The 72,089-nt window shown below is 45.3% G+C and overlaps 1 protein-coding gene and 1 pseudogene across 1 annotated transcript; both read right to left on the reverse strand.

The window, feature by feature from the left end:
* Positions 1 to 2,859: 2,859 nt before the first annotated feature.
* Positions 2,860 to 16,614, reverse strand: LOC121547944 (adhesion G protein-coupled receptor E3-like). Its single transcript, XM_041859345.1, has 9 exons — positions 16,540 to 16,614; positions 15,713 to 15,802; positions 12,100 to 12,143; positions 11,876 to 11,983; positions 11,633 to 11,792; positions 11,342 to 11,464; positions 9,889 to 10,040; positions 3,288 to 3,446; positions 2,860 to 3,151 (listed from the first exon to the last, which is right to left on the reverse strand). Exons 1-9 carry the CDS (start codon positions 16,568 to 16,570, stop codon positions 3,008 to 3,010), a joined length of 1,011 nt encoding a protein of 336 aa, XP_041715279.1. The 5' UTR covers positions 16,571 to 16,614; the 3' UTR covers positions 2,860 to 3,007.
* Positions 16,615 to 17,089: 475 nt separating this feature from the next.
* LOC121546980 lies at positions 17,090 to 52,123 on the reverse strand (annotated as a pseudogene).
* Positions 52,124 to 72,089: the final 19,966 nt, after the last annotated feature.

Consider the following 72,089-nt stretch of genomic DNA (forward strand, 5'->3'; position numbering starts at 1 on the left):
TGGGGCTCAAAACAGGTGGGGCTTTGCCACTGGTCAGTATATGTATTGTGCTTTCGGAGAGTATTCAGACTCCTTGACTTTTTCCAAATGTTGTTACTTTACAGCCTTATTCTAAAATTGATTAAATTGTTTTTTTTCTCCATCTCATCAATCTACACACAATACCCCATAATGACAAAGCAAAAACAGGTTTTAATAAATGTTTGCAAATGTATTAAAAATAAAAAAGCGGAAATATCACACTTACATAAGTATTCAGACACTTTAATCAGTACCCTGTTGAAGCACCTTTGGCAGCGATTACAGCCTCGCGTCTTCTTGGGTTTGACGCTACAATAATAATAATAATAATAATAATATGCCATTTAGCAGACGCTTTTATCCAAAGCGACTTACAGTCATGCGTGCATACATTTTTTGTGTATGGGTGGTCCCGGGGATCGAACCCACTACCTTGGCGTTACAAGCGCCGTGCTCTACCAGCTGAGCTACAGAGGACCCTGTATTTGGGGAGTTTCTCCCAGTCCTCTGCATATCCTCTCAAGCTCTGTCAGGTTGGATTGGGAAGGGTACCTGCACAGCTATTTTCAGGTCTCTCCAGAGATGTTCAGTCGGGTTCAAGTCCGGGCTCTGGCTGGGCCACTCAAGGACATTCAGAGACTTGTCTCGAAGCCACTCCTGTGTTGACTTGGCTGTGTGCTTAGGGTCATTACCCTTTTGGAAGGTGAACCTTCGCCCCAGTCTGAGGTCCTGAGCGCTCTGGAGCAGGTTTTCATCAAGGGTCTCTCTGTACTTTGCTCCGTTCATCTTTCCCTTGATCCTGACTAGTCTCCCAGTCCCTGCTGCTGAAAAACATCCCCACAGCATGATGCTGCCACCACCATGCTTCACCGTAGGGATGGTGCCAGGTTTCCTCCAGATGTGACACTTGGCATTCAGGCCAAAGAGTTCAATCTTGGTTTCATCATACCAGAGAATGTTGTTTCTCATGGTCTGAGAGTCCTTTAGGTGCCTTTTGGCAAACTCCAAGCGGGCTGTCATGTGCCTTTTACTGAGGAGTGGCTTCCGTCTGGCCACTCTACCATAAAGGCCTGATTGGTGGAGTGTTGCAGAGATGGTTGTCCTTCTGGAAGGTTCTCCCATCTCCACAGAGAAACTATGGAGCTCCGTCAGAGTGACCATTGGGTTTTTGGTCACCTCCCTGACCAAAGCCCTTCTCTCCCGATTGCTCAGTTTGGCCGGGCAGCCAGCTCTAGGAAGGGACTTGGTGGTTCCAAACTTCTTCCATTTAAGAATGATGGAGGCCACCTCGACACAATTCTAGTCTCGGAGCTCTACGGACAATTCCTTCAACCTCATGGCTTGGTTTTTGAATGTTTTATTTACCACAGGTGGACTCCAATTAAGTTGTAGAAACATCTCAAGGATGATCAATGGAAACAGGATGCACCTGAGCTCAATTTCGAGTCTCATAGCAAAGGTCTGAATACTTATGTATATAAGGTATTTGTAAAAACCTGTTTTCGCTTCGTCATTATGGGGTAATGTGTGTAGATTGATGAGAAAAAAAACACATAAAAAATGTATTTAATCAATTTTAGAATAAGGCTGTAACGTAACAAAATGTGGAAAAAAGTCTGAATACTTTCTGAATGCACTGTTATGGAAAGAGCATGTGTTCCTAATGTTTTACACCATGTATTATGGCTATATTCCCACTAATATTCCTTAATGTAATCACATTTTTACATGTGTATTTTTCTGTCTATATTATAATAATAATACTTAATTTTTAGAGCCCATTTCCACGCTCAATGCACATGTGAAGCTTGTTGGTGCATGCTTCTATGCACAAATCATTTGACCACTGCAGTTTGAGATCATTTATTCCCTTTTATTTATGAAAAGAAGCTGATACTGGCCTTTATTATCTTTAGATTTATTTATAATATTTTAGCTTAATTAAGTTGATTTATATTATTGAGTTTCTATTCTTAGAAAAATGAAAATACATTTTACAGTAGCCTATGTATTGCCTACCTAAAACATCTGTTAATACATTTGAAGTCCTTAAAAATAGAAACTCCATATCTTAATGTTACAAAGTAGAATAAACTAGATATAGGCTATTGTGGTATGCTAAATAATTACAACATAATATGCCTAATTAAAATAATCCTGATAAAATAAATGCTAGGCAGAGCATGCCCAGAGCTTGTGGCTGAGCAGAACCAGAGCAAAATTGGTGTGGGAGAGAAGGCCTGCTTTTGAATTACGCTCTGCTCCTCACTCCACACTCGCCCACTTACATGCTCTGGCATTCAAAAGCAGCCTTGCTTTAGGTTATCAAATAACTGTCAATGAATAATCATATCAATGGATGGAATCAGTGAATGAATGGTTGCAGAAACCATTACACGGTCTGACAATCTGCATAACAAATTAGGCCTAATTAGACAAAATAACAATTAAGTAGTTCAAAGGAGATAAGTAGTTCAAATGAGATACTAAGTCGTTTGAACTAGATCATTCCAAGAGTCTACTTTTTTTGTTGCCTTGGGCTTCAGGGCTTTTACACTTGTCCAGGTCTCCAGTCAGCCTATCATAGTCAATCATAACAGCATGTATGTAATGTAGGTATGCATGTATGTTCCTTCTACCTGTACAGTATACACAGTGAATGTAAAGGTGTGTGTTCAGTCTAATGAACAAACATGTCTGTCCTTCCTTTGATTACAACAGAGATGCTTTTTAAATTGTACAATAATACTGACGTCCACAATTGAAAGGAGAAAAGTACATTTATTATATCAGAATAATACATTTGTATATTTCATTAAATCATTTTAGTGACTGAGGTAGAAAATACTCCACATTTTTCTGAAACTTATTTTAATTTCCAACAGTTCTTTCAGTCTAAACAGTTATTTTACAGTAAATTGACAGAAGGTGGGATTATACACAAAGTATAGAAATTCTTGCTGTCTAAGTTGAGTTGCTTTTGAGGTTAAAATGCTTTTCCGGCCGGCTCCCTGCCATTGCGTTTTTTGCTGATAAAGCGACACCACAGGGCTGTAAGCAGGGATAGGACCACAAAGGCCAGCGCCACAGAAACGCCCACCCACATCACCAACGACAGATTTCCGCTTTTCTGTCAATGAGGAATGACAATAATTAAATACAGGCCATACCAATACCCCAAGGCAAAAGGAAAAGCTTGAAGGCAAAAACACCTTCTCACAGATCCAATACTCTCTTAGCAGGTCTACAGTGTTGTTGTTCATCACCTTTTCCTCTTGGATTCCCCTGAGCAGGGCGAAGCTGCTGAGATGGGTGCAGGAGCACACAGTGTGGGTGGAGTTGGAAATCACTGTGGCACAAGCCTGGCTTGACCACGCCCCCTCTCCATCCTCTGACCAATAAACACAGGTGCTCGCTTCACTGAACTGGGACACAGAGGAGATGAGACATATCTTATGAACAGCTAGGGTCTACTGCATGTGTCTGTTAAACAAATGTGTTATTTCTAATAAAACCTGTTTTAAAGGGAAAGTTCACTTTATTTTCGACTTCCCTGCGGTATTGTTGTTACCTCCAAACCGTTTTTAAATTTGTTAGCTGGTTATTAAGCAAAGTCCAGAAAAATCTGGCTAGCATTTTTGCATCTGTTAGTCCATACACATTTGATTAACTGTATAACGTATTACATTTCTTGAAAAGTGATGAAAGCGAGCAACAACAAAAAACACACAAACACATACAAGTTCACATACACCTTAGCCAAATACATTTCAACTCAAGTTTTTCACAATTGCTGACATTTCATCCTAGTAAAAATTCCCTGTCTTAGGTCAGTTAGGATCACCACTTTATTTTAAGAATGTGAAATAATAGTAGAGAGTGATTTATTTCAGCTTTTATTTCTTTCATCACATTCCCAGTGGGTCAGAAGTTTACATACACTCAATTAGTATTTGGTAGCATTGCCTTTAAATTGTTTAACTTGGGTCAAACGTTTTGGGTAGCTTCCCACAATAAGTTGGATGACGCTGTGCCTGCTGTGATTGGTCGACATTTCCACAACGCAGTGGACCGCTCACGTTCCTTGACCCCTCCCCCACATCAGCGGTTAGACGTCAATGTCATCACTCTGCAAAACGCCTGTCGCCCAGTCAGTCTGCAGCATAGCACAGAGCAAATATGGATATTCCAAAAGAGAGAGTTGAGGCAGCAGTGAATGAGGTGGAGGGCAGAATAGCCAGAAAGTCAAAGTGCAGCAGCATAGTTAGCCACAGGTTTGTGCAGGGTTGGTGGTAGCTAACTACCTAGTCTCCCTCAGCATAAGGGTTTGCTAATGCTAATAAGGTAGCGTTAGTGCTCAGTGTCCTTAAGCTATTGGGTGTCAGTCAGAATTATTTAACAGTATATTTAGAGAATGGGCAAGCGAAGGATGTTGATATACTGTAAGTATTACTGTATTATTATTATTATTACTGTAAGTCATAATATTAGGAAAAGTATTTATTTCCAGTGAGTATTTTTGATGGGTTTTGTTTCTGTAGCTAACGTTAACAACTGGCTGACTTAGCTAGCTGATACCAAAGAGATGAGAGAAAGTTTTTCTGATTTAACACATCTTCTGACAGTGACACAGTGCTCCCTGTGGACTGAAGCTGAACTTCACTACAACATTATATTTAACCCTGTTTAAAATGAGCAAAATTGAGGTGGTAGAACTGACAAAATGAAATGAATCATAGAGATCTTACAACCTATTCAATTCTACAGATAAACATGCTTGGCTCATGTCTGTTATTTCCATAAGGCTATTTAACTATTTGTAAAAAATAATTATTACATTGGTAAAATTATTTAATTGAGCTTTTATTTATCTTTTTATTCACTTAGCTACTTACTTTTTCTATTGTTGTTGCATTGTTGAGAGATTAACCTGCAAGTGAGCATTTCATTGCACTGTGAACTCCATGTATACACTACATGACCAAAGGTATGTGGACACCTGCTCGTCGAACATCTCATTCCAAAATCATGGGCATTAATATGGAGTTGGTCTCCCCTTTACTGCTATAACAGCCTCCACTCTTCTGGGAAGGCTTTCCACTAGATGTTGGAACATTGCTGCGGGGACTTGCTTCCATTCAGCCACAAGAGCATTAGTGAGGTCAGGCACTGATGTTGGGCGATTAGGCCTGGCTCGCAGTCGGCGTTGCAATTCATCTCAAAAGTGTTTGTTGGGGTTGAGGTCAGGGCTCTGTGCAGGCCAGTCAAGTTCTTCCACACTGATCTTGACAAACCATTTCTGTATGGACCTCGCTTTGTGCAGAGAACGCGTTTCCACTGCTCCAGAGTCGAATGGCAGCGAGCTTTACACAACTCCAGCCGACGCTTGGCATTGTGCATGGCTGCTCGGCCATGGAATCACATTTCATGAAGCTCCTGACGAACAGTTATTTTGCAGACATTGCTTCCCGAGGCAGTTTGGAACTCGGTAGTGAGTTTTGCAACCGAGGACAGACGATTTTTACGCCCTACGCGCTTCAGTACTCGGCGGTGCCGTTCTGTGAGTTCTGGTTGCTTGTAGATGTTTCCACTTCGCAATAACAACACTTACAATTGACCAGGGCAGCTCTAGCAGGGCAGACATTTGACGAACTGACTTTCTGGAAAGGTGGCATCCTATGACGGTGCCACGTTTAAAGTCACTGAGCTCTTCAGTAAGGCCATTCTACTGACAATGTTTGTCTATGGAGATTGCATGGCTGTGTGCTCGATTTTATTCACCTCTCAGCAATGGGTGTGGCTGAAATAGCCGAATCCACTAATTTGAAGGGGTGTCCACATACGTTTGTATATATAGTGTATAATGTGTACATGACAAATAAACAAACTTGAACTTAAACTTAGAAGATGGCCAGCTTTGTGGTTAGATTGTAGGTGAACAAAACATTGAAAATACATAGGCGGTTAAGTTATCTGACCTCAAATGTTATGTAATTTAAAAATCTCATATTAGCTGGTAGAACTGACGAAATTAAATAAATCAGAGGTATTATAACTTCTTCTATTCTACAGGTATTTCATTTTTTTACCCATGTCTCTTCATTTTCATATGGCCTAGGGGCTATTTAGCTTTGTATTTGTCATGTTTGGAGTTGTTATGCTGTTATGCGGACACTTGAATTTTTCTTTGCAGTTGAGTTGCCCTGGTCGTGTCAGTGTACAGTAACTTTAAAGAGCAAATGCCCCTAAAAACCAACTTCTCATTTAGAAAACAGACTATGTGGCATCGATATGAGTCGGAAACATTTATCTACTGTCAAAATTTACTACAAAGTGTAAATAGGATAATTTTGGTCATAAAGTCAGTCTTGTCCAAAACTGATTTTTGTGAGATGTGGTCATGAAAGTATCACAAAGTAAATGAAGGTAGGGTTTGTTTCAATCCTGCTCACAGCTGGCAGAACACACGTAATCATCAATTCGGAGTGCAGCTGCACGCCACCTGATTGTAATGCCTGTGGTAAATTTCAGGTAGACTTGTTATTTGTCAGATACACGTGTTTAGCAGATGTTATAGCGGGTGTAGCGAAATGCTTGTGGATATACCTATGGGGCTAGTTTGGGACCATCGGTACATTACACAATGTACATGGGACAATATGTTAAAATTCCAATAGCTCCCAATTTCAATGACTTAAAACCTCAAACCAAATATAATATGATATAACATGCCATTTAGCAGACGCTTTTATCCAAAGCGACTTACAGTCATGCGTGCATACATTTTTTTTTGTGTATGGGTGGTCCCGGGGATCGAACCCACTACCTTGGCGTTACAAGCGCCGTGCTCTACCAGTTGAGCTACAGAGAAATTCCTATACAAATATTGAAAGCATTTCATTAGAAAACTAAAAGGTGTGCAACATGAAAATAATGTCTCATTTACATACTGTAATTTATTGACGGTCCCAAACTAGCCCTGGAGATAGGCAATCCAAAGTCAGTCAAGCCGCACACTAGCCGTCTGAAGCTAATTGGCTAAATAATTTGTCTAACTCTTCCCACCTGTGAACACATACACGAGACACCCACATCAAACCACACCCCGAAATCAACTCACGTTTGAATTCAGTCATGGCCACTATCATTTCTTAAGGAACCAAATGTAAAACGAGGCCAAATCAGGAAGTTGCCCTTTAAAACGAACTAATGACATGTTGTACCTCTACCTTGTTACCTGGCAGATGAGCCAAGCAGGAGGACAGATGAGAACAGCAGGCCAGTGGAGCACTTAGAACAGCAGCAGCCAGTGGCAACTGGTAGGAAATAGTATAATTTAGGTGACACAGGCCCAAAACAAGTTAAGCTACCCCACTATGCCCTTGAACGTTTTGGTCTGTAAAACCTAAGGAACACCCCAGACAAGACACAGAGACAGCAACAGAAGAATATGATATGATGGAGAGAGACACACCAGACAAGACACAGAGACAGCAACAGAAGAATAGGTAATGGTGAGAGACACCAGACAAGACACAAAGACAGCAACAGAATAATAGGATATGATGGAGAGAGACACCAGAAGAACATAACAGACCATAACAGAAGAGGATAGACTAAGGAGACGGTAACAAACAAGAACGTGACAGCAACAGACAAGATAGAGAAAGTGACAGGAGAGATGGAGCGAGAACAAAGGAGGGGTGAGCACCCAGTAGACTATCACTTCAAGCTGCTCTATAGATTCTAATTAGTTGTATTTATACTGAACCAAAATATAAACGCAACAATTAACGATTTTACTGAGTTACAGTTCATATAAGGAAATCAGTCAATTGAAATAAATAAATTAGGCCCTAATTTCACATGACTGGGCAGGGGCGCAGCCATGGGTGGGCCTATGCCACTGGGGAGCCAGAGACAGCCAATCAGAATTCGTTTTTCCCCACAAAAGGGCTTTAATACTCCTCAGTTTCATCAGCTGGCGGGGTGGCTGGTCTCAGACAATCCCGCAGGTGAAGAAGCCGGATGCGGAGGTCCTGGGCTGGCGTGATTACAAGTGGTCTGCAGTTGTGAGGCTGGTTGGACGTACTGCTAAATTCTCTAAAACGACGTTGGAGGCGGCTTATAGTAGAGAGATGCACATTCAATTATCTGGCAACAGCTCTGGTGGACATTCCTGCAGTCAGCATGCCAATTGCACACTCCCACAACACTTGAGACATCTGTGGCATTGTGTTGTGTGACAAAACTGCATATTTTAGAGTGGCCTTTTATTGGTGCACCTGTGTTATGATCATGCTGTTTAATCAGCTTCTTGATATGCCACACCTGTCAGGTGGATGGATTATCTTGGCAAATGAGAAATGCTCACTAAAAGGAATGTAAACAAAGTTGTCCACCAAATTTGAGAGAAATACCCTTTTAATGTGTATGGAACATTTCAGGGATCTTTTATTTCAGCTCATGAAACATGGGACCAGCACTTTACATGTTGCGTTTATATTTTTGTTCAGTATATTTTCAAAAATTATAAAAGGTGAAATACAGACAGTGAAAACGTAAAACGTAGTTTACAAAGAATTTGCAGGTGAGGGGAAAAAGCCTGTGAAATTACTATTAAAACAATTGTTTACTTTTACACTTTTTACAACCAGGACAGGACGAAGGTAAACAAGAGACAGTAACATATAAGACTAAGAGACAGCAACAGAAGAGGGCAGACGAGACAGCAACAGACAACATAGCACAAGCGATGGAGAGGCAGAGGAGGGGTGAGCACACAATAGACTGTATCACTTAAAGCTGCTCTATGGATTTTAATTACTTCACACACAGAGAGAGAGAGAGAGAGAGAGAGAGAGAGAGAGAGAGAGAGAGAGAGAGAGAGAGAGAGAGAGAGAGAGAGAGAGAGAGAGAGAGAGAGAGAGAGAGAGAGAGAGAGAGAGAGAGAGAGAGAGAGAGGAGAGAGAGAGAGAGAGAGAGAGAGAGAGAGAGAGAGAGAGAGAGAGAGAGAGAGAGAGAGAGAGAGAGAGAGAGAGAGAGAGAGAGAGAGAGAGAGAGAGAGAGAGAGAGAGAGAGAGATTCTTACCTAGTGTTAAAAGGTCCTATTCTAAGTCTTGGCCATGTCTATTGTGTCATCACCACTAACCCCTTCTCTGTCTTTCTCTCTGGTTTGCTCCTGTACGAATGCTGCCAAGCTGGGGGTGGACAACTGGTAAAGCCGATCCTGGATCAGTTTGGCTTCATGCTGGGGCCCTGTGTTTTGTGTCCCGTTTTCTTCTTATGGCAGATGGTCCTGCACCATCCGCAGACAATTGCTTTCATTTTGGGTGTAATTCTCATTTCTAGATAAGGCTCAAAATACAGGATAAAATCTTGCTATTTCACAGAATTGCACAAAACACAGGGACCTATAATGACACAGACTGGTCCCAGTCTCTATGGCAGTCTCTATGGCAGTCCTGAAGATGCATCCCTTCACCACCCATTCCATTGAGCATGGCGTTAAGGTCTACATCTAATCTTATGAATTATATCTAGGTGTTTGGGTATTTACCTGAAAAATATTTAATCTCTCATTGTTCTAATCTCTCAATGTTCATCTCAGAGTGCACCAAATTCATGCTATTCCTTTTAATTTTTTTGCGCCGGGGTAGAATGCCCCCAGACCCCCCTACTGGCTTTGGGCTAACCCCCTAATGAATTCAAATCTGCTAGCCAGGAGATTCTGGGTGTTGCTAAATAACCAGCTAACAAATTTAAAAATGGTTTGCAGGAAACAACCACACACTAGGGAAGTCAAAGGTAAGCTAAAAGTAAAAGATGTGAACTATCACTTTAAATGACAGTCAGCCTTTTAGTTACCATGTGATTGAAGGTGAGAATGATAGGTTCAGACAGATTTGTTGTGTTGGGGTTGCTAACGAATGCAGTCACCACTCTGGAGGAGAGCACCTCAGAGCTTTGGGTCAAAGTCAGCAGACTCTTGTAGCTGAGCAGAACGGCAAAACCAAACCCTGCAAACAACATCATACAAAACCTATACACTTAAAACATACAGAAACACAAACAATATAAAACAAAACCAATACACAAATCATGTAGTATACAAACCCATCACCCTACAACATAAAACACAAACGGTACACATATGATGCCCATAAAATAAGCCTTGCACAAAACAGAACCACAGCCTATGCACAAATCATACAGTTGAAGTCGGAAGTTTACATACACTTAGGATGGAGTCATTAAAACGAGTCCTATATCGACATAACCTGAAAGGCCGCTCAGCAAGGAAGAAGCCACTGCTCCAAAACCGCCATAAAAAGGCCAGACTACGGTTTGCAACTGCACATGGGGACAAAGATTGTACTTTTTGGAGAAATCCTCTGGTCTGATGAAACAAAAATATAACTGTTTGGCCATAATGACCATCGTTATGTTTGGAGGAAAAAGGGGGTTGCTTGCAAGCCGAAGAACAGGCAGCATCATGCTGTGGGGGTGCTTTGCTGCAGGCGGGACTGGTGCACTTCACAAAATAGATGGCATCATGAGGAAGGAAAATTATGTGGATATATTGAAGCAACATCTCAAGACATCAGTCAGGAAGTTAAAGCTTGGGTCTTCCAAATGGACAATGATCCCAAGCATACTTCCAAAGTTGTGGCAAAATGGCTTAAGGACAGCAAAGTCAAGGTATTGGAATGGCCATCACAAAGCCCTGACCTCAATCTTATAGAAAAAATGTGGACAGAACTGAAAAAGCGTGTGCGAGCAAGGAGGCCTACAAACCTGACTCTGTTACACCATCTCTGTCAGGAGGAATGGGCCAAAATTCACCCAATTTATTGTGGGAAGCTTGTGGAAGGCTACCCAAAATGTTTGACCCAATTTAAACAATTTAAAGGCAATGCTACCAAATACTAATTGAGTGTATGTAAACTTCTGATACCAAATACTAATTGAGTGTATGTAAACTTCTGACCCACTGGGAATGTGATGAAAGAAATAAAAGCTGAAATAAATCATTCTCTCTACTATTATTCTGACATTTCACATTCTTAAAATAAAGTGGTGATCCTAACTGACCTAAAACAGGGAATTTCTACTAGGATTAAATGTCAGGAATTGTGAAAAACTTGAGTTTAAATGTATTTGGCTAAGGTGTATGTAAACTTCCGACTTCAACTGTACATGATTCAAAATACATAATAACCTTAGAAATGTCTGTAAATACTTAGAAACTCCCAATTACTTTGTCTCTATAATAATAATTTGAGAAGCCTAATGCTATTGCAGCTGAGTGGGACTGTACCTGCATAATTCCTGTCCAATCCGATCACCGTCTCCCAGGTGGTGTCAAGTTGGATTTTCTCATTGGTTAGTCTGACTGGTCCTCGGGGAGGAGTCCTGTCCCTCCTCACCACAATCTCCACCTCTGTTTTTCAACATAGGGACAAAAATCCAAAAATCTATACTGACTAGAAATCAGCATTATTGAAAGAACAAGTGGTCACTTAGGGGTCAATATGTGTTCAGTGTAAGGTTAACTTGTGGTACCTGTGATGTTAATGATCAGTAAATGTGTGTTCAGTATGAATGTTACCTGTGTGGTTTGTATTTATCCTGCTCACGTTCCCTTCCAGCTGTGGAGCGATCAGTCTGATAACTTTTTCAACTGTCCTCAGTAGCGTATTCACTTTACTGCTGTTACCGCCGTGACCATTGGACTGGAGTTGAAGAACATCAATGACATTGGCCAGTACCTTTAGAGACGACAGAGACGTGATATGATGTGATGCAACGTGTGTGTGTGTGTGTGTGTGTGTGGCTCAGGGTGGCAACTTACTTCCAAAATCTCTCCAGTCTTTGGGTTGGCTGGAGCTACAGAAGAGTTACTCAACACCATACAGTTGTTTCTCACAAGAGACAAGAGGCTGTCAAAACCTGGTAGAGTCTGAGTGAGGGAAAGAGAGTATACAGAGAGGAAGAAAATGGAAAACAATCTCAATACCTCAAGATGAAGATAAGTAATTTTCAGAGAATAATCATTTAAAAAGCGGAAAAATTTACCTGTTCGGGTGTACTCTGAGTTGTATATGGTTCACAATTCAGCACTAAAGGAAAAACATGAATGCAAATTATCTTAGTTCCTACAATACAACAACACAATGTATCAGGCCTGTCATCGTGATTGTGAAACTGGTAATTGGTAGGCTGGGTGGAGGTTTCAACAGATGGCACAGCAGAAATGAAATACGTAGAACGGATCCTCCCGGCTGAGAAATGTTGTAAAAAGAAACAATATTGAAGAATCCACAAGTTCTGTATGTCCATTTGAGGAATTCCAAATCTGAGTTTGGGGAAGTAGCCTATGATGTTTGCAAGCACCGACCTTTCAGTTGAAGCTCGCGTAACAATCAACATGTGTGTGCTCTGTTTCAACTTCTCCCTTAATTTTGTTATACAGATGGCGACTTGGGAGAAATATGTGCGAGATGGAATCTTTTATCTCCTGTCCAGCTTGTTTATCATCTTCTTGAAGCCGTCTTTGCGGACTGTGTAAATAGGAATCATGTCTTTGGTTATGTGATAGATAGGTGATTGCCTCTGTGATGTATGTGTCTGTGGGATGTTTTTTCGTAGGTCGTTACACTTGAAAACGTATCTGCCAGGGAGGTGGCTGGATATGGCTGAGAGGCTTTGCAGCTGTCAGGCGCTTTTTTCACCATGCAATCATTGTAAAGTAGGGGATGGTTCTTCTTCAAATGATCGAATAAATGTGTCGTGTTTCCTCTTGTTTTCACCACAACTGTAAGGCACTTTTTGCACAACACTTGCATTTGGTTAACATCGGTTTGCCTGTAGCATAGATGAAATTGTCACAAGGGATGACGGGCCGCCCCCAGGTGGTGAGGGTAGGCAACAACCCATCCGCCATGCTGACCCTCAACACGGGGGCCCCTCCTGTACTCCCTGTTCACCCACGACTGCGTGGCCACGCACGACTCCAACGCCATCATTAAGTTTGTCGACGACACGACGGTGGTAGGCCTGATCACCGACGACGATGAGACAGCCTATAGGGAGGAAGTCAGAGACCTGGCAGTGTGGTGCCAGGACAACCTCCTCTCCCTCAATGTCAGCAAGACAAAGGAGCTGATCGTGGACTACAGGAAACGGAGGGCCAAGCACTGCCCCATTCACATTGACGGGGCTGTAGTGGAACGGGTCGAGAGCTTCAAGCTCCTCTGTGTCCACATCACTAAGGACCTATCATGGTCCAAACACACCAACACAGTTGTGAAGAGGGCACGACAGCGCCTCTTCCCCCTCAGGAGGCTGAAAAGATTTGGCCCTCAGATCCTCAAAAAGTTATACAGCTACACCATTGAGATCATCCTGATTGCCTAGTCACTTTTAACCTTACCTACATGTACATATTACCTCAACTACCTCATACCCCTGTACATTGACTCGGTACCGGTACTGCTTGTATATAGCCTCCTTATCGTTATTGTATTGCGTTCCTATTTCCCCAAAAAATTTTGGGTACATTTTAACTCTGCATTGTTGGGAAAGGGCTCGTAAGTAAGCAGTTCACCGTAACGTCTACACCTGTTATATTCGGCGCATATGACAAATAAAATGTGATGATTTGACATCCTAGAATTGAACCCAGGTTGACACTGACAGCAGTAGCTACCAATGGTTTGATTTGATGTTGAAGCAAGTTGAATGGTTCCCACAGATGGAGGGACCTTCCACACACTCATCTTTTTTTTTTTTTTTTCACCTTTATTTAACCAGGTAAGCCAGTTGAGAACAAGTTCTCATTTACAACTGCGACCTGGCCAAGATAAAGCAAAGCAGTGCAATAAAAACAACACAGAGTTACATATGGGGTAAAAAACATAAAGTCAAAAATACAACAGAAAATATATATACAGTGTGTGCAAATGTAGCAAGTTATGGAGGTAAGGCAATAAATAGGCTATAGTGCAAAATAATTACAATAGTATTAACACTGGAATGCTAGATGTGCAAGAGATTATGTGCAAATAGAGATACTGGGGTGCAAAAGAGCAAAATAAATAACAATATAGGGATGAGGTAGTTGGGTGGGCTAATTTCAGATGGGCTGTATACAGGTGCAGTGATCGGTAAGGTGCTCTGACAACTGATGCTTAAAGTTATTGAGGGAGATAAGAGTCTCCAGCTTCAGAGATTTTTGCAATTCGTTCCAGTCATTGGCAGCAGAGAACTGGAAGGAATGGCGGCCAAAGGAGGTGTTGGCTTTGGGAATGACCAGTGAGATATACCTGCTGGAGCGCAGACTACGGGTGGGTGCTGCTATGGTGACCAATGAGCTAAGATAAGGCGGGGATTTGCCTAGCAGTGATTTATAGATGGCCTGGAGCCAGTGGGTTTGACGACGAACATGTAGTGATGACCAGCCAACAAGAGCGTACAGGTCACAGTGGTGGGTAGTGTATGGGGCTTTGGAGACAAAACGGATGGCACTGTGATAGACTACATCCAATTTGCTGAGTAGAGTGTTGGAGGCTATTTTGTAAATGACATCGCCGAAGTCAAGGATCGGTAGGATAGTCAGTTTTACGAGGGCATGTTTGGCAGCATGAGTGAAGGAGGCTTTGTTGCGAAATAGGAAGCCGATTCTAGATTTAACTTTGGATTGGAGATTCTTTATGTGAGTCTGGAAGTTGAGTTTACAGTCTAACCAGACACCTAGGTATTTGTAGTTGTCCACATACTCTAGGTCAGACCCGTCGAGAGTGGTGATTCTAGTCGGGTGGGCGGGTGCCAGCAGCGTTCGATTGAAAAGCATGCATTTAGTTTTACTAGTGTTTAAGAGCAGTTGGAGGCTACTGAAGGATTGTTGTATGGCATTGAAGCTCGTTTGGAGGTTTGTTAACACAGTGTCCAATGAAGGGCCAGATGTATACAAAATGGTGTCGTCTGCGTAGAGGTGGATCTGAGAGTCACCAGCAGCAAGAGCGACATCATTGATATACACGGAGAAAAGTGTCGGCCCAAGAATTGAACCCTGTGGCACCCCCATAGAGACTGCCATAGGTCCAGACAACAGGCCCTCCGATTTGACACACTGAACTCTATCTGAGAAGTAGTTGGTGAACCAGGCGAGGCAGTCATTTGAGAAACCAAGGCTATTTATCTACATTAAGGCTATCTTTATCTACATAACAATGACTAAATAGGTATTTTAAGTTAGGACAGATCTTAGGTATTAGTCAGTTAGTTGGCTAACTTGAAATGAGTGAGAATAGAGAATTGTTTCAGCTAATGAACAGTGAATGTGTTATTTTAGTCAGCATCACTGTAACCTCACTGTCACCTCTTGGTCAGTCTGAATTCTTAACATCTTATCCTAGATGTGAGCCTGTGAAAGGCACCAGTTAGGTTCAAACAGATAGAGATTAAAGAAAATAGACCCTGCCATCTACATACAGTGATCTTTTTCATCACCAGGGTAAATTTACATTTTAGTCATTTAGCAGACGCTCTTATCCAGAGCGACTTACAGTTAGTGAGTGCATACATTTTTCATACTGGCCCCCCGTGGGAAACGAACCCACAACCCTGGCATTGCAAGCGCCATGCTCTACCAACTGAGCTACACAGGGCCCCGTTAAGTTGATCTTACCAGAACATCCACTTCCAATCTTATCAATCTTATACCCTGTTTGACAGAGTGGAGGACTCCTCCCTTCCAAAGGTGGGGCCAGGTAGAGACCTGTAGAAAAAAATAGCAGGAATATCAGACAGATAAACATATAATGCCTCTATATGTACAGGTAACTACCTAAATAAAGGAAACACCAACATAAAGTGTCTGAATAAGGCGTTGGGCCATCACGAACCAGAACAGCTTCAATGCACCTTGGCATGGATTCTACAAGTGTCTGGAACTCTATTGGAGGGAAGCGACATCATTCTACCACAATAAATTCCATAATTTGGTGTTTTGTTGATGGGGGTAGAAAATGCAGTCTCAGTCGCAACTCCAGAATCTCCCATAAGTGTTCAATGGGGTTGAGATTTGGTGACTGAGACGGCCATGGCATATGGATTATATATTTTTCATGCTCATCAAATAATTCAGTGACCACTCATTCCCTGTGGATGGGGCCATTGTCATCCTATGGGGGCAAAGCCATCGTAGCCAAAATAATGGCCTGCCCAGCATTTTTATACATGACCTTGTTAATTGCTTAATTAACTCAGGAACCACACGTGTGGAAGCACCTGCTTTCAGTATACTTTGTTTCCCTCATTTACTCAAGTGTTTCCTTTATTTTGGCAGTTACCTGTACATTAGACCAATACATTAATGCCCCTGGACACACACTGTCAAATCACAATCTCTTTCTCTGACTCCCTCATCTTTATTCCAGGCACACAAAAAAAACTCTTACAGTTGAAAACTTAAATTAAAGACCCTCCAGTAACATGGGAAGTAAGATGACTCACCAAGTATCCAGTAGCATAAATTCACTCCCATTTCAAAGGCAGTTTGTTTGTCGATTAAGTGTGTGCGCGCTTGTGTACCTGACAGAGTATTCCATCGTCTACTTCTCCTTTTTATTTCCTTTCTCAATACCTTCCTCTGAAGAGATTTCATCTTGAAGTAAAAAAGGGAAGTCCCTGTAGCAGCTCTTCTCATCATAACCTCCACCTTCTCATTTACAGTGATGGGGAAAGAGCTAACGGGTTAGAAAGCCAGTCAAAGAAATCACAATTACAAATATTAAGAACTTTAGAGAGTGTCACCCTACTTAAGGAATACGAAAATCCGAAACTTCAGAGGCATTCTTCTCTCTTTTTCTTCTTACAATACAAAAACCCAACCTGCAAAACTATGCATCAGTCTCAAACCTTGTTGTGTAATCACCACACATTCAATACACACATACATCATGGGGGAAATGACAAAACAAGCACATTGAGACACAAATTAGGGTTTAACTTTAGGGACAAATCTAGTATTTATTGAAAAAATATTCAAGTGTCGAACATTGATGGACAAAACATTTTAGTGCATAATTTATAGACTGACTGACAGTATTGGCTGATGGACCTATTATGATTAAAATATATAAAATGGGAAACAAAATCACTCCCATAGAGTATAAAACCACTGAACAGACAAAGGAGGTTCCCATATAAATAAAATTAAAATATTTTCTTCAAATATAGTCATTCACAGGACTGATAAAATCCCCTGCCTTAAATTTACTTCAGTAAACTTGTAAACAAATGATACATTATTTAGTTTCCTTTGTCAGTTGAGCTGAGGCACTTGCTTGTGTGAATATTGAGGACTTTTAACCTAGGACCAATCGAGGGTTGATGGAGACATAGGAGAGTAGTGTTTCAGGAAGCCTACATCACTGCCGCCGTCCACCACCTCATGCCATTCTAAAAATCCAAGGAACAATGGTGAAAGCTTGGGTCTATACAGTAGATCACAGCCTACCTGATTGTCCTCTAATAATATAGTTCAGTCTACTACTGTATAGTGGTCTATAGGCCTTGCACCTCACACAGCAGGATCTCGTTGTAGGCGACGGTGAAGAGGAGTTTCCCTGAGGGGGAGAAGCGACAGGTCTGCAGAGTCACTGTGGTGGAGGAAGTCCTGGAACCTACCGCTAGACGATTTGATGAGCTTCAGCACTCGCTCTGAGAGAGACAAAACGCACAGCAGCTTGATGCATCCTATTTACATACATACAGAATGTAAAATTACGTACAGTACTGCGCAGAGAGACTTGTTTGATGCCGTTTGGTCAATTAGAAGATGCCAAGGAAGGCCATGCCAAGCTGGTCTGCTTTTCATGGGCACAGCTCGCAATGTAGTTGTTTTTTCTTCTTCATTGGGGGACTGCTAGCATACAAAGCACCTTTTCCTACACAAAACACGAGACACCAGTCACATGGTAAAACTGTTGAACTGAAATGAGAGACGTAGTAGAGAGGTGGCGTGGACCTTTTTGAGCCCCCCGCTATGAGGCGACCCTCGGAGGAGAGGCTCATGCACATGGCCCAATGGGAAAGGGCAATCTTCTTTATGGCCTGTTTCTTGGCAAGGCTGTAGAAGGACAGCTCTCTCTCCACTCCATAGCCCACCAGGTCAGGGTGTATGGGGTTGAAAGCAGCCAGGCTGGGAGGAAGGCTGTCTGACTCCTGATAGAGAGAGAAAGAGAGAGGTAAAGATAGAGCGAAAGAGGACTTAAGGTTCACGGAAATGTTCACAGTAAAAATATTCAATGCTTGTAAGGATGAGAAAGGTTTTTCAAGTAAAAACTGAGTCATCGACTGATATCACACTTTTTATAAAGATGCTTTTAATGTATGAATTTATTTAGCCATCTTTTATTTCTCATTTCGCCTTCCTCTTGTTTTTGTTTCTTTGTTAGTACTTTTATTTTAGAATGTGAAGCACTGTTACTTGTATTGAAAAACCCGTTACAAATAAAGGTAGTAATAATAATAATAATAATATGAACAACATCCTCACCTGGAAATGCTATTAATTTTGAGTGTATGTCTGTGTGTGTGTATACATGCGTGTTTGACTGCCTATAGAGGTTTACCTCAGGATTGGCGGGGGCTGGAAACGTGAGCCAATCCAGGAGCTCACACTTGTCCTTTATCCAATCAGCTGCCCAAATGCTGACACGTCTGTCTGCACTGGCAGCCAACCACATCTAATTTCCTTCAAGCCCAAATTCTTTCTACTGGTGGATGGAATGCATGATTACAATTACTTAATGTAGATTTTTAGTAGCTCCTACTTTGAGACGCTTTGTGAATACAGGCCCTGACCCGTTTCTTCACACATTGGATGGTGGTGATGGGCGCCACCCTGTGGTCACTGATGATATGGATGGTTAGCCCGGTCACTGGGCTGCTGACAGCCATCAGGCCGTCCAGCTCCGCAGAGAACATCACCTGACCTGAGGGTCAGAGGTCACACATATCCTCTGTTATTGGCTATGTATATTATTATACATTCCAGTGAAATTACATAAAAACGGTGTAAATGACATACAACTGTGTCCCCCTTACTACAACAGAAAGAGTGCTATCATATTCTAAACATAAATGAGAATAGGAGAGCAGAGTCAGCAGTCTACTAGCATAAACTCACACAAGAGACAATGTCCACACACGCATGCACGTGCACACACACCGTTAGTGGAGTACTGGATGGCGCTGACGGCCAAAGGGTGGGGGTGCAGCTTGATCTCCATCTCTGAGGAAGCCAGGCAGAATACCATCAGGGTCCCATCGCTGTACCCCCCCAACCCCCCCCGCCACGCACCTCACTTAGAGGGGCTGAGGACCGGGCTCCAGCATGCACACCTGCAGCTCTGACAGACAGACGGGGAGAAATCAGGGGTGTTGTTAAGTTGCGTCAATTCAAATCTGGTATTAGGAACAAAAGAGGTCAATACACGTCTTCTAAAATAGACTAGTATTTTAATTAATGCAAAACACAGAAAATCACATTGTATGATTTTTAAGTAAATCATTTGCATTTTATTGCATGACATAAGTATTTGATACATCAGAAAAGCAGAACTTAATATTTGGTACAGAAACCTTTGTTTGCAATTACAGAGATCATACGTTTCCTGTAGGTCTTGAACAGGTTTTCACACACTGCAGCAGGGATTATGGCCCACTCCTCGATACAGACCTTCTCCAGATCCTTCAGGTTTCGGGGCTGTCGCTGGGCAATACGGACTTTCAGCTCCCTCCAAAGATGTTCTATTGGGTTCAGGTCTGGAGACTGGCTAGGCCACTCCAGGACCTTGAGATGCTTCTTACGGAGCCACTCCTTAGTTGCCCTGGCTGTGTGTTTCGGGTCGTTGTCATGCTGGAAGACCCAGCCACGACCCATCTTCAATGCTCTTACTGAGAGAAGGAGGTTGTTGGCCAAGATAATAATAATAATAATAATATGCCATTTAGCAGACACTTTTATCCAAAGCGACTTACAGTCATGTGCGCATACATTTTTACGTATGGGTGGTCCCGGAGATCGAACCCACTACCCTGGCGTTACAAGCGCCATGCTCTACCAATTGAGCTATACATGGCCCCATCCATCCTCCCCTCAATACGGTGCAGTCGTCCTGTCCCCTTTGCAGAAAATCATCCCCAAAGAATGATGTTTCCACCTCCATGCTTCACGGTTGGGATGGTGTTCTTGGGGTTGTACTCATCCTTCTTCTTCCTCCAAACACGGCGAGTGGAGTTTAGACCAAAAAGCTCTATTTTTGTCTCATCAGACCACATGACCTTCTCCCATTCCTCCTCTGGATCATCCAGATGGTCATTGGCAAACTTCAGACGGGCCTGGACATGCGCTGGCTTGAGCAGGGGGGACCTTGCGTGCGCTGCAGGATTTTAATCCATGACGGCGTAGTGTGTTACTAATGGTTTTCTTTGAGACTGTGGTCCCAGCTCTCTTCAGGTCATTGACCAGGTCCTGCCGTGTAGTTCTGGGCTGATCCCTCACCTTCCTCATGATCATTGATGCCCCACGAGGTGAGATCTTGCATGGAGCCCCAGACCGAGGGTGATTGACCGTCATCTTGAACTTCTTCCATTTTCTAATAATTGCGCCAACAGTTGTTGCCTTCTCACCAAGCTGCTTGCCTATTGTCCTGTAGCCCATCCCAGCCTTGTGCAGGTCTACAATTTTATCCCTGATGTCCTTACACAGCTCTCTGGTCTTGGCCATTTATACAGGTAACGAGTTCAAACAGGTGCAGTTAATACAGGTAATGAGTGGAGAACAGGAGGGCTTCTTAAAGAAAAACTAACAGGTCTGTGAGAGCCGGAATTCTTACTGGTTGGTAGGTGATCAAATACTTATGTCATGCAATAAAATGCAAATGAATTGCTTAAAAATCACACAATTTGATTTTCTAGATTTTTGTTTTAGATTCCGTCTCTCACAGTTGATAAATGATATGATAAAAATTACAGACCTCTACATGCTTTGTAAGTAAAAAAAAACCTGCAACATCGGCAGTGTTTCAAATACTTGTTCTCCCCACTGTACATTAATGTAGCCTGTGTAATAGGGGTAGTTGAAAATAAGAGAAAATAACAACGGTTAGGTTTTGGAGGTCATAGCTCTAATTAATACAACTTCTTATGTTGTTTAGAAGCGCTTTATAATATTTGCGCCAGCTAATGGCTGCTGTTACAATGCATTACTGTATATAGGTGTTATAAAGTCTTTATGAATGCATACATAAGGCCATCTTAGTCTTAGTGTTTCCTTTAGTTGTCTTACAGTCTCACCTGGTTGAGTACCTGAAACTGCACCACCAGCTCGTTGCTGGGGGCCGACCACACCTTTACACTTCCGTCCTCCCCACAGGTGGCAAAGTGGCTCTCGTCTGGGCTGAACACCACGTCATTTACCTGGTCACCAAGGGGGGAGAGAGGTGGGTCATTCAATGTGATGGAGGTCTCAACAGTGTAAACTCATACGGGCTCCAAAAGTGATAGTGTTTGGACCAGAGGTTATAGGGATATTTCACCGTTACTATTTCAAGCCACAAACATGCTAAACATACGCAAGCACACGGACGCTTGCACACATGGGCACACACACTGCACTGGCACACACACAGACACTACCTTGCTTTTGTTCCCACTGATGAGGCGGATGCTGGTGTTGTCCACCCAGTTGATGTACCACCGGGTGCCCGCCGTGGTGCCCACGATGCCAATGTCCATGACGTCATCAAAGGTTGCGCTCACCACCGTTCCGTCCAGCATCATTTCCTGCTCCAATAGCACCAGCGCACCCCTGACATACACAGACAACGACCAATGAGAGTAGAATATCAGATACGATGAAAGTAGGCCAATTTATTAAATTTGTCCCCCTGTTTTGCATGTTATTTTGGCATGAATACGTGTCACATATCAGTTTACAAACAATGTAAAAATACATAGATTATTGAGTTAATAAAGCCGCATACAAACTTAGTCTCTTTTTGGCTTTCTTGAGTAAGGCAGCTCCAAAATGAAGGTGTTTCAGCCTAGCTCAGTGCTTTCTGTGATGGTGGGGCAGCCAGCAGAAAATACGGTGTGTAGGGGTTGGTAATGTTCTGTAGTTGCGCCGTGATCAGTGTTCTGTCACTCTTGGGGACACTAAGTCACCGCAAAATCTACAGGGAGAGCAAGAAAATTCAAGCCCTTTGGGTGCTGCCATAAAGTTACATTAGAAGTGCCCATCCAAGAAGGCTCAAGGTCATTGGCCACAGATAAAATGACATCAAATCACGTTATATCTACTGTAGCCTTGATTGGACTGATCAATGTCAACATCATATTTTCAAAATCTTAGCTAGCAAGCTAGCAGTCATCATCATGTATCAAGTCGACAATCTATTGGCAAATCCTTTTCAATCCTTGTCATATGAAGAGAAATTATAGATAAATGTATCGGTGCTCATCGGCCATTGGACATAAACATTGCACAACAAGTTGGAAATCGCAAATTCAACAATGAGTGGTTTGGAAGGAATCATTGGCTAACTGCAAGCATTGTAAAGCAATCACTAGCCTGCAATTCAGTGGAGTGGGTATGTGGTCCAAGTCTGGGTTTAAGGGTCTCTTTTCAAAGCTTAAAAAGATAAACATTCAACATTGGCCATGCTGTCAATCCAGCATGACTTCTGTCGCGTTCAAAACAACTGAAACTCGGAACTGGGAAATCTCAGACTTCAGTGAGTTCAAGACAACTGGGAACTCAGAAAAAAACAAGCTCTGACTGGGGAAAATACGTTTTGAACGGTCATCCAACTCGGAATTCTAAGTCGGGAACTCTGGCCTCTTTCTAGAGCTCCGACCTGAAGATCACTGATGTCATGATTCAACCTTGTTTTTTTCAGAGTACCCAGTTGTCTTGAAAGCTCCATAAATCCAGAGAATGCCAGACTTTGATGACAAAATTTGATGACAAAATCTTCCCACAAAGGACCGTCCTGTTGAAGTGAGCACAGCACAACAAGGTGAGTCCAAAAATGTATTGTATGCTGCTGCATAAATTATGTAATATGCCAGGGAGACATGTATACTGTAGCTAAGAAAGTAATACTAAGTGTATGTTGTGTAGTAAGCTGTTAGTAGCCCCTGTGCCTCACCCTAGTAATTGGGCCCCTTTCCCCCTCATAACTTAGCCTACTGTTCTGACTTGGTGGTGCACATGTAGCCAATAGCCTGTTTTATAGACATGTCATCATTGAATATTGTAAGAGCTTTCATTGTCTGCTTATATGCCCCCTGTATTTTTCCTACGGTTCTGACTTGGTGTACAGGGAGAATTCTGTAAGAATGGCCCATGTTCTAAATTCTGTCGCTGTACATTTCAAAAGTGCTGAACAAATAGTTATATTGACTACGTCCGTCCTAACTCGGATTGCCTCTTATACGCTCGTCGTCCCTTTATGCCATAGTTTGTTCATCTCAATTGTCAGTAGAAACCATATTTGTTTAAGCAAGTCAGCCATATCAGCTATGTTTTTTTAAAGGCAGTAAATGAGGCTGAATGAACTGTTTCGCTGCCAGACAAGGCTCCGCTGATAGCCAGGTGTAGCAGTGGTAAGGTGTTGGGACTGCTGTTGGGACTCTGCTGTTGGGACAGCTTTATGTAGGCCCTAACAGTTTGTGGGCACCGTTTATCACTGTTATAGTGCAATTAATGTACTGTTTAGTGTTGTGTTGTGTAGTGGCTTTGCTGGCAAGCATCAAAAACAATTGTTTTGAGTTTGCCCCACCAAGATTGACATGCTAAAATCGCCACTGCACTCACAGGTACTTAATGAGTGGAAGAAGGGGTTTGCAAGTTTGTTCTCAGCTAACGAAAATGTGGCATATTTTGAGGAATAATTTTGATACAGAAACATGTTTCCTGAAAACTAAACTTGAAAACACAATGTCAGAACCCTCTTGTATCTGTTACCCGTACCTAAATGAGGAGCTGTCCATGGTAGAAATTAAGAAGGCAATTGACAGTGCGAGAAATGGGAAAGCAATATTCATTGACGAATTGCCTAATGAAGTCTTAAAATCTCCTAAATTAACTGAAGTTCTATATGGTTTGCATGATCAATCAGAAAACATAGATAATGCATTTTAGAAAACCACGTACTAAGAGAAGTGTTTTTCAGTTTTGTTGAAGAAATTCTTTAGTTTACTAGCAATTATAAATATTTGGGTCTTTATTTTGATGAACATATGACATTTCTGTACGGCACATCTATCCTGGCTGAGTTATAGGAAAAACTAAAGCACTCAAAGATATGCCACGTATTCCAAACTGTATCAGACATGCATGTGTCCTGTTCTGGTCTATTCAGCAGGAGTGTGGGGTTCTTCGAGGTATCTCAAAAACGAACATGTCCATAACAGAACATTACGTTGTTTTTTAGGTGTCCACAAGTTTGCGCTTATACTGGCAATAACTAGGGACATGGGCTGGGAACCCTGTGGGGTGAGATGGAAAGCGTGTATGGTGAGACTTTGATGGAAAGCGTGCATGGTGAGACTTTGGAATAGATTGTTGGATATGCCAATTGCCAGCAAATTTTTTCAATGTGATCTCTCCATAGGGGGAGCCTGGGCAACCGAAATGTCTGACCTTTTCCAACAGTCTGACTGTGAACATCTGTACGAAAACCAAATTAAGGGAGACATAGATGCTATTAAAAAACAACTGACGATGCAAATGAAAATAAATGGGTGGAGGAGATTAATCATAAACCCAAATTGAGAACCTTTTGTTTGATTAAGGGTGAATTCATGTATGAGAGATACTGTGTGTTATGTACAGCCTACGTAGAGGCAGGAGATCATTATGTGCACAGGTAAGATCAGGCATATTGCCCCTGCGTATTGACACAGGTATTGTGATGAACTGGAAGAGGAAAGACTTACTACTGTGACCACAAAGAGATAGAGAATGAAATGAAGTATATCCTTTATTACACTTTCTACCACGATATATGCTTGCCCTTATTCCAGAAAGCCCACCAGATACACCCTGGCATTATGTATTTTTTTTGTCCATTGTGTATTTCTGTTTGCTGATTTTTTTTTATAAAGCCTGGAATAAAATTAAATATTTAGCTGCAGACACACACTACCAGTCAAAAGTTTGGACACTCATTCAAGGGTTTTTCTTTATTGTAAAACATTTTTACATTGTAGAATAATAGTGAAGACATCAAAACTATGAAATAACACATATGGAATCATGTAGTAACCAAAAAAGTGTTAAACAAATAAAAACATTTTATATTTGAGATTCTTCAAATAGCCACCCTTTGCCTTGATGACAGCTTTGCACACTCTTGGCATTCTCTCAACCAGCTTCATGAGGTAGTCAACTGGAATGCATTTTAATTAACAGGTGTGCCTTCTTAAAAGTTAATTTGTGGAATTTCTTTCTTAATGTGTTTGAGCCAATCAGTTGTGTTGTGACAAGGTAGGGGTGGTATACAGAAGATAGCCCTATTTGATAAAAGACCAAGTCCATATTAAGGCAAGAACAGCTCAAATAAGCAAAGCGAAACGACAGTCCATCATTACTTTAAGACATGAAGGTCAGTCAATACGGAAAATGTCAAGAACTTTGAACATTTCTTCATGTGCATTGGCAAAAACCATCAAGCGCTATGATGAAACTGGCTCTCATGAGGACCGCCATAGGAATGGAAGACCCAGAGTTACCTCTGCTGCAGAGGATAAGTTCAATAGAGTTACCAGACTCAGAAATTGCAGCCCAAAGAAATGCTTCAAGTAACAGACACATCTCAACAGAGTTCAGAGGAGACTGTGTGAATCAGGCCTTCATGGTCGAATTGCTGCAAAGAAACCATTACTAAAGGACACCAATAAGAAGAATAGACTTGCTTGGGCCAAGAAACACGACCAATGGACATTAGACCGGTGGAAATGTTGTCCTTTGGTCTGGAGTTCAAACTGGAGATTTTTGGTTCCAACCGCCGTCTCTTTGTGAGACGCGGTGTGGGTGAACGGATGATCTCCGCATGTGTATTTCCCACCGTAAAGCATGGAGGAGGAGGTGTTATGGTGTGGGGGTGCTTTGCTGGTGACACTGTCTGTGATTTATTTAGAATTCAAGGCACACTTAACCAGCATGGCTACCACAGCATTCTTCAGCAATACGCCATCCCATCTGGTTTGGGCTTAGTGGGACTATCATTTGTTTTTCAACAGGACAATGACCCAACACACATCCAGGCTGTGTAAGGGCTATTTGACCAAGAAGGAGAGTGATGGAGTGCTGCATCAGATGACTTGGCCTCCACATTCCCCCGACCTCAACCCAATTGAGATGGTTTGGGATGAGTAGGACCGCAGAGTGAAGGAAAAGCAGCCAACAAGTGCTCAGCATATGTGGGAACTCCTTCAAGACTGTTGGAAAAGCATTCCAGGTGAAGCTGGTTGAGAGAATGCCAAGAGTGTGCAATGCTGTCATCAAGGCAAAGGGTGGTTATTTGAAGAATCTCAAATATAAAATATATTTTGATTTGTTGTTTGGTTACTACATGATTCCATATATGTTATTTCATAGTGTTGATGTCTTCACTATTATTCTACAATGTAGTAAATAGTAAAAATAAAGAAAAACCCTGGAATGAGTAGGTGTGTCCAAATCTTTGACTGGTACTGTATATATAGATTGTGTGTATGTGACGAGGTGTGAAAGAAGGAGTCAGTTGCAGGAGGTAAAATACCGAAGTCCAGAGTTTAATCAGTTTGCATAAATCAAACGCCCCAAGCGTCAAACGAAACTATACAAGGGAAAACATCCACCTTGGCAATAACACAGTGAAATGTAGCTCAACCGAGCTACACGCTCTCACAACAAACAATCACTCACAAAGACAAGGGGAACAGAGGGAACACTTATACACATACTAATTAGGGGAATGAGCACCAGGTGTGTGTGATTGACAAGACATGACAAGACATGACAAGTGGAGTAATGAGAATGGGATCGGCAGTAGCTAGCACTCCGGTGACGACGAACGCCGAAGCCTGCCCGAACCAGGAGGTGGGGCAGCCTCGGCGGAAGTCGTGACAGTACCCCCCCGGACGCGCGGCTCCAGCAGTGCGTCGACCCCGGCCTCGGGGACGGCCAGGAGGACGCGGAGCAGGGCAAGTCGGATGGCGACGGTGGAAATCCCTCAACAGGGAGGGATCAAGGATGTCCCGCCTTGGGACCCAGCACCGTTCCTCTGGACCATACCCCTCCCACTCCACGAGATACTGAAGGCCCCCCACCCGACGCCTCGAATCCAGGATGGAACGGACCGAGTACGCCGGGGCCCCCTCAATGTCCAGAGGAGGTGGAGGAACCTCCCGTACCTCAGACTCCTGGAGCGGACCAGCTACCACCGGCCTGAGGAGAGACACATGAAACGAGGGGTTAATACGGTAATCAGGGGGGAGTAACAACCTGTATGTCCACCTCGTTTATTCTCCTCAGGACTTTAAACAGCCCCACAAACCGCGGGCTCAGCTTCTTGCAGGGCAGGCGGAGGGGCAGATTCCGGGTCAAGAGCCAGACCTGATCCCCCGGTATGAACGCTGGGGCCTCCCTGCGGTGGCGGTCAGCCTTAGCCTTCTGACGACGCATGGCGCGCTGGAGGTGAACGTGGGCAGCGTCCCAAGTCTCCTCCGCGCGCCGAAACCAGTCATCCACCGTGGGAGCCTCGGTCTGGCTCTGGTGCCACGGTGCCAGGACCAGTTGGTAACCCAAAATACATTGGAAGGGTGTTAGGTTAGTGGAGGAGAGAGTTCTGAGCATATTCTGCCCATGGCAGGAACACCGACCACTCCCCCGGCCGGTCCTGACAGTATGTCCGCAGGAACTTACCCACATCTTGATTCACCCTTTCCACCTGCCCATTTCTCTCGGGGTGACCGAGACCCCCAGACGTTCCATGAACGCCTTCCAGACTCTAGACGTGAACTGGGGACCTCGGTCGGACACTATATCCTCTGGTACCCCGTAGTGCCGTAAGACGTGAGTAAACAGAGCCTCTGCAGATTGTAGGGCCGTGGGGAGACCGGGCAGAGGAAAGAGGCGGCAGGACTTTGAAAAGCGGTCCACAGCGACCAGGATAGTGCTGTTACCTTGGGAGGGGGAAGATCAGTGAGAAAATCAATACTCAGGTAAGACCATGGTCGTTTTGGAACTGGTAAAGGTTGTAGCTTACCCGCTGGGAGGTGCCTAGGTGCCTTACTCTGGGCGCACACTGAGCATGAGGAAACATACACCCTCACGTCCTTAGCCAAGGTAGGCCACCAGTACTTCTCGGTCAGGCAGCGCATTGGTTGACCAGAGGAGGGTGACGTGTGTGCCCAGTAGATCAGACGATCACGGACAAGCGCAGGCACGTACTGCAGCCCAGCAGGACACTGCGGTGGAGATGGATCTGTGCGTAATGCCTGCGCTATATCTGCGTCCATCGCCCATACTACCGGTGCCAGAATGAATGGGGCCGGGAGAATGGGGGTGTTGTCTCTGGGCCTCTTCTCTGTGTCATACAGCCGAGACAGTGCGTCTGCCTTCACGTTCTTCGTACCCGGAAAGTATGAGAGTGTGAAATCAAACCGGGTGAAGAAGAGGGCCCACCTGGCCTGGCGAGGATTCAGCCTCCTCGCTGCCCAAATGTACTCCAGGTTACGGACGAGGAAAGGGTGTTTCGCCCCTTTGAGCCAATGTCTCAACACCGTCAAAGCTCGGACAACAGCCAGCAGCTCCCGATCACCAACGCCGTAGTTCTGCTCTGCCGAGCTGAGCTTCTTAGAAAAGAAGGCACAGGGGTGGAGCTTGGGTGGCGTGCCCGAGGGTTGGGATAAGACAGCTCCTCTATCCCTACCTCGGACGCATCCACCTCCACTACGAACGGTAGTGATGGATCGGGGTGAGCCAGTACCGCGGCTGAGGTGAACAGACCCCACAATCTACTGAAGGCCAAATCAGCCTCAGCAGACCAGCGGAGCCGGGACGGCCCACCCTTCAACAAGGAGGTAATGGGAGCTGCGACCTTGCCAAAGCCCCGAATAAACCTTCGATAGTAGTTGGCAAAGCCAAGGAAGCGCTGCACCTCCTTTACCGTGGTTGGAGTCGGCCAATTACGCACGGCTGCAATGCGGTCTCCCTCTATCTCCACACCTGTGGTGGTAATGCGATATCCGAGGAAGGAGATTGACTGCTGGAAAAACTCACATTTCTCTGCCTTCGCATCAAGATCATTTTCCAGCAGTCGGACCAGTACTTTGCGAACCAGTGACACATGCTCGGCGCGCGTAGCGGAATACACCAGGATGTCATCGATGTAGACCACCACACCGCGACCAAGCATGTCCCAAAACACCTAGTTCACAAAGGACTGTAAAACAGATGGAGCATTCATCAAACCGTAGGACAACCCAGACCCTAATGCCCCGAGGTTGTGCTGAATGCTTCCCAAATACGCACCAGGTTGTAGGCACTCCTGAGGTCTAATTTGGTGAAAAAACGGGCCCCATTCATTGACTCAATCACTGAAGGAATGAGGGGAAGAGGATAACTAAATCGTACCGTCACATTATTCAGTGGTCGATAATCAATGCACGGGCGTAAACCACCATCTTTCTTCTTCACAAAGAAGAAACTCGAGGAGGCAGGTGAAGTGGAGGGACATGTATATACCCCTGGCGCAGGGACTCGGTGACGTATATTTCCATAGCCTCCATTTCAGCCTGCGACAGGGGATACACATGACTCCTGGGAGGTACAGCGTCTACCCGAAGGTTTATCGTGCAATCCTCCTCCCAATGAGGTGGTAATTTAGTCGCTTGCGTCTTGGAAAACGCGAGCGCCACATCATGGTATTCGGGGGGAATGCGCACAGTGGGGGTACCGTCTGGACTTTCCACCGTGGTTGCACCAACGGAAACACCTAGACACCTACCCGGACACTCACGCGACCACCCCGTAAGAACCCTCTGCGGCCATGAGAAATTGGGGTTGTAAAGGGCTAACCACGGGATACCCAAGACTACAGGGTAAGCAGGAGACTCAATAATCATAAAGGTGATCTGCTCAACATGTGTCTCCTGCGTAATCATGGTGACTGGTACCGTAACTTCCTTAACCAACCCAGACCCTAATGGTCGACTATCAAGTGCTCTGATGGGGAGTGGAATGGTTAGGGGAACCAATGAAATGCCTTGACGGTGTGCAAATGCCCTGTCCGTAAAATTCACAGCTGCGCCTGAATCGACTAGCGCCTTACACTGGGAAGCTACCAAGTGATCAGGAAAGGAGATAGATAAAGTACAGTGCGCCGCAAAGGGCTCTGAACACGTTTGGGTGTTCGTTACCTGGGGTGATGCGTGAGTACCCTGCCTACCGCCTCCAGACCCAAAAGAACGTTGACTGCGACTTGAGGTGGATTGTCCCTTCGTGCCACCAGAGTGGCACTGTCGTTGTCCTCCTGCGCTCTCTCGACCGGCGGTTCCCCCCCCAGCTCCATCTGCTCGGGGTCAGAGTCGTCCGGAGTGGGAACAGGCAGACCCCTACCAGGACGTCCTCTGGATGCTAGCAGATTGTCCAGCCGGATGGCCATGTCCACCAGTTGGGAGAACGATAGCATGGCATCCCGGCAGGCTAGCTCCCGTCGGACGTCCTCCCTTAGGTGGCACCGGAAATGGTCGATCAGGGCCCGCTCGTTCCACCCGTACCCCGCTGCCAGCGTCCGGAACTCCAGCGCGTAGTCCTGAGCGGTCCTCGTCCCCTGCCTTAGATGAGCCAGTCGTTCGCCCGCCTCTCAACCCTCAGGCGGGTGATCAAAAACGGCCCGAAAGAGGCGAGCAAACTCCCTGATACCTCCCTCGTTCCACACCGCGTTGGCCCACTCCAGGGCTCTCCCACAAAGGCAGGAAACGAGGACGGATACCTTCTCCCGCTCCCGGGGCTCCGGCCTGATGCTGGAGAAATACAACTCCAGTTGGAGTAGGAATCCCTTACATCGTGCTGCCGTCCCATCAAACGCCGGTGGCCGGGATATCTGGATCCCTCCAGGGGCTGGGGTGTAGGTGGCTGGATCCGGTTGACCAGCTGGTCTAGATAGATCGGATCCTCTCCTCTCCAGGCGTTCTACCACCTGAAGAACCCGATCCATCGCTTCCCCCAAGCTGGCCAACATCGAGGAATGCTCCTGGACCCTTGCCACAACTCCAGGCATGCGGTCTTCTCCTGCTGACTCCATATCAGATCAGGTGAGTGATTCTGTGACGAGGTGTGAAAGAAGGAGTCAGGCGCAGGAGGTAAAATACCGAAGTCCAGAGTTTAATCTGATTGCATAAATCAAACGCCCCAAGCGTCAAACGAAACTATACAAGGGAAAACATCCACCTTGGCAATAACACAGTGAAATGTAGCTCAACCGAGCTACACGTTCTCACAACAAACAATCACTCACAAAGACAAGGGGAACAGAGGGAACACGTATACACATACTAATTAGGGGAATGAGCACCAGGTGTGTGTGATTGACAAGACATGACAAGTGGAGTAATGAGATCGGCAGTAGCTAGTACTCCGGTGACGACGAACGCCGAAGCCTGCCCGAACCAGGAGGGGGGGCAGCCTCGGCGGAAGTCGTGACAGTGTAGGCCTATATCTCTCCTTGTGCCAGACCGGGTTTAAACCCGTTTTGTTTCATGTATTTGTATGTATTTATTTGTCTATTTTTTATTTTATAAATGTGTTACTGCTCTAGGATTATTGTTAGTATTTGGATAACCTTATCTACTATTATGTATTTATAAATGGTTTCATTCTTTATGCGGTGCGCACAGCGCAGAACCCTGGAAGAATTATCACTGTGAATCATTGTAAAGTTTGTTTATGTATTAATTAATCCCATAAGGGATGGGTTGCCAACTGGCGATTTGACACGATTTATATATATATATTTTTTTTTAAATCAAATATATTGAGTTAGTATTCAGTCAGTCACACAGAGAAACCACATTCAGACAGCGGTTGAGAGACACAGTGAATGCATCATCCTTATTGCAACCAGCACAGTCCAGCACCTTCATCATCATCATCCTCACTCATGCAAGAGAGGAGATTGGAGTCCTACCTGTGCGTCATTGGTAACAGCCAGAGAGGAGATCTCCTCAGTGTGGCCCAGCCAGTGTATCTGAGAACCAATATGTAGGTTTTCCACCACCACCACACAACCACAGGAGTACACAAACAGACCTGCAATCAGTCAACACAACCACATAACCACCACAGGAGTACGGAAACAGACTTGCAACCAGTCAAGACAACCACAGAACCACCACACAACAACAGGAGTACGCAAACAGAGTTGCAACCAGTCAACACAATCACATAACATACAGTACATAAACAGGGATGAAACTGTAAATGAGAAGGAAAGATACATAAGGGGTTGGGCCATACATGCTTATGACTAATCTTACAATGCATTTGAACTGCATCCTAATATTTTCTGTATTTTATCAGTTTATATTTTAGTCAGCCAATGAAATCATTTGAACAAGAACAAGAGCTAAGGTTTTACCTGTGTCTGGATTCCACACCATGTTGCCCCGCCCATTGCCATTGTAGCCAATCACTGCTTTCAGACTCAGGTCCTCTTCGCCCGGTTGGGAAGCTGCAGTACTCTGAGATTGAGATTAACAGACAGAATGGTGGGAAAGCGAGTCTTAATAAAGCAGGCGTCCTTATTTTTTAATGACTCGGCTTGAGCTGGAGAGGTTTTGAAGCTTGGAGTGAAGTGCTTGTAGCAGTCGGACCTCATCTGTATAATAAACAAGAAAGTAAGACAAGATTAATAGAGAGAATAATTATTTTGTCTAGAAAGATGCACTATTGTCAAAGTCAACTATAGAGCGTACTATATTTAAATAAATATTTAAGTGTATACAGTGCCTTCGGAAAGTATTCAGACCCCTTGACTTTTTCCACATTTTGTTAGGTTACAGCCTTATACAAAAATGGATACAAAAATAAATAATCCTCAGCAATCTTCACACAATACCCCTTTTTTTTTCTTTCACATTTGTAAAAAAACAAAAACAGAAATACCTTAATTACATACACTACTGTTCAAAAGTTTGGGGTCACTTAGAAATGTCCTTGTTTTCGAAAGAAAAGCAATTTTTTGGTCCATTAAAATAACATCAAATTGATCAGAAATACAGTGTAGACATTGTTAATGTTGTAAATGGCTATTGTAGCTGGAAACGGCTGATTTTTAATGGAATATCTACATAGGCGTACAGAGGCCCATTATCAGCAACCATCAGTCCTGTGTTCCAATGGCACGTTGTGTTTGCTAATCCAAGTTTATCATTTTAAAAGGCTAATTGATCATTAGAAAACCCTTTTGCAATTATGTTAGCACAGCTGAAAACTTTTGTGCTGATTAAAGAAGCAATAAAACTGGCCTTCTTGAGACTAGTTGAGTATCTGGAGCATCAGCAATTGTGGGTTCGATTACAGGCTCAAAATGGCCAGAAACAAATAACTTTCTTCTGAAACTTGTCAGTCTATTCTTGTTCTGAGAAATGAAGGCTATTCCATGCGAGAAATTGACAAGAAACTGAAGATCTCGTACAACGCTGTGTATTACTCCCTTCACAGAACAGCGCAAACTGACTCTAACCAGAATAGAAAGAGGAGTGGGAGGCCCCGGTGCACAACTGAGCAAGAGGACAAATACATTAGAGTGTCTAACAAGCGCCTCAACTGGCAGCTTCATTAAATAGTACCCGCAAAACACCAGTCTCAACCTCAACAGTGAAGAGGCGACTCTGGGATGCTGACCATCTAGGCAGAGTTGCAAAGAAAAAGCCATATCTCAGACTGCCCATCTTAATCTTTAATTTTTATTGGCCAGTCTGAGATATGGCTTTTTCTTTGCCACGAGGAGCGGGTCAGTCCGGGCAGCGAAGGTGGAAATCACGGATGATGTTGGGATACAGAATGTCCTCCACTGGAACCCAACACCGCTCCTCTGGGCCATACCACTCCCAGTCCACCAGGACATGAAAAGAGGGTGAGATACGATAGTGAATGGGCAGCTGTAACCTATACGTCACCTCGTTGACCCTCCGGAGAACCTTGAACGGCCCCACAAACTGGGGGCTCAGTTCTTTGCAGGGTAGGCAGAGTGGGAGGTTCCTGGTAGAAAGCCAGACGCGATCCCCAGGGTGGAACAAGGGGTCTCACTGCAGTGGCGGTCTACCTGTTCCTTTTGATGATGGACGGCGCGCTGGAGTCTCACGTGTGCGTCGCTCCATACCTGTTCTGCACGCCGGAACCACTCATCAACCGCTGTATCCGTCTGTGGCGCTCTGCCGCGGGGAGACAAGTGACCCCTACCTCCATGGATTCAACTCTGATCCCGAGTGTTCACTGAGGAAGGGAGAGAAGCGATGCAGGTGAAACAATGACGCTGTGAGTCGAGAAGCAGGTGCAGGTGAAACGTTTAATAAAACAACAAACATGAAACGAGACAGCATAGCAGTGGCGATATAGCATGAACACAGGAACAATACCGACTGAAGAATGAACGTTAGGGAGGGACAGATAAAGGGGAGGTAATGAGGAAGGTAATGGAGTCCAGGTGTGAATCATAATGATCTGCAGGTGCGCGTAAGGATAAATCCCAGGACCTGTGGTTAGTATCCCGGCGACGTCGCACGCCGGCGGGGAGGAGCAGGAGTAGACGTGACAACAATGCTAACCTAGTTGACTGTACAGAATACAAATATTCCAAAACATGCATCCTGTTTGCAACAAGGCTCTAAAGTAATACTGCAAAGAATGTGGCAAAGCAATTAACTTTTTGTCCTGAATACAAAGTGTTTTGTTTGGGGTAAATCCAATACAACACATTACTGAGTACCACTCTTCATATTTTCTAGCATATTGGTGGCTGCATCATGTTATGGGTATGCTTCTAATCACTAAGGACTGGGGAGTTTTTCAGGATAAAAAATAAACGGAATGGAGCTAAGCACATGCAAAATCCTAAAGGAAAACCTAGTTCAGTCTGCTTTCCACCAGACACTGGGAGATGAATTTACCTTTCAGCAGGACAATAACCTAAAACACAAGGCCAAATATACCCTGGAGTTGCTTACCAAGAAGACAGTGAATGTTCCTGAGTGGCCAAGTTACAGTTTTGACTAAAACTACTTGAAAATCTATGGCAAGACCTGAAAATGGTTGTCTAGCAATGATCAACAACCAATTTGACAAAACTTGAAGAATTTTGAAAAGAATAATGGGCAAATGTTGCACAATCCAGGTGTGGAAAGGTCTTAGAGACTTACCCAGAAAGACTCACAGCTGAAATCGCTGCTAAAGGTGCTTTTACAAAAGTATTGACTCAGGGGTGTAAATACTTTTGTAAATGAGATATCTGTATTTCATTTTCAATACATTTGCAAACATTTCTAAAAACATGTTTTAATTTTCTCATTATAGGGTATTGTGTGTAGATGGGTGAGGAAAAACATTTTTTTAATCCATTTGGAAATCAGGCTATAACACAACAAAATATGAAATAAGTCAAGGGGTATGAATACTTTCTGAAGGCATTGTAAATAGTATACTACTTACCATTGTCCGCTGCTCTCTTCAGACTGGCCTTCAGTGAATTTGAGAAAGGAGACAGAAGCAGGGCGAGGGGAAGGGCCTGTCAGGGGGGTCGGGGATGGGGTCAGGTCTGGGCAGCACCTTGTCAGTGTCCACAGAGACAGATGGCCCAGAGCTTCAGGAGGACAGAGGGAGACGCAGGAGAAGCAACGTGACGGAGAATAGAGAGAGAACATGATACTTTAGGCCGGATGTAAAACAATCCCTAGCTCCTTCTCTTTCTGTGTTTGCAGGATGTCATAAGCAAAGTGGTGGAAGCTCCTAATGGCGGGCTAGGTGGAACAAGCACCTTTTTAGCACACCTTTACAGGGGTTGGTGCTAGGGGGTAATTTTCCAACTGAGTAAGAGCGAGACAGAAAACAGAGTTGAAAAGAACTAGATGAAAAAGAGATCAGCGAGTCTAACCTTCTTGTCCAAACCGGTCTATGGCGCTGATGTCCAAACAGGGGTCTTCCTGGGGCACGCATCTATACATCTACATTATAGATGCGCCGCTGCTAAATGCATGTAGGGGAAACACTGGATTATCTATTGACGGTCAGAACAAGAGGATTTACTTCTGTACATGGTCAAAAGAACACATGTTTATTGGCACTTGTCAACCTATTCAATTATGATGTGAATGACAGAATGTTATGATTCATCATCTTTGTAGATGTATTTACCTGGTTTAGGAGGTGAAATAGAGGCTGCTTTTGGTGGTGAACTGCGATAGAAAAATGAAAACCGATAAATTACACACAGATGCATGAATACAACCCTACTTCTAACAATTTACAACAGTACAGTAATGCAACGCCACAATGGATAATTTTTGGGGGGACAGACACATTCAGATATACGGACAGACAGACTCTCACCGTCTCTCAGTTCCAGTCTCCTGAGGGTGGGCCAGGAAGTCCAAGAAGTAGATGGCGTCTCCCACTGAGACCACGCCCATCTGGTCTGGGGAGAAGCTCACCTGGCGGATAGGCTGGCTGTGGCCTATGAACATCTGGCATGGATATTATGGATTCAATCGACACATTTCAATGACTAACATCACAACTCTCAAATCATTTTCAATTTGGTAAGATCAGGATATTCTTTAAATTCAGACTTGCCAACCTTGACACATTTTTATTAGTACAACTGCAGAGTGGCGGCGGCATCCCCAGCCCCCACTACGGTGCGCGTGCACAACCCACACTGCCCAAATCATAGGCAAGCACCTTTTTGCCTCAGTAGGAATGGTATAGGCTATAGACTGTTATGGGTACTTGGTAATTGGCTGCTCTTCAGTAGCTAACTAAAATATGTTTAAATACATAATCAGGGCTCTCCCTAGGATTTTCTGACAAGGTGGTGCTGATGTAGGCCTAAGGTTGGGTAGGTGGGAGGGCCCGAAGGGGGTCAGTCAACTTCCAACTCAGGAAGTTGGAACATTTTGCATTAAAAAAAATCCTGTAACTTCTATTTCTTGAAACCTAGAGTCTTAAATTATATTAAACATTGTAGCCAACACACAAAAGTATTGTGTTTGATCCTAAATTAAATCGAGGGGGTCTCAATGACACCTTCACATTTTTCTAGGGGTAATGATTATTCTAATTAATAGATGTCTTTATATGGATAGTCTAGAGAAAATGTAAACTGGCTTCATCTTAATTTTGTTTGGGGAGAAAATTCTGAATAATTAAATTACTGGATACAATGTAGAAGTCTAGCTTACTGTAGGCCAGGGTTACCCAACTGGTTTTATTTGTGGACAGTTCTTCCAAAATCTTCAATATGCACCTCGGAATTGGATAAGGACACGTGCAGTTGCGTCTTCACTTGTAGTCTGTGAGAAAGACCTGATCACTTGACGGAGAGCCATGTGAGTGAGAGGCACTTCGGATTGCGCAGCACACTCAGGGAGAAGGGCACAATGCAGCACTCCGGGCCGCAAAAGGCATGGATTTTTTTAATGCTTGTCAAATGCTTGTCAAATTGTGAATGAGAGACTATTGGAGTGTGTACAGCCTGCGCAAAAAAACAAAGCAGAGCTCATGCCTTTCAAGCGACTTTTTTCAAATCATCATTAGAGTCTCATCATGCAGCCTTACAATGTATTAAAAATCAAAACATAGCCCAACATTTGTAGAACAACTAAAGTTACATGAATAACTCTAAATTAAGCATATAGGAATAACTAATTATTTGTTAACCGCTCAACACAGAATAGCTGCATGTGCGCACTCCCTCAAATTGTTTGGAGAAAATATTTATATTTTATTGAGCTTTGTTCAGTTGTATTCTTCATACTAGAAAATACTAGAAAATCTTGTCTGCTAAATGTGTCACGACTTCTGCCTAGGCTGCCTCCCCTCCTTGTTTGGGCAGGTTTCGGCGTATGTCGTCACCGGCTTACTAGCTACTGCCGCTCCCATTCTCATCACTCCACTTGTCTTGTCTTGTCAATCACACACACCTGGTGCTCATCCCCTAATTAGTTTGTGTATAAGTGTTCCCTCTGCCCCCTTGTCTTTGTGAGTGATTGTTCTATGTGGGAGGAGAGTAGCTCGGTTGAGATACTCTCTCATTTATTTTGCCGGGGTTGATTTTCCCCTGTGTCATTACATTTATTGTATTTTCTGAGACTGTGTTTGGTCAGGGAGGATTGTTTCCCCTGTACCTGTTTCGATTGCCGTTGTAGGTGCATTGTATGTCTGGAAGGAATAAATCTGCATCCGGTTATTTTATTCCTGCGCTTGACTCCGTCCATCATTCACAGCCATTTGGCATAGCCACATCAGGACCCAAGATAAGGACAACTCAGAGTATGCTATTATTTTCTTCTGAAATAGACTACATTTTCTTCATATCATGCTTCTTTAGACCTGTCTAAAATAAATTATGGATTTATTGTGAAGGTGTAGGCTATGTTACATGGATTTATTATACTTTTTTAAATGGCTTGTAGGCTATGTGTGGACACCAGGAGCCAGGATGCTAAATGTGTTTATGTTAATTAACGGTAAATTACCATGAGACCAACAGTTATTTGCTTGACAATCACCGGCTGACGAAATTTCGTAACCGCCACAGCCCTAGTCCTGAGCAAAAAAATAACAACTTCGAAATGATTATGTTTTAATCAAACATTATATCTGTTTGGGTTTCTTGCAGTCAATTTGCCTTCTACAAATTATTTGTAATTATGTTCCAGCCCCCGACCATCTGTACAAGACAAAAAATCAGCCCGCGGTTGAATCTAGTTGATGATCCCTGCTGTAGGCTATTTGGAATATGAAGCAACTGAACTTGGCCTATATGAGCTTGTTTCAGATATCCATCCCTGACCTAATCCATCAAGTTAGGTCTGACTACTAGGCTACCATTCATTCAACATGCCTTGTTATCATTGGTGAAGTGACTATAATTTATAAATATAGCAGCCTACTGTTGACATACAGGTATATCAAGAGGACAGATCAATAACTGATTAATTCACATAGGCCTACTAATCTTTCACAGTCTAACATAACTTTCTGTGAAGGAAGGTATTAGCGGAACAGCTCTCTCTGCCATGTCTGTTTCCATCCACGCAGCGACGAGCACTGAACTACCGCAACACCTCCCGTTTCCTTGCTCGTCACGCCAACTACCGTTGCAGAGATCAAAGCATGTGCATGCAAGAACGTATTCTCTAGTTGACAAAACGCTGTATCTAACTACCTTCGTCATAATGACGCCTTAGCTAAGGCGATAACTACAAACTGCTTGACTAACACATACCGTTTTGGAAAATGTATTTGGCGAACAGTTCGTTCTCCATTTTCCCTTTTTCCTCACACATCAGTTGTATGTTATCAACTGACGGCGTAGAGAGCTGCCAACTTCAGACGATTGAGTCAAAAACCACCTTGTGCCAACTTGGACGATGGCGGAGGTGGATGTTTTGTTTGAAACTGATGGCGGTCGAGTGGAGATGAGCGTGAGAAGGAATGGATTACAGTTGCGAATAAAAAAGGAAACAAGAGAAGTAAAGTGGTCGTGGAGTCTAGTAAATCCAAGGCTAGTTCTGACTCGTTTTTAGTTGGAGTGAGGGTTTTGGATCGATCGAGATACCTGGAAGATCCGTTTGAAGTCTCAATGAAAATCATAGATGCGTTAGATGAGGTGGTGTCAATAAAAATAACAACAGAATGGGTTTATTTGTTTTTTTTGTATGTCCGAGGAGCAGAAGAAACGTGCTTTGCACCTGAAAAACATATTGGATTGGAAGGATTTAGGGATTTTAAAGCAGAGGCATTACAAGGAATCCTGTCAATGAATGTTCCGTCCACACAGGCACCTGAGCCTGTGTAGGGATGTGATTTGGATTATCACTGAAGGAGTGGGGTGGGGATTTTTAGTATTTATTTTATTTTTGTATTGTATATGATGTTGGTATTTTGTGTGTTTTAGGGTAGTTTTTCGTACTAGCATACTTTGACCTCAAATTGCATCCATGGTATGCAAAATGCGTGCAGGATGGCATGTCTGTAAATTGCTACATTTTTATGATGATCGGCATGGTCATCTAACCCAATAAAACTTTACCTGTGAGTTGACAACCAGCTTCATGCTGTAATCCCACACCTTCACAGCGTTTCGTCCTGCTGTCAGTAAGAAACGTCCATCGTCACGCACCGCCAGAGAGGAACACTGGTGTTTGTGTACCTTAGACACCTGGCCATTATACACAATAGGCACTTAAGAAACTGTACCGCATACTCTATGAAAAGACATCTTTACATAAAATTCAGTACCAAAGATAATCATCACAACACACGTCACTGTATTGTGCACATGAACTATGCCACACACTCAAACACACACATGACATCGCCCACCTGCATGGGTCAGCTGTTTGATCACCCGCCCACAATTGCTAATAACCCATCCGCAACCGCCAGACTATATGTGATGAAGTGAATCTGAGGCCCGCAACCGACCCTAACCCGCTAATATAGAAAATGCACTAGCTGTAGGCTACAGTCAGACAGCAGAAAGATTTTTGGACAGGGGGTGCAGGATTTTTTAAACCTGATTTTACTGTTTCTGCTTAGAATTTCCGACATTGTTAGTCATGTTAGTCACACTGCGCATCACACCCACCCACACCCACCCACACACAGCTCAGAAACAGAGGCACTACATGCACATCAGTTCCATTACCTCTCTGAGCAGCCATCCAGTGTTAGCGCTTATCCACAGGATCTTGTTGGCGGAGGTGGTGACCAGTAGGTGTCCGTTGAAGGCCGGGGAGAAACACACCTTCAAGGCCGAGTCCAGACTGGTGCTCTCCACATCCAGGATACTCACGTCTACACGCAGCAGCTGGGTGATAGGATAAATAACATCATGTTACCTCAGCTCAGATATACACATCAACACTAGTTACTGTGTCTCTGCCAAAATAATTGGCAGAGACACACCAGTGGGTCCTGACCTTCCATTTGGAAAATACAGTGCCATGTTATAGGCCTATTCAGATGGGTATTACTAGAGATGTTGGTTATGTAATTATTATCGAAGCATGTTTCCAGAGGGTGATTCACACAGGATTGGTTTTTCAAAACTGCCCCTGTAGTTCTTTATTTTTTCAAAGTTAATTGACTCTTATGACAGAAGCCTGGAGGTTTTTATTCTAGGCGTGAAGATATTTCTGGGGTTGAAACGAAAACCTACAGGAAGATAGCTCTTCAGGACATCAACAGCCTGCCAGGGTTTCATTAAATAAGCTATAGGCAAACCTTTTCATTGCACATTTAAGCCTAATTAAACTGATGCATTTGGCGATGTTCAACTTCAATTCACTGGCACTATGAAAAATAGCATAGCCATACTCATTGATAGCCTAATATATAATTTCATATACTTTTGGTGAATTTACAAGGCATTGCAAGACAACACATTGTGAGATACAGATTACGAAGACATAACCTATGCGCCCGGTTCCGACTGTCTGTCTGCCCCGATCCTGCACTTTCTCTTTGCTATGTAAAACACCTGTGTGTTTGGTCTTCGGTCTGCTGCATGTAGAATAGCTCAGCCTACTCATTGATAGCCCCTACTTTAGTAGCCTAGAAATTGCGAGATACAGCATTGTGACAGCCTATAAATATTTGCATTATTGATGCACGGTTCTGACTGTGCCTGGTTGCCGACATGCCTGGCTGTGGCCCTCCCCTCTCTCTCCCTCGCTAGCTTGCTCTTTTTTTGCTGTGAAAGATGCAAGAGTTTGTGTTCTCGAAAGTAGCCAAGAGCAACTAGTTTCCTCCATTGCAAAAATACTGAATCTTAGGAGTCGAGGAGTTGATTCCTAGCGGATTCTAAGCTTGACACCCATAAATAGGAGTCGACGGGCATGGAGTCGAGGAATCAACTATTTTGGAGTCAACTGCCCACCGCTATTGACAACATGTAAACTATATTTCGTCACCAATGTTTATTGAAAACATGAATACATTTGCACAATGAGCACTTGTCTCTCAAATACATTGTTACAGTTGTTGGTTAGCTAGCTAGCGAAGTTAAGTCATATTAGCATAGACATCAGTCAAAACACCTCAAAACAGGACATGGTATCAAGAACAAGATAAAACTAGCTGAAACGAGCCACCTACGATTTCCCACATGGCAGCTTCTTGTCATTGTTGCTAGCTATCTGGCCATCCAGAATCATAACACACAGACTTCTGCCCCAGTGAATCGCTCACATAAGTTTTGTGACGTTGTCAGCTAACACTTCTATATTGTTGGGCGAAGAGGCTAGTAGTGCTTGCCGACGTGAGTTGCTTCCCACTGGGCAGCAGTTGCTTCCCACCTGCTTCCCAGCTGTATCAAATGTCGCCGGCGGTAGCTAAAGTGCCCAGTTTGTTCCATTCCACTTGATTTTATTTAGAGTCAATGGAAACCTGCCTACTGAGACAAAAATGTTTGAGTTATATCTACCCCATGGCCTAAAAAAAGATAACAACAGAAAAAGAATTATTTTTATTGTCAAATTTCTCTGCATCTATCTTGTACAAAGTAGCTTCACTCATCTCAAATACAAAATCACTACTAGAGATACCACCCACCCATCATTTGGAAATACATTAAAATACATCAACAGAGTGGCACAGAAATTATCTCTTACTTAATCTGAATCAATATTTACAACATGTGGAGGTAACTCTACTGGGTCATTTAAGTGAATGAAGAATGACACCTGCATAGATGGACTAGACCCTGTGGCCTCATTATGAGTTAGGTGTGTGCAGTATGTACTCTTGTCCAGGGTTGCCATTGTGGTACGACACTCCAGGAGAGAGAGAGACTCTGGTGTCATGGAGGTGTTCCGAGCCTGTTGTCTTGGAGTCTGTGGAGTTGGAGGACTATCAGGCTGGTCTCCCGTTGGTCGTTTAGAGGCTCCATTGTTCTCTAGCACTGTGGCTAGCAAATGTAGCAAATGTACACAAAACCCCCCGGAAATATCACATTAACATAAGTATTCAGACCCTTTACTCAGTACTTTGTTGAAACACCTTTGGCAGTGATTTACGGCTCAAGTTTTTTTGGGTATGAAGCTACAAGCTTGGCACACCTGTATTTGGGGAGTTTCTCCCATTCTTCTCTGCAGATCCTCTCAATCTTTGTCAGATTGGATGGGGAGCATCGCAGCACAGCTATTTTCAGGTCTCTCCAGAGATGTTCGATCGGGTTCAAGTCCGGGCTCTGGTTGGGCCACTCAAGGACATTCAGAGACTTGTCCCAAAGCCACTCCTGCATTGTCTTGGCTGTGTGCATAGGGTCGTTGTCCTGTTGGAAGGTGAACCTTCGCCCCAGTCTGAGGTCCTGAGTGCTCAGGAGCAGGTTTTCATCAAGGATCTATCTGTACTTTGCTCCGTTCATCTTTCCCTCGATCCTGATTAGTCTCCCAGTCCCTGCCGCTGAAAAACATCCCCAAAGCATGATGCGTCGACCACCATGCTTCACTGTAGGGATGGTGCCAGGTTTCCTCCAGACGTGACGCTTAGCATTCAGGCCAAAGATTTCAATCTTGGTTTCATCAGACCAGAGAATCTTGTTTCACATGATCTGAGAGTCCTTTAGGTGCCTTTTGTCAAACTCCAAGTGGGCTGTCATGTGCCTTTTACTGAGGAGTGGCTTCCATCTGGCCACTCTACCATGAAGGCCTGATTGGTGGAGGGCTGCAGAGATGGTTGTCCTTCAAGAAGGTTCTCCCATCTCCACAAAGGAACTCTGGAGCTCTGTCAGAGTGACCATCTGGTTCTTGGTCACCTCCCTAACCAAGGCCCTTCTCCCCCGATTGCTCAGTTTGACCGGGTGGCCAGCACTAGGAAGAGTCTTGGTGGTTCCAAACTTCTTCCATTTAAGAATGATGGAGGCCACTGTGTTCTTGGGGATCTTCAATGCTGCAGAAATGTTTTGGTACCCTTCCCCGGATCTGTGCCTCGACACAATCCTGTCTCTGAGCTCTATTGACAATTCCTTCGACCTCATTTTTCAGGCTGATGTGGATGTGGTGTAGGAGTCAGGCGCAGGACACAGAAGCTACTTCCAACAGACTTTACTGGAAGACACGATAATACAAATAAACGGGCCTCAACAAAACAAGGAGGCGAGCGATTACGCAACAGTGCGCAAAAACACTCCAATGGCACAAGACTACGCAAAAGTGAGTCAGTACACGAAAACACAGTGGAGCAAAAATACAGCACCTACGGACAGGCGGAACAATTACACACAACTCACTACAAACAAAACGATACACATATAGGGAACATAATTAACACTAACAGGAAACAGGTGAACAAGGAAGACAAAACCAAACAAACATCGATAACATACAACGGTGGCAGCTAGTACTCCGGGGACGACGACCGCCTAAGCCTGCCCGAGCAAGGAGGAGGAGCAGCCTCGGCCGAAACCGTGACAGTACCCCCCCCCACTTGACGCGCGGCTCCAGCTGTGCGCCGACCCCGGCCTCGGGGACGACCAGGAGGACGCGGAGCAGGGCGCGTGGGATGACCACGGTGGAACTCAGTCAGGAGAGATGGGTCTAAGATGTCCCTCCTCGGCACCCAGCACCGTTCCTCCGGGCCGTACCCCTCCCACTCCACGAGATACTGGAGACCCCCCATCCGACGTCTCGAATCCAAGATGGACCGAACTGTGTACGCCGGAGCCCCCTCGATGTCCAATGGGGGCGGAGGAGTCTCACTTATCTCAAAGTCCTGGAGTGGACCAGCTACCACCGGCCTGAGAAGAGACACATGGAACTCACTACAAACAAAACGAGACACATATAGGGAACATAATTAACACTAACAGGAAACAGGTGAACAAGGAAGACAAAACCAAACAAACATCGATAACATACAACGGTGGCAGCTAGTACTCTGGGGACGACGACCGCCGAAGCCTGCCCGAGCAAGGAGGAGGAGCAGCCTCGGCCGAAACCGTGACATCATGGCTTGGTTTTTGCTCTGACATGCACTGTCAACTGTGGGATCTTATATAGACAGGTGTTTGCCTTTCCAAATCATGTCCAATCAATTGAATTTACCACAGGTGGACTCCAATCAAGTTGTAGAAACATCTGAAGGATGATCAATGGAAACAGGATGCTCCTGAGCTCAATTTCGAGTCTCATGAATACTTATGTAAATAAGGTATTTCAGTTTGTTTATTTTAATACATTTGCAAACATTTCTAAAAACCTGTTTTCACTTTGTCATTATGGGGTATTGTGTGTAGATTGATGAAACATTTATTTAATCCATTTTAGAATAAGGCTGTAACGTAACAAAATGTGGAAAAAGGGAAGAGGTCTGAATAGTTTCCGAATGCACTGTATAGGAAAGGACAGGACACTTCATGGAGCAGCATGTGATGAGTTTGATGGATGGGAAACAATAGAAAAACATGGAACATAACAGAAAAAACACAATAGAAAATCTCACAAACCTCTTTGTTACAGTAGCAGTACAGCACAGCCACCAGAGACAACGCTTGGGTTTAAATAGGAAAATGATTCAAATGGTTTCATTTGCTAGTTAAAATGCAAGGCTATGCTAGGTAGGCTATGGTTTGTATTGACTCGGTTGACCTGGGGTGACCTGGTTTTCAGGTTCCTCACCTTAAATGACTTAAGGAAGAGTGTTAAGAAGACCTTGATGTGGAGCAGGATGCCAGTGATCTGTTCATCAGTGGCGAAGATGAAGATGACATGGATGCCAAATAGAGGGATGAGGGTCAGGGTCGCCTGGGTCAACCTATCAGGAGACAGGACACTGGGAGGCAATTTGTCTCACTCTACAACAAATTTTCCACATATCTTGCCTTTTTTTCTTTCTTTCTTTCTTTCTTTCTTTCTTTCTTTCTTTCTTTCTTTCTTTCTTTCTTTCTTTCTTTCTTTCTTTCTTTCTTTCTTTCTTTCTTTCTTTCTTTCTTTCTTTCTTTCTTTATTTTTATCTGCCCCTTTATTTCTCTTTCTCTCTCTGTTACCAACTATCAAATTGGATGCCACATCGGTAAAGGGTGAGGTATGTTATATCATTATATCAGGTATGTTATATCATTATATCAGGTATGTTATATCATTATATCAGGTATGTTATATCATTATATCTCTTGTCCTTCTTCCTTACCGAAGCTTGTAGTCAGGATAGCCATTCTGATTGTTGGCACGTAGTTTGGACAGAATCACCTTCAAAATCTTAATGAAAATCAATAAGTTGATCTGTTGATAGTGGCAAATACAATCTTTCAAAAACAAACACACATACACAGCCATGTATGACAAGTACGCTATAAATATGCAAACCAACACTCAACAATACAATACACATGGACATGCATGCAAACATGCACGCATGCACGCACGCACACACGTACACACACACACACACACACATAACACAGAGTGAAAAATGTACATAAAAATAACAGAGCTGATAGCCGTCCTCACCAGTGAGGTAAACAGAAATGGGAACCGTATTATCCACCAGTAGTTTATATTCTAATTGACTGCCCAGCACCTGAGGGTACCAGATTGGGACGTTCAGTGTTTACTTCTGTCTCAGCTAAATCAATAAAAACAATAGGCTGTGCAGTGTGCACTGATTGAGGTGACACATGGCCACACACTCACTCTTTGTTTTCTCTCAATAGCTTGGCCAACATCCAAGGAATAACAAATAAAATAGGGGTTCCTGCCAAAGAAAGTGAACAGTGAACATTAAGACACAGATGGATGAACAGGCAGAAGTGGTATTTTGGATGCAGGCACAGGATATGTTTCTCACCCCAGCCGAGGCAGATGTAAGACAGATCCCTGTTGTTCTCAATAAATATGGAGAACAACTGGGGAGCCAGGCCCAGCTAATCAGAATGAGTTTTTCCCCACAAAAGGGCTTTATTACAGATAGAAATACTCCTCTGTTTCATCAGCTGTCCGGGTGGCTGCTCTCAGATGATCCCGCAGGTAGAGAAGCCGGATGTGGAGGTCCTGGGCCAGCATGGTTACACGTGGTCTGCGGTTGTGAGACCGGTTGGACGTACTGGCAAATTCTCAAAAACGACATTGAAGGCGGCTTATGGTAGAGAAATGAACATTACATTCTCTGGCATCAGTTCTGGTGTACATTCCTGCAGTCAGCATTCCATTTGCATTCTCCCTCAAAACTTGAGACATCTATGGCATTGTGTTGTGTGACAAAACTGCACATTTTAGAGTGGCCTTTTATTGTCCCCAGCACAAGGTGCACCTGTGTAATGATCATGCTGTTTAATCGGCTTCTTGAAATGCCACACCTGTCAGGTGGATGGATTATCTTGGCAAACTAATTTGTGTACAACATTTGAGAGAAATAAGCTTTTTGTGCATATGGAACATTTCTGGGATCTTTTATTTCAGCTCATAAAACATGGGAGCAATACTTTCCATGTTGCGTTTATATTTTTGTTTAGTATAAAATTTGTCTTATTTATGCATTTGGTCTTGTCTTGTACACAATACTATCCTAGTAGCAGTCAGATATGTATAATGTGCCATGAACACTAGGCTAGTTTTTTTTTTGCAAAGAAGCTACCTACCTAGATGATATTAGCAACATACCCTTATTTTACCAGATCCTCTTCTTCAGCCGGTGGAAGTCTTTCTTCAATCCCTCATAGTTTCTGCCAACTATATGAACAAGGTGAAATCAATTAAAATTCATGGTGTCAGAATGCACTGCTGTATTAAAACAATTCAGAACTAACTTGTTGACATGTTCTGTTGCAGATTCAAAGCCAGATTAACTCATTGCAGAATGTATCCATAATCATGAATGAATAAGCATATTTATTTGACAAAGATGCACCTAGTCACCCATCAATCACGTCAAACACCTGAACTCCAACAATTACATTGTTTTAAAGAAATAAAAATAGTAAACAGTGCATACATATGCTTTTTATACATAACATATCAACATCTGGATTTAAGTAAACATTAAATGATTTATTATTCAATGACACAAACCTGGGACATTGAAGAGCACCATATGAACTATTATTACTATCTGAGAGTGCACAGATTCTTCTCCTTTCCATTTTAGGAATTAGACCACCACAAATAACACAAAATGTAAAACAGCATATTGTGATTTTGGTGGGTGAGTTACAAATAGAAAAACTGGATGCGTAAGGTAGATTTTATATAAAATACTAGGTCAACTTCAGCAGAATGAGAAACACACTTAACAGACAAAAAAACAAGGAAGCCATGCCTAAACGTAGCTATATCAACACCCTTCTTGTCATTTTAACAGGTCCATATTGCTGCTGTCAATTGTGAGCAGCACATTTAACACTGCATTCAGTCTGAACCCTAGAATAAGCAGGAGAACTGTCACGCCCTGGCTCTGGGGACACTTGTATGTTGAGCCAGGGTGTGAGTTTCCTTTGGGTATTCTAGTTGTTGCATTTCTATGTTGGCCAAAGTGGTTCTCAATCAGAGGCAACGAGTGTCAGCTGTTGCTGGTTGTCTCTGATTGGGAACCACATTTAGACAGGCTGTTTTCCCACAGTGGTTGTGGGATCTTGTTCCTTTTGGTTTGTACCGTAGGACTGCACGTATCGTTTGTTGTTTTGTTCGGGTGATTACTCTATTAAATAAAAAGTATGTTCGCCTTCAACGCTGCGCCTTGGTCCTCGGTTCCCGACGATCGTGACAGAAGATCCCACCAAAACTGGACCAAGCAGCGTGTCCAGGAGCCATCGCCAGGGGAATCGCTAGCGGATCTCCGTGGCAACCTCGACTGGGTCAAGCCTAGTGAAGAGCAGAGAGGGTGGACTTGGGAGCAGTGGAGGAAGAGTCTCGACTGGGTCAAGCCAAGTGAAGAGCAGAGAGGTTGGACTTGGGAGCAGTGGAGGAAGAGTCTGGCGAGAGATAGGGAGGCCTGGTCCACGGGGAGGAGAGACACCCAGAAAATGTTTAGGGGGGGGCTCACGCCGTGGACGACGGGGCAGCAGGAGACCGCGATAGAGCGGCCCAGCGAGTTGGCAGAGGAGGCCGCCAGGTTACGGGGGCCACTGGTCAAAGAGGGGAAGGAAGGTGTAGAGGCACGGCGAGAGGTACTGGGGTGTGTTACCAGTCCGGTCCGGCCCGTTCCAGATCCCTGCGTAGGGCCAGTGGTGTGTGTCCCCAGTACGGTCCGGTCTGTTCCTGCTCCCCGCACCAAGCCTATGGTGCGCGTCGCCAGCCGGCCCGGCCTGTTCCTGCTCCCCGCACCAGGCCAATGGTGCGCGTCGCCAACCCGGTCCGGCCCGCTCCTGCTCCCCGCACCAAGCCAATGGTGCGGCGTCGCCAGCCGGTCCGGCCCGCTCCTGCTCCCCGTACCAAGCCTATGGTGCTGCGTCGCCAGCCCGGCCCGGCCCGTTCCTGCTCCCGCACCAAGCCTATGGTGCGCGTCGCCAGCCCGGCCCGGCTTGTTCCTGCTCCCGCACCAAGCCAATGGTGCGTGTCGCCAGCTTCGGCCCGGCCTGTTCCTGCTCCCGCACCAAGCCTATGGTGCGCGTCGCCAGCCCGGCCCGGCCTGTTCCTGCTCCCCGCACCAGGCCAATGGTGCGGCGTCGCCAGCCGGTCCGGCCCGCTCCTGCTCCCGCACCAAGCCAATGGTGCGCGTCGCCAGCCCGGTCCGGCCCGCTCCTGCTCCCCGCACCAAGCCTATGGTGCGCGTCGCCAACCGGCCCGGCCTGTTCCTGCTCCCCGCACCAAGCCTATGGTGCGCGTCGCCAGCCCGGCCCGTCCTGTTCCTGCTCCCGCACCAAGCCAATGGTGCGCGTCGCCAACCGGTCCGGCCCGCTCCTGCTCCCCACACCAAGCCAGTGGTGTGCGTCGTCAATCCGGCACGTCCGTGCCTGTTCCACCGGTGCCTGGTCCGGCACCGGTCAGCTGCTTCACGCCGGAGCTAGAGCAATCCGCTCCACCAGTGTGCAGTCCAGCTCCGGCCAGCGGGGCCAGACCGGACCAGGGGTGCTTTGGGGGGTTGGAGAGGGAGTGGGGATCAGGCCCGGAGCCGGATCCGCCGCCAAGGTGGAGTGCCCACCCGGTCCCTCCCCTGTGGTGTTTGGTTGGCGCGGCCGGAGTCCGCGCCTTTAGGGGGGGGGGTACTGTCACGCCCTGGCTCTGGGGACACTTGTATGTTGAGCCAGGGTGTGAGTTTCCTTTGGGTATTCTAGTTGTTGCATTTCTATGTTGGCCAGAGTGGTTCTCAATCAGAGGCAACGAGTGTCAGCTGTTGCTGGTTGTCTCTGATTGGGAACCACATTTAGACAGGCTGTTTTCCCACAGTGGTTGTGGGATCTTGTTCCAGTGTGGTTTGTGTTAGACTGAGGACGTCACGTTATCGTTTGTTGTTTTGTTCGTGTAATCATTAAATAAAAAGTATGTTCGCCTTCAACGCTGCGCCTTGGTCCTCTGTTCCCGACGATCGTGACAAGAACAGCATTACACAGGTGAAAAAAAGGTTGCAAAAACAGTACACCAATACTTTTAACTGTGTTACCGAGTCTAGATGTTATCAAATCAACAGAAGAAGTGGAGGAAGAAGCATAAGTGTCACGCCCTGGCTCTGGGACTCTGTTATGTTGAGCCAGGGTGTGTAGTTTCTATGGGTTTGTTTTCTAGGTTCATTATCTAGCTCATGTGTTTCTGTGTTGGCCGGGGTGGTTCTCAATCAGAGGCAACGAGTATCAGCTGTTGCTTGTTGTCTCTCATTGGGAACCATACTTAGGCAGCCTGTTTTCCACAGTGTATTGTGGGATCTTGTTCCGTGTATGGTTTGTGTCTGTTACCTAGGACTTCACGTATCGTTTTGTTCGTGTGGTACTCTAATAAATATAGGTATGTACGCATATCACGCTGCGCCTTGGTCCACTTCCTCCTACGATCGTGACAATAAGGGAAATGGGTGAAGGTAGGGTGGGTTTATAAGAGATAAGAAGGAGAGTTCCAAAGTGTCAGAAGTTGATGGACCATGGGGCATAAAATGCATAGTGTGGAATAACGGGTAGCTAGAGGGATGGTTGGCCATGGAAGAAACATAAAAGGGTGTGCTGGTGTGCTCTTGCACCCCTTTTAGGTCGTTGTCACAAATATCCGGCCCATGTCCAGTCATTCTCAGGGTCTCAGCGTGTGTCCCTCGACGTCATTCCGTCTCAGTTGCAGCACTCAAATCATGGTCGTCGTGTATCTGTGAATCACAACATTGAAGACATAGACAATACAACTTAAACATTGAGGACAGCATTTTGTTGACAACATGGTGGTTTACACTATGTCTACTGTGTGTGAATGATGGAGGAATCTTACCCCAGTTGAAGGTCCATTTGAGTGTGTGTGGTCACTTAGGCCTGCACATCAACCAGGACTGGGACCATTGGAGACTTGGGATGCTTGCTCTCAAAGTGCTGCTTGAATGTCTTCTGGTCTGCATGTATAAAGGTTAAGTACAAAATGGAGGAACTTAACAATATGTGGCTTAGATTAAATTGAAAGTTGACACAAATGATAAACTAAGCAATACGATACAACAAACTACTACACATATGAAAGACTGCACCACACAGGCCAGTACAATAGCCTACACATGGAGAGGAACCTAAAGGCCCATACAGTACCAACCAATAACACTCACCCGACAGACGGGGCAGATGTGGACCAGTGCTGCCTTGGCTGCAGTCTTCTGGTTCGCAGCTGCTCCCTTCTTCTTAGCAGCCGCCATAGCATCAGTCAACAAGTTCAAGTTCAACTTGAGAGTTGAGCATGTGTTATATAACAATACCACCCCCCCCCAATTGGACCCATAGTACAGAACACAGGAGGTTGGTGGCCCCTTAATTGGGGAGAACAGGCTCGTGTTAATGTACTGGAGCGGAATTAGTGGAATGATATCAAATACATCAAACCCATGGTTTCCAGGTGTTTGATGCCATTCCGTTCTGGCCATTATTATGAGCCATTCTCCCCTTAGCAGCCAGAATAATAACTTAAACGTGTGGACAGCTCCAGGTCTGAATGGCAGAAGTGTGAATAAGCTTTTCTTCCAGCCCATACCTGATTACAAATCATAGCCTATCGCTGTGATTTGGTATGTTGATTATTTAAGTCAGGTGTTAGAGCAGGGCTGGGACAAAACCCTTCACACGCTCTTAAGGACTTCCTGCAATGACTGAAAAGACCAAAGTAGGAGAATAGTGTCCCAGGTTGAAACAGTTTACCTAGTAAGGCACACCCTTTGGTTCTGGAATAGATAAGGTGCAAATAACGTTTGCAATTTGGCATCAATAACATGACAGTAATTCTACCTAAAAAAAAACAAATGTGTAAATAACAATTAACTTAAAACCCACCATAGCAGGTAGGATTAAATAAGGTTACATACTGTAACCTTGACTACTAGCTATACTAATGATCTGCTGTCAAGATGGTAACAGCAAACATATCAATGTTTTCCCACAGTAAACTAAGCACACTGTTGACTCAAGAGAGGATGCTAATCAGTCCATCTCTGAAACAGCCAGACTAAAATAGTTCAGTTTGCTAGGGTAGCTACAAGATGTACTTGACCCACATTTTACATTTTGGCAGACACTCTTATCCAGAGCAACTTTCAGTAGTGATACATTGTGCATACATTTTCATACTTCTCCCCCTGTATTCATCCCCTGTGGGTATTGAACCCACAACCCTGGTGTTGCAAGCACCATGCTCTACCAACTGAGCCACACGGGACCTCCCCTCACCCCTCACCGACAGACACAAACAAACATTATCAAGAGCGCCTAGCCCTAGCTTCACCATCTAAGTTAGCTAGCTAGTTAACTAGCAACCTAGATTGTTGGTTTATAAAGCCAAAGAAAGTTAAACTCGTTTTAATGAATTTCTCATGCATTTAAATGGCTAGACAAATAGACGGCTAATGTAGCCATCTAGCCAGGCTAGTGTTGCTAACTAGCTAACCATGAGATAGCTAGCTAAATAACAGGCATTTTCAATTTAAAACTTGCCCAAAACAGTTCACAGAATTGTCAATTGAAACAACTTTAGTCCATTTATTAATTACTAAATGTTGCTAACATTGGATGATTAATCCAGAAATTTTGGTGAGTGACGTGAAGCTTGAGACAGGCATTTGTAGATCTGTATGATAGCCACATTAGCAGCTAATTAGCATTTCATTCATTCAAGTACAGGCGAATATATTGATAAAAGTCACCTTGTCCGAGAGAGATTTACATGGTTATCAAAACGTCATGCCAGGGTAAGCTTACACGAAACACAGCCCTTATTTAAAGTGTTTCTAAAATTCACAATGGATAAAATTAATGGTGGAAAAATGATTTTAACCATTTCCGTGTTTGACTGCTAGTACCGGGTCAGTCCCCGCTTTGCCTCCAGAACAGCCTGAATTCTTTGGGGCATGGATTCTACAAGGTGTCGGAAACATTCCACAGGGATGTTAGTCCATGCTGAAGCAATGGCATCACGTAGTTGCTGCAGATTGGACGGTGGTACATTCATTTACATTTACATCATTTAGCAGACGCTCTTATCCAGAGCGACTTACAAATTGGTGCATTCAACTTATGATAGCCAATGGGACAACCACCTTTTTAAAAAACATTGTTTTTTATGGGGGGTGGGGGAAGAAGGATTACTTTATACTATTCCAGGTATTCCTTAAAGAGGTAGGGTTTCAAGTGTCTCCGGAAGGTGGTCAGTGACTCCGCTGTCCTGGCGTCGTGGGGGAGCTTGTTCCACCATTGGGGTGCCAGAGCAGCGAATAGCTTTGACTGGGCTGAGCGGGAACTGTGCTTCCGTAGAGGTAGGGGAGCAAGCAGGCCAGATGTGGATGAACGTAGTGCCCTCGTTTGGGTGTAGGGTCTGATCAGAGCCTGAAGGTAAGGAGGTGCCGTTCCCCTCACAGCTCTGTAGGCAAGCACCATGGTCTTGTAGTAGATGCGAGCCTCAACTGGAAGCCAGTGGAGTGTGCGGAGGAGCGGGGTGACATGAGAGAACTTGGGAAGGTTGAACACCAGATGGGCTGCAGCGTTCTGGATAAGTTGTAGGGGTTTAATGGCACAGGCAGGGAGCTCAACCAACAGCGAGTTGCAGTAATCCAGACGGGAGATGACAAGTGCCTGGATTAGGACCTTTGCCACTTTCATGCTGCGAACAGCCCATTCCATCTCATCCCAAATATGCTCTATTGGGCGTTCAATCGTTGCTCAATTGGTTTCAAGGGACCTAACGTGTGCCAGGAAAACATTCCCCACACCTGTACACCACCGCCACCAGGCTGTACCTTTGACACCAGGCAGGATGGGTCCATGGACTCATGCTTCTTACGCCAAATCCTGACTCTACCATCAGCATGACGCAACAGGAACTGGGATTCGTCGGACCAGGCAATGTTTTTTCACTCCTCAATTGTCCAGTGTTGGTGATCACATGCCCATTGGAGCCACTTCTTCTTGTTTTTAGCGGATAGGAGTGGAACCCGGTGTGGTCGTCTGCTGCAATAGCCCATCTGTGACAAGGATCGATGAGTTGTGCGTTCCGAGATGTCGTTCTGCACACCACTGTTGTACCTCGCTTTTATTTGTCTGTTTGTTGCCTGTTAGCTTGCCCGATTCTTACCATTCTCCTTCGACCTCTCTCATCAACAAGCCATTTTCCACCACAGGACTGCTGCTGACTGGATGTTTTTTGTTTGTCGCGCCATTCTCGGTAAACCCTACACACTGTCATGCGTGAAAAGCCCTGGAAGATGGCCGTTTCTGAGTTACTGGATCTGGCGCGCCTGGCACTGACGATCATACCACGCTCAAAGTCGCTCGTTTTGCCCATTCTAACGTTCAATCGAAACAGTAACTGAATGTCTCAATGCCTGTCTGCCTGCTTTATATAGCAAGCCACGGCACTGTGACACACTGTCTGTAGGAGCGAACCATTTTCGAGAACAGGTTGATGTACCTAATAAACTGTCCGGTGAGTGTATATGACTATGGCCAGCGACAGTGTCTTGTGAAAGACTCCTGTATGGCCTTATGTCAATTGAAAACTGTTGTCTAAATCAGTGGTTCTCAATTCTCTCCTCAGGGATTCCCATCTCTTCCAGAGCTATCACACCTAATTCAACTTGTCAATTAAAACAATAATAACACCTAAGGAATTGTAACAATATAATATGGCTAACCAAAATAAAACACCCTGTATGGTTCTTCAAAAGGATCTACAAAGAACCTTTGAGATTAACAAAGGCTCTTTATAGAACCATTCTCCATAAAGGTTACACTGCTCAAAAATATAAAGGAAACACTAAAATAACACATCCTAGATCTGAATGAATGAAATAATCTTATTAAATACTTTTTTCTTTACATAGTTGAATGTGCTGACAACAAAATCACACAAAAATTATCAATGGAAATCAAATTTAGCAACCCATGGAGGTATGGATTTGGAGTCACCCTCAAAATTAAAGTGGAAAACCACAAGGCTGATCCAACTTTGATGTAATGTCCTTAAAACAAGTCAAAATGAGGCTCAGTAGTGTGTGTGGCCTCCACATGCCTGTATGACCTCCCTACAACGCCTGGGCATGCTCCTGATGAGGTGACGGATGGTCTCCTGAGGGATCTCCTCCCAGACCTGGACTAAAGCATCCGCCAACTCCTGGACAGTCTGTGGTGCAACGTGGCGTTGGTGGATGGAGCGAGACATGATGTCCCAGATGTGCTCAATTGGATTCAGGTCTGGGGAACGGGCGGGCCAGTCCATAGCATCAATGCCTTCCTCTTGCAGGAACTGCTGACACACTCCAGCCACATAAGGTCTAGCATTGTCTTGCATTAGGAGGAACCCAGGGCCAACCGCACCAGCATATGGTCTCACAAGGGGTCTGAGGATCTCATCTCGGTACCTAATGGCAGTCAGGCTACCTCTGGTGAGCACATGGAGGGCTGTGTGGCCCCCCAAAGAAATGCCACCCCACACCATGACTGACCCACCGCCAAACCGGTCATGCTGGAGGATGTTGCAGGCAGCAGAACGTTCTCCACGGCGTCTCCAGACTCTGTCACGTCTGTCACATGTGCTCAGTGTGAACCTGCTTTCATCTGTGAAGAGCACAGGGCGCCAGTGGCGAATTTGCCAATCTTGGTGTTCTCTGGCAAATGCCAAACGTCCTGCACGGTGTTGGGCTGTAAGCACAACCCCCACCTGTGGACGTTGGGCCCTCATACCACCCTCATGGAGTCTGTTTCTGACCGTTTGAGCAGACACATGCACATTTGTGGCCTGCTGGAGGTCATTTTGCAGGGCTCTGGCAGTGCTCCTCCTGCTCCTCTTTGCACAAAGGCGGAGGTAGCAGTCCTGCTGCTGGGTTGTTGCCCTCCTACGGCCTCCTCCACGTCTCCTGATGTACTGGCCTGTCTCCTGGTAGCACCTCCATGCTCTGGACACTACGCTGACAGACACAGCAAACCTTCTTGCCACAGCTCGCATTGATGTGCCATCCTGGATGAGCTGCACTACCTGAGCCACTTGTGTGGGTTGTAGACTCCGTCTCATGCTACCACTAGAGTGAAAGCACCGCCAGCATTCAAAAGTGACCAAAACATCAGCCAGGAAGCATAGGAACTGAGAAGGGGTCTGTGGTCACCACCTGCAGAACCAGTCCTTTATTGGGGGTGTCTTGCTAATTGACTATAATTTCCACCTGTTGTCTATTCCATTTGCACAACAGCATGTGAAATGTATTGTCAATCGGTGTTGCTTCCTAAGTGGACAGTTTGATTTCACAGAAGTGTGATTGACTTGGAGTTACATTGTGTTGTTTAAGTGTTCCCTTAATTTTTTTGAGCAGTGTATAAAGAACCATAAAAAGGGTTCTATATAGCCCCAAAAAGGGTTGTAACTATAGCGGAACCCTTTTTTGGTGCTATATAAAACATTTTATTAATGGTTCTTTATAGAACATTGAGAAAGGGTGTCAAGGCATCAGTGTAATGCGGTAGAACGAAGTCAGGCGCAGGACACAGAGCTAATCGAAAAAACTTACTTTACTCGTAGGTAATAGAAAGAACAAACCTCCACGCAGGGAGGAACAAACCCACTCACTACGACAACCAAAACATGAACAAACACGCACAACACACAATGTGAGACAGAGGGTTAAATAGGGAAGACATAACTACATGATGGGAAACAGGTGTGACCAATAAAGACAAAACAAGTCGAACATAGAAACATGGATCGGTAGTAGCTAGTACTCCGGGGACAACGAACGCCGAAGCCCGCCCGAGCAAGGAGGAGGGGCAGCCTCGGCTGAATTCGTGACAGTACCCCGCCCTTGACGTGCAGCTCCAGCCGTGCGCCGACCCCGGGGACGGCCAGGAGGACGCGGAGCAGGGCGAGTCGGATGGCGACGGTGGAAATCCCTCAACATGGAGGGATCGAGGATGTCCCTCCTAGGTACCCAGCACCGTTCCTCCGGACCGTACCCCTCCCACTCCACGAGATACTGCAGGCCCCCCACCCGACGCCTCAAATCCAAGATGGAACGGACCGAGTACGCCGGTGCCCCCTCGATGTCCAGTGGGGCAGAGGAACCTCCCGTACCTCAGACTCCTGGAGTGGACCAGCTACTACCGGCCTGAGGAGAGACACATGGAACGAGGGGTTAATACGGTAATTAAGAGGAAGCTGTAACCTATAACAAACCTTGTTCAATCTCCTCAGGACTTTAAATGGCCCCACAAACCGCCGACCCAGCTTCCGGCAGGGCAGGCTAAGGGGCAGGTTTCGGGTCGAGAGCCAGACCCGGTCCCCCGTTGCATACACCGGGGCCTCACTGCGGTGGCGATCGGCGCTCGCCTTTTGTCGCCTGATGGCCCGCTGCAGGTGTACATGAGCAGCGTTCCAGGTCTCTTCCGAGCGCCGAAACCACTCATCCACCGCAGGAGCCTCGATCTGGCTCTGATGCCAAGGTGCCAGGACCGGCTGATAACACACTGGAAAGGAGTAAGGATAGTAGAGGAGTGGCGGAGTGAGTTTTGGGCCATCTCTGCCCAGGGGATATACCCCGACCACTCCCCCTGCCGGTCCTGGCAATAGGACCGCAGAAACCTACCCACATCCTGGTTAACTCTCTCCACACTGCCCATTACTCTCAGGGTGAAAACCTGAGGTCAGGCTGATCGAGACCCCCAGACGTTCCATGAACGCCCTCCAGACCCTTGAGGTGAACTGGGGACCCCGATCCGACACAATATCCTCAGGTACCCCTTAGTGCCAGAAGACATGTGTAAATAGGGCCTCAGCAGTTTGTAGGGCTGTAGGGAGACCTGGCATAGGAATGAGACCGTAGGACTTAGAAAACCGATCCACAACGACCAGGATCGTGGTGTTCCCTTGTGAGGGGGGAAGGTCCGTAACAAAATCCACCGATAGGTGGGACCACGGCCGTTGTGGAACGGGTAGGGGTTGTAATTTCCCTCTGGGCAGGTGTCTAGGTGCCTTACACTGGGCGCACACCGAGCAGGAGGAAACATAAACCCTCACGTCCTTGGCGAAAGTGGGCCACCAGTACTTCCCACTAAGACAGTGCACTGTCCGACCGATGCCAGGATAACCAGAGGAGGGTGACGTGTGAGCCCAATAGATCAATTGATCGCGAACCTCGAGTGGCACGTACATACGACCCTCTGGACACTGGGGAGGAGTGGGCTCGGTACGTAACGCCCGCTCGGTATCCGCATCAACCTCCCACACCACCGGTGCCACCAGACACGACGCCGGAAGTATGGGAGTGGGCTCAATGGACCTCTCCTCCCTCTGTCGGGACAGGACGTCTGCCTTAGCGTTCTGGGAACCTGGTCTGTAAGTGAGAGTACAGGTCTGCGTAATGAAGGTTGCGTAATGAATGATGAGGCACAGGTCTGCGTAATGAAGGTTGCCAGGTGTGCGTAATGATGGGTTGCCAGGACCGGTGGTTAGTAGACCGGCGACGTCGAGCGCCGGAGAGGGGGATGCGGGAATAGACGTGACAAAATCATAGCTATAGCTTCTATGTTTGCTTGTGAATGCTGTATACAGATACCATATCTTGATTTCATCATCCTGTTGTTGCAAGAATTTTCTTGCACAGCAGGAAATGCAAACTTGTAGTGTATTCTAGGTTTAAAAAGGCCACTTTATAATTTCAGAATTGATTTGCCCTAACGACAAAACATTTCCATTAATTATAATCCACATAACAATTCACATTTCCTGTTGCTGCAGGATTATTTTCCTGTTGTAGCCAACTGGCTCAAATTAAGATATGGCATCTGTAGGCTACATCAACTAGGGTGAAATAACATGACTGACTCTGGCTGACTTACAGTGGGGAGAACAAGTATTTAATACACTGACGATTTTGCAGGTTTTCCTACTTACAAAGCATGTAGAGGTCTGTAATTTTTATCATAGGTACACTTCAACTGTGAGAGAATCCAGAAAATCACATTGTATGATTTTTAAGTAATTAATTTGCATTTTATTGCATGACATAAGTATTTGATCACCTACCAACCAGTAAGAATTCCGGCTCTCACAGACCTGTTAGTTTTTCTTTAAGAAGCCCTCCTGTTCTCCACTCATTACCTGTATTAAATGCACCTGTTTGAACTCGTTACCTGTATAAAAGACACCTGTCCACACACTCAATCAAACAGACTCCAACCTCTCCACAATGGCCAAGACCAGAGAGCTGTTTAAGGACATCAGGGATAGAATTGTAGACCTGCACAAGGCTGGGGTGGGCTACAGGACAATAGGCAAGCAGCTTGGTGAGAAGGCAACAACTGTTGGCGCAATTATTAGAAAATGGAAGAAGATCAAGATGACGGTTAATCACCCTCGGTCTGGGGCTCCATGCAAGATCTCACCTCGTGGGGCATCAATGATCATGAGGAAGGTGAGGGATCAGCCCAGAACTACACGGCAGGACCTGGTCAATGACCTGAAGAGAGCTGGGACCACAGTCTCAAAGAAAACCATTAGTAACACAGTACGCCGTCATGGATTAAAATCCTGCAGCGCACGCAAGGTCCCCCTGCTCAAGCCAGCGCATGTCCAGGCCCATCTGAAGTTTGCCAATGACCATCTGGAAGATCCAGAGGAGGAATGGGAGAAGGTCATGTGGTCTGATGAGACAAAAATATAGCTTTTTGGTCTAAACTCCACTCGCCGTGTTTGGAGGAAGAAGAAGGATGAGTACAACCCCAAGAACACCATCCCAACCGTGAAGCATGGAGGTGGAAACATCATTCTTTGGGGATGCTTTTCTGCAAAGGGGACAGGACGACTGCACCGTATTGAGGGGAGGATGGATGGGGCCATGTATCGCGAGATCTTGGCCAACAACCTCCTTCCCTCAGTAAGAGCATTGAAGATGGGTCGTGGCTGGATCTTCCAGCATGACAACGACCCAAAACACACAGCCAGGGCAACTAAGGAGTGGCTCTGTAAGAAGCATCTCAAGGTCCTGGAGCGGCCTAGCCAGTCTACAGACCTGAACCCAATAGAAAATCTTTGGAGGGAGCTGAAAGTCCGTATTGCCCAGCGACAGTCCCGAAACCTGAAGGATCTGGAGAAGGTCTGTATGGAGGAGTGGGCTGCTGCAGTGTGTGCAAACCTGGTCAAGTCCTACAGGAAACATATGATCTCTGTAATTGCAAACAAAGGTTTCTGTACCAAATATTAAGTTATGTTTTTCTGATGTATTAAATACTTATGTCATGCAATAAAATGCAAATTAATTACTTAAAAATTATTCAATGTGATTTTCTGGATTTTTGTTTTAGATTCCGTCTCTTACAGTTGAAGTGTACCTATGATAAAAATTACAGACCTCTACATGCTTTGTAAGTAGGAAAACCTGCAAAATCGGCAGTGTATCAAATACTTGTTCTCCCCACTGTATATATAGTCACACTTACAACCTTTTCCATGCTGTTACTCTTCTAGGGTTGCTTTTACAATGCTCATCCAAAGCCTCCTTCTGGACTTTCTGTGGTAAATATTGAAAGAAGTGCTTAATTACTGTAATGTCAAGGCATAGTCAAGATGAGTGAAGTGGACAGAGACCAGTGTTTACTGTTTGAGGAGTGGTGGTGAAGAGAGGGACAAGTGTCCCTGATACTCAGTAGGATGATGAGCGCTGAGACAAGGGGTGAAGAGGGACAGGGTGTAGCCAACCATGTAAATCATCCTAAAGCTCATCATCATCTGCTTGAACCACAGCTGTGGAAAGACATGCAGAGCACGTTACCATGGGAACTCCTATCAGAAGAGATTATGTTAAGTAGGACTTTATATACACGTTCTCAACAATGAAGACATAAACAACTTGAAAAACACTGAGCTTTCTCAATAGCGTTGACACTAACACCTAAAAGGATCAGCCGTTCCCCAAATCGTTTCCTAGCCTTTCCCCTTGGCCTTAATCCTTCATTGTTTGCAGATCTGTAAGGTGAAAACTTCATTACTACACTGCTTATACCTATGGTATCCAGACCCTTCAGAGCTGCAGAAATTGAAGGGTTAGCGTCAAGGGGCTGCATAAGTTGACAGCAGTACAGCACTCCAAATGATGTTCTTTTGATAACTGCGTGAATTGCACAATTTTCCTGTCCTGCTAAGCATTCAAAATGTAACGAGTACTTTTGGGTGTCAAGGAAAATGTATGGAGTAAAAAGTACATTATTTTCTTTAGGAATGTAGTGAAGTAAAAGTAGTCACAAATATAAATAGTAAAGTAAAGTACAGATACCCCCAAAAATACTTACAGTGAGGGAAATAAGTATTTGATCCCCTGCTGATTTTGTAAGTTTGCCCACTGACAAAGAAATGATCAGTCTATAATTTTAATGGTAGGTTTATTTGAACAGTTAGAGACAGAATAACAACAAAAAAATCCAGAAGAACGCATGTCAAAAATGTTATAAATGTGATTTGCATTTTAATGAGGGAAATAACTATTTGACCCCCTCTCAATCAGGAAGATTTCTGGCTCCCAGGTGTCTTTTATACAGGTAACGAGCTGAGATTAGGAGCACACTCTTAAAGGGAGTTCTCCTAATCTCAGATTGTTACCTGTATAAAAGACACCTGTCCACAGAAGCAATCAATCAATCAGATTCCAAACTCTCCACCATGGCCAAGACCAAAGAGCTTTCCAAGGATGTCAGGGACAAGATTGTAGACCTACACAAGGCTGGAACGGGCTACAAGACCATCGCCAAGCAGCTTGGTGAGAAGGTGACAACAGTTGGTGCGATTATTCGCAAACGGAAGAAACACAAAAGACCTGTCAATCTCCCTCGGCCTGGGGCTCCATGCAAGATCTCACCTCGTGGAGTTGCAATGATCATGAGAACGGTGAGGAATCAGCCCAGAACTACATGGGAGGATCTTGTCAATTATCTCAAGGCAGCTGGGACCATAGTCACCAAGAAAACAATTGGTAACACACTACGCCGTGAAGGACTGAAATCCTGCAGCGCCCGCAAGGTCCCCCTGCTCAAGAAAGCACAAATATAGGCCCATCTGAAGTTTGCCAATGAACATCTGAATGATTCAGAGGAGAACTGGGTGAAAGTGTTGTGGTCAGATGAGACCAAAATCGAGCTCTTTGGCATCAACTCAACTCGCCGTGTTTGGAGGAGGAGGAATGCTGCCTATGACCCCAAGAACACCATCCCCACCGTCAAACATGGAGGTGGAAACATTATGCTTTGGGGGTGTTTTTCTGCTAAGGGGACAGAACAACTTCACCGCATCAAAGGGACAATGGACGGGGCCATGTACCATCAAATCTTGGGTGAGATCCTCCTTCCCTCAGCCAGGGCATTGAAAATGGGTCGTGGATGGGTATTCCAGCATGACAATGACCCAAAACACATGGCCAAGGCAACAAAGGAGTGGCTCAAGAAGAAGCACATTAAGGTCATGGAGTGGCCTAGCCAGTCTCCAGACCTTAATCCCATAGAAAATCTGTGGAGGGAGCTGAAGGTTCGAGTTGCCAAATGTCAGGCTTGAAACCTTAATGACTTGGAGAAGATCTGCAAAGAGGAGTGGGACAAAATCCCTCCTGAGATGTGTGCAAACCTGGTGGCCAACTACAAGAAACGTCCGAACTCTGTGATTGCCAACAAGGGTTTTGCCACCAAGTACTAAGTCATGTTTTGCAGAGGGGCCAAATACTTATTTCCCTCATTAAAATGGAAATCAATTTATAACATTTATTACATGCGTTTTTCTGGATTGTTTTGTTGTTATTCTGTCTTTCACTGTTCAAATAAACCTACCATTAAAATTATAGACTGATCATTTCTTTGTCAGTGGGCAAACGTACAAAATCAGCAGGGAATCAAATACTTATTTCCCTCACTGTAAGTAGTACTTTCAAGTATTTTTACTTAATTACTTTACACCACTGCTATATACTTACTTTCAATGATAGCAGTAATGGCATCAGGTCTATTGTCAATAAACATTGGCATATATTATCAGACTCCTCTTTAAATTCTGCTTTCTAGAATCTCCCTTTATTCACCTATAAACGATCAAGAAATCTATCAAACATATTGGTTAAATCAGATGTGATCAGTGAGAGAAAAGAGGCATTCATAAAAAAATACTTCCCCTGTAGATCTTGTACCTAAAAAACAGAAATACCTTATTTACATAACTATTCAGACCCTTTGCTATGAGACTCGAAATTGAGCTGAGGTGCACCCTGTTACCATTGATCATCCTTGAGATGTTTCTACAACTTGATTGGAGTCCACCTGTGGTAAATTCAATTGATTGGACATGATTTGGAAAGGCACACACCTGTCTATATAAGGTCCCACAGTATTTACATTTACATTTTAGTCATTTAGCAGACGCTCTTATCCAGAGCGACTTACAGTTAGTGAGTGCATACATTATTTTTTATACTGGCCCCCTGTGGGAATCGAACCCACAACCCTGGCATTGCAAACGCCATGCTCTACCAACTGAGCTACATCCCTGCCGGCCATTCCCTCCCCTACCCTGGACGACGCTGGGCCAATTGTGTGCCGGCTATGGTCGCGGCCGGCTATGACAGAGCCTTTATACGAACCAGGATCTCTAGTGGCACAGCTAGCACTGCGATGCAGTGCCTTAGACCACTGCGCCACTCGGGAGGCACAGTAGACAGTGCATTTCAGAGCAAAAACCAAGCCATGAGGTTGAAGGAATTGTCCGTAGAGCTCTGAGACAGGATTGTGTCGAGGCACATATCTGGGGAAGGGTACCAAAATATTTCTGCAGCATTGAAGGTCCCCAAGAACATTAATCTACACACAATACCCCATAATGACAAAGCAAAAACTGGTTTTTAGAAAGTTTTGCTAATTTAAAATCTAAAATATGACATTTACATAAGTATTCAGACCCTTTACTCAGTACTTTGTTGAAGCACCTTTGGCTGCGATTACAGCCTTGAGTCTTCTTGGGTATGACGTTACAAGCTTGGCACACCTGTTGTCACGCCCTGGCTCTGGGGACTCTTATATGTTGAAGCAGGGTATGTAGGGTCTATGTTTTGTGTTCTATGTTCAGTTTCTAGTTCATGTGTTTTCTATGTTGGCCGGGGTGGTTCTCAATCAGAGGCAACGTGAATCAGCTGTTGCTTGTTGTCTCTGATTGGGAACCATACTTAGGCAGCCTGTTGTGCACTTGTGTTTTGTGGGATCTTGTTCCGTGTAGGTTTGTGTTTTGTTAACCGAGGACTTCACGTATCGTTTGTTGTTTTGTTATTGTATCATGTTGGAAAAGTACACTATTAAAGAAGATGTACGCATATCACGCTGCGCCTTGGTCCAATCATTATGACGATCGTGACACCTGTATTTGGGGAGTTTCTCCCATTCTTCAATGCACATCCTCTCAAGCTCTGTCAGGTTGGATGGGGAGCGTCGCTGGACAGCTAATAATAATGTTTACATATCTTGCATTACTCATCTCATATGTATATACTGTATTCTATAATATTCTACTGTATCTTAGTCCATGCCGCTCTGTCATTGCTTGTATATATTCTTAATTCCATTCCTTACTTAGATTTGTGTGTATTGGGTATATGTTGTGAAATTGTTAGATATTACTTGTTAGATATTACTGCACTGTCGGAGCTAGAAGCACAATCATTTCGCTACACCCGCAATAACATCTGCTAAACACGCGTATGCGACAAATAAAAAAAAAATTGTATTTTATTTGAGATGTTCGATCGGGTTCAAGTCCGGGCTCTGGGCTCATCTTTCCCTCGATCTTGACTAGTCCCCCAGTCCCTGCTGCTGAAAAACTTCCCCACAGCATGATGCTGCCACCACCATGCTTCACCGTAGGGATGGAGCCAGGTTTCCTCCAGATGTGACTCTTGGCATTTCATCAGACCAGAGAATCTTGTTTCTCATGGCCTGAGAGTCTTTAGGTGCCTTTTGGCAAACTCCAAGTGGCCTGTCATGTGCCTTTTACTGAGGAGTGGCTTCCGTCTGGCCACTCTACCATAAAGGCCTGATTGGTGGAGCGCTGCAGAGATGGTTGTCCTTCTGGAAGGTTCTCCCATCTCCACAGAGGAACTCTAGAGCTCTGTCAGAGTGACCATTGGGTTCTTGGTCACCTCCCTGACCAAGGCTCTTTTCCCCCCGATTGCTCAGTTTGGCCGGGCAGCCAGCTCCAGGAAGAGTCTTGGTGCATCCAAACTTCTTCCATTTAAGAATGATGGAGGCCACTGTGTTCTTGGGGACCTTCAATGCTACAGACATTTTTTGGTTCCCTTCCCTAGATCTGTGCCTCGACACAATCCTGTCTCTGAGCTCTACGGACAATTCCTTCGACCTCATGGCTTGGTTTTGTCACGGTTTCTGCCGAGGCTGCTCCTTCTCCTTGTTCGGGGAGGCTTCGGCGGTCGTCGTCCCCGGAGTACTAGCTGCCACCGTTCGTTGTTTCTGTGTGTGTTTGGTTTGGTCTGTTTTGGTACACCTGTTGCTCATTTTGTCTTGATTATGTGTCCTTTAAGTTCTCGTTGTTTCTGTCTTGTGGTTGTGTGTAGTTGTTCTATGTCAGCAGGTGTTGCCAGTCAGTTTGTGCTCTATGTTTATAGAGAGTCCGCACTGTTGTGCGTTTGTTGTATTTTTACGCTGAGTGCGTTATTTTCCTTGTTCTTCCGGCTCTGTTTGTAGCCGTTCATTCTGTGGACTTTATTAAAGTATTTTGGACTTGCATCTGCATCCTGCATTTGATTCCACACCACACCTACGCCCGTCTCTGACAGAACTACACACCCGTTCATGGAATCAGCAGGAGCAGGAGCAGGAGCAGCAGCAGCGACCGAGTCATGGGAGGAGCGCGTCCGCGGACAGGATGACAGGATAGCCCAGATCACCAACGCTCTACAGGGAGTAATGAATACCCTGCAAATAGCCCCCGCGATATGCAACTTTTCAGGGAAGTTAGGAACCAATATACACAAGCAGTCAGGAAAGCAAAGGCTAACTTTTTCAAACAGAAATTTGCATCCTGTAGCACTAACTCCAAAAAGTTTTGGGACACTGTAAAGTCCATGGAGAATAAGAGCACTTCCTCCCAGTTGCCCACTGCACTGAGGCTAGGAAACACTATCACCACCGATAAATCTACAATAATCGAGAATTTCAACAAGCATTTTGCTACAGCTGGCCATGCTTTCCATCTGGCTACCACTACCCCGGCCACCAACTCTGCACCCTCCGCTGCAACTTGCCCATGCCCCCCCGCTTCTCCTTCACACAAATTCAGACAGCTGATGTTTTGAAAGCGCTGCAAAATCTGGACCCCTACAAATCAGCTGGGCTAGACAATCTGGACCCTTTCTTTCTAAAACTAGCCGCCGAAATTGTCGCAACCCCTATTACTAGTCTGTCCAACCTCTCTTTCATAATGTCTGAGATCCCCAGAGATTGGAAAGCTGCCGCGGTCATCCCCCTCTTCAAAGGGGGTGACACTCTAGATCCAAACTGCTACAGACCTATATCCATCCTGCCCTTCGAAAGTATTTGAAAGTCAAGTTAACAAACAGATCACCGACCATTTCGAATACCACCGTACCTTCTCCACTATGCAATCCGGTTTCCGAGCTGGTCATGGGTGCACTTCAGCCACGCTCAAGGTCCTAAACGATATTATAACCGCGATTGATAATAGACCGTACTGTGCAGCCGTCTTCATCGACCTGGCCAAGGCTTTCGACTCTGTCAACCACCGCATTCTTATTGGCAGACTAAATAGCCTTGGTTTCTAAAATGACTGCCTCGCCTGGTTCACCAACTACTTCTCAGATAGAGTTCAGTGTGTCAAATCGGAGGGCCTGTTGTCTGGACCTATGGCAGTCTCTATGGGGGTGCCACAGGGTTCAATTCTTGGGCCGACACTTTTCTCCGTGTATATCAATGATGTCGCTCTTGCTGCTGGTGACTCTCAGATCCACCTCTACGCAGACGACACCATTTTGTATACATCTGGCCCTTCATTGGACACTGTGTTAACAAACCTCAAAACGAGCTTCAATGCCATACAACACTCCTTCAGTAGCCTCCAACTGCTCTTAAACACTAGTAAAACTAAATGCATGCTTTTCAATCGAACGCTGCTGGCACCCGCCCACCCAACTAGAATCACCACTCTCGACGGGTCTGACCTAGAGTATGTGGACAACTACAAATACCTAGGTGTCTGGTTAGACTGTAAACTCTCCTTCCAGACTCACATAAAGAATCTCCAATCCAAAGTTAAATCTAGAATCGGCTTCCTATTTCGCAACAAAGCCTCCTTCACTCATGCTGCCAAACATGCCCTCGTAAAACTGACTATCCTACCGATCCTTGACTTCGGCGATGTCATTTACAAAATAGCCTCCAACACTCTACTCAGCAAATTGGATGTAGTCTATCACAGTGCCATCCGTTTTGTCTCCAAAGCCCCATACACTACCCACCACTGTGACCTGTACGCTCTTGTTGGCTGGTCATCACTACATGTTCGTCGTCAAACCCACTGGCTCCAGGCCATCTATAAATCACAGCTAGGCAAATCCCCGCCTTATCTTAGCTGGAGACTCTTATCTCCCTCACTAACTTTAAGCATCAGTTGTCAGAGCACCTTACCGATCACTGCACCTGTACACAGCCCATCTGAAATTAGCCCACCCAACTACCTCATCCCTATATTGTTATTTATTTTGCTCTTTTGCACCCCAGTATCTCTATTTGCTCATAATCTCTTGCACATCTAGCATTCCAGTGTTAATATTATTGTAATTATTTTGCACTATAGCCTATTTATTGCCTTACCTCCATAACTTGCTACATTTGCACACACTGTATATATATTTTCTGTTGTATTTTTTACTTTGTTTTTTTACCCCATATGTAACTCTGTGATGTTTTTATTGCACTGCTTTGCTTTATCTTGGCCAGGTCGCAGTTGTAAATGAGAACCTGTTCTCAACTGGCTTACCTGGTTAAATAAAGGTGAAATAAAAAAATAAAAAAATAAAAAAATCGCCTGGAGACCAGTTGGGCACCCACGCCTCCTCCCACAGTACCACCAGCACCGGTCAGTCCCTTAGTCCACGCTCCGGAACCCCAGTGGGATTCGGCTCTCGCTCCTGAGGGCGTATGATGGTACCGCTGCCGGGTGTCAAGGTTTCCTCCTACAAGTAGAACTCTACCTCGCCACCGTACACCCGGTGCCCTCGGGACATGAGAGCGTTTCCGCCCTCATCTCCTGTCTCACCGGCAAGGCGTTGGAGTGGGCCAACGCCGAATGGAGGAGAATAGACCCCGCGACGATCACCTATGCAGAGTTCTCCCGTCGCTTCAGGGCTGTATTCGACCATCCACCTGAGGGGAAGGCGGCGGGAGAACGTCTATTCTACCTCCGACAGGGGAAGAGGAGCGCCCAGGAGTTTGCACTGGAGTTCCGGACACTAGCGGCAGACGCAGGGTGGAATGAGCGGGCCATCATAGACCACTTCCGCTGCAGCCTACGGGAGGACGTCCGTCGTGAGTTGGCCTGCAGGGACACCACCCTCACGTTTGACCAGTTGGTAGACATGGCCATTCGCCTAGACACCCTGTTGGCCACCCGCGGACGTCCTGAGTGGGGGTCGTCCATTCCACCCTCCAGCACCTCCGAGCCTAGTCCTATGGAGCTCGGGGGTGCTGGCGCTAGAGAGGAGAGGAAAAGGAGCCCCAGGGGGACCAACCCCTGTACCTACTGTGGCCGTGGAGGACACACTGCGGCCAGGTGCTGGGGGGAGTCCTTCCAGGTGAGTAGGCGCCCCACTTACCCAGAGCTCTCTGTTGTGCACCTAACCATACCTGTTTGCTTCCCACAGGTTGCACCTCATTCCCAGCAGAAGGCGCTAGTAGATTCAGGCGCAGCTGGGAATTTTATAGATCTGCGATTTTGTGCAGAGTTAGGGATTCCCCTCCTTCCTGTCAGTAATCCTTTCCCTGTACATGCTCTAGATAGCCGTCCGTTGGGATTGGGGTGGATTAGGGAGGTCACAGCTCCACTTAGGATGGGGACGCAGGAGGGTCATGAGGAGACTATTCAGCTATATCTTATAGACTCTCCTGCGTATCCGGTGGTGCTGGGGCTTCCCTGGTTGATTACTCATAATCCCTCTATTTCGTGGCAACAGAGGGCTCTCAAGGAGTGGTCTGTCCAGTGTGTAGGGCGATGTTTGGGCGTTTCCGTAGGGGCGACCTCGGTGGAAAGTCCAAACCAAATGCCCGCATTGCACATTCCCCCCGAGTATGAGGATTTAGCATTTGTGTTTAGTAAGGCGAAGGCGACGCAATTGCCACCACATAGACAGGGGGATTGTGCGATAGACCTCCAGGTAGGAGCTGCGCTTCTGTGGAGCCATGCATACGGCCCTCCACTTCCCCTGCGTCCTCAAGTTTCTTTTTTGTGAAGAAAAAGGATGGAGGTTTGCGCCCGTGTATTGATTACCGCAGTCTCAATCAGATTACTGTGAAATACAGTTATCCACTCCCTCTGATTGCGACTATGACGGAGTCTTTACACGGGGTGCGGTTCTTCACAAAATTGGATCTCAGGAGCGCATACAACTTGGTGCGTATTAGGGAGGGAGACGAATGGAAGACAGCATTTAGTACCACCTCGGATCATTAGGAGTATCTCGTCATGCCATACGGGTTAATGAATGCTCCTTCAGTCTTCCAATCCTTCGTAGATGAGATCTTCCGGGATATGCAGGGGCAAGGAGTGGTTGTGTACATTGACGACATTCTAGTGTATTCTTCTACCCGAGCCGAGCATGTAGCCCTGGTGCGCCGAGTATTGAGGAGATTGTTGGAGCATGATCTGTATGTCATGGCAGAGAAATGTCTGTTTTTCCAGGAGTCTGTCTCCTTTTTGGGTTATCAGTTGTCTGCGTCAGGGGTAAAGATGGAGGTTGACCGTGTGTCGGCCGTGCGTAATTGGCAAACTCCAACTACTGTTAAAGAGGTGCAGTGGTTCTTGGGCTTTGCGAATTACAACAGGAGGTTTATCCGGGGTTTTGGACAGGTGGCAGCTCCCATAACGTCTCTACTAAAGGGAGGTCCGGTGCGCTTGCAGTGGTCTGCTGAGGCTGATAGGGCTTTTGGGAGACTGAAGGACCTGTTTACCTCGGCGCCGGTGCTGGCGCATCCGGATCCCGCGCTACCATTTCAGGTCGAGGTAGACGCGTCTGAAGCCGGGTATAGGGGCCGTGCTCTCATAACGGTCTGGCACGCCCTGAAACTCCACCCCTGTGCTTTTTACTCTAAAAAGCTCAGTCCGGCGGAGCGAAATTATGACGTGGGGGACAGGGAGCTGCTAGCCGTGGTCCAGGCCCTAAAGGTGTGGAGGCATTGGCTTGAGGGGGCTCAACACCCTTTCCTCATTTTGACTGACCACCGAAACCTGGAGTACATCCGCGCAGCTAGGAGACTGAACCCTCGCCAGGCTAGGTGGAACATGTTTCTGGCCCGGTTCGTTTTTAAGATCACGTACATCCCTGGGTCCCAGAACGGTAAGGCAGATGCCCTGTCCCGGCGGTTTGACACGGAGGAGAGGTCCGTTGAGCCCACGCCCATACTCCCGCCGTCTTGCCTGGTGGCACCAGTGGTGTGGGAGGTCGATTCCGAAATCGAGCGGGCGTTGCGTACCAATCCTAGCCCTCCACAGTGTCCTGTGGGTCAGACGTACGTGCCGCTCGAGGTTCGGGATCGACTTATATATTGGGCTCACACGTCACCCTCCTCTGGACATCCAGGGATTGGCCGGACGGTGCACTGCCTTAGCACTAAGTACTGGTGGCCAACGTTAGCCAGGGATGTGAGGGTTTATGTTTCCTCCTGTTCGGTGTGTGCCCAGTGTAAGGCACCCAGACACCTGCCCCGGGGTAAGCTACAACCCCTGCCCGTTCCACAACGACCCTGGTCTCACCTCTCGGTGGATTTCGTTACTGACCTTCCCCTCTCCCAGGGAAATACCACCATCCTGGTCGTTGTGGATCGGTTCTCGAAGGCCTGTCGTCTCCTTCCCATGCCGGGTCTCCCCACTGCCCT

This window comes from Coregonus clupeaformis, chromosome 31 (genome assembly GCF_020615455.1).
Source record: "Coregonus clupeaformis isolate EN_2021a chromosome 31, ASM2061545v1, whole genome shotgun sequence".
NCBI classification, from domain to species: Eukaryota; Metazoa; Chordata; class Actinopteri; order Salmoniformes; family Salmonidae; genus Coregonus; species Coregonus clupeaformis.

What these genes read in the sequence shown, in the direction of transcription:
- LOC121547944 (XM_041859345.1), bottom strand. Translation starts at nt 16,570, where the DNA reads ATGGGAGTGAATTTATGCTACTGGATACTTG. An exon ending in TTTATGCTACTGGATACTTG is followed by an intron (nt 15,803 to 16,539) that starts GTGAGTCATCTT and finishes TTTTTTCTACAG; the next exon opens with GTCTCTACCTGGCCCCACCT. An exon ending in CTCAGAGTACACCCGAACAG is followed by an intron (nt 11,984 to 12,099) that starts GTAAATTTTTCC and finishes TCCCTCACTCAG; the next exon opens with ACTCTACCAGGTTTTGACAG.